Below are 72089 nucleotides of genomic sequence, written 5' to 3' on the forward strand. Positions count from 1 at the left end.
ATAGTGAGACTGGGCTAAAATGACAGAACGATTGAGGTGAGAAAATAGTGTGTTCCATGGCTGACAAATTTGGTGTGCAAAGCAAAGGTCTTTAATCTGAGACTGTGAAAAGAAGAGATGTATGGTGGTAATTAGACCATATACAAATTAAACTGATGTTTATGGCATGGATTTTTGGCTAAATCAATTAGAAAAATGAAAATAAAACACTTCTGAAGTACTTTTTTAAAAAGTTTAAGTTTACCAAACTGACTAGTGTTTTTGAAGCTAATCTAAAAATCTCTCCTGAATTCAACTTCTCCAGAATCTAGCTCTCTCACAATAACTCTTGATGAGCTTTGTAGTCTTGGAATTTTAGAACAATGGCTCAGTGCCTCAGAGCAATAAAGACCTGGGTTCAAACCACACTGGGGCAAGTTTATGTATTCTTTATGTGTTACTTTGGATTCCCTTTGGGTGCTTCAGTTTTCTGAAACTTCAAAAGACGAGCATGTTAAGGATGTCCTTCTGTGTTATACTTCAATAAGTCTGTTAATTTAGAATCAGCAGCTGAGTAATTACATTTCAGTAAAATATCCCTGTCAAAAAATGAATTATGCACTTAGGTTGAAAAGTCTCCACAGAGAAGTGCCTATCTGATACGAGGATGCATTGCTTTTTTTCCTGGACATCAAACACAGAAAACGCAGGGATTCTGTTGAAGTTTCTATTTGTTGGCTGTGATTTTGTACTTTTCACACATTTTTAGCTCCAAAGTACTGTAGAACATCTACTTAAAGACTAGGCTGTAGCAATAGGAAGCTGTTTGGGTTTAGTTACATGATCTCAGGGTGATCTGATCACAAGTGGACAACTGTAAGTACAGTATGTGTGTTCTCACCTGGTAATAGAATTACTGAGATGCGATCCTTCAGTGAACACTTGGGATTGCATCTCAGGAACCAACTCAAAGAAATACATGGTCTGCATCACATTCAGCTGTCAACTAAGTCATCCAACAACAGTCAGATGTCAGAAACGGCTCATCACTGGGGATGTGTTTGATGTCAGTCAAACTGCACACTAATAGGTCAAGTGCTTGTTAGCCTGTCACCGTCTTTGCTGCCGAGCTATGCCCACCAGGAAAAATGTAGAAATCCCCAAATCACAACTGAAACAGGATTTGGGTGGAATACAATAAAGAAGTCATACATGGAGAATACAACATGAAGCGAGTCGGTGATTGTTGCTGAAAACGTGCCAGGTATTTTTAAACCGACTGCAACTAGAACTTGTGGCCTTCCAGTCCCAAGCATTGTGGGCAGACATTTATTTCAGAAAAATATGGGACCTGAAACAATCCAACAGTTGGATTGCTTGCTTTTCTACAGATGAATGATTTTCATATTGAAAGTAAAATTTAAATAGAACGCCTGTCAACGAGCCATTTTGACTCAATAGCTCATGGCTTGCATGTATTCACAAAGTCACCAGGCTTGGAACCACAGCTTTGAAAAGACAATGAGAATTTTGCTATGCCAGTATAAATATATAACTTTTTGCTCAGTACTAAATAATCTAAACAAAGGACAGTTAATTTGTCCACAGTTCATAACAACTGCTTTGTAGTACAGTATTTACCCAGAAAGCTGGGCAGTTAGAGCATTCTAAAAGAAGAGTGTAACAAGACAACATCATTAAAGCACTGCAGTCAAACCTGAAATAAATAGTGTGGAGATAATTAGATGTTGGGAAATGTTTCACACTGAAAGATGGTCAAGAAAAAGGAAGTATATCTCCACTGCATTGTGAAAATATTAAATTGGCCTGACCAGAAAATCCTTAACATAAACTGAAAATCAGTGTATGATAGGTTAGGGCAACATAGCTGTGTCTTTTTCAGCATATTTTCAGCATTCTTTCTCTCATGTGAATATTGGGTTTAGCAGCAGGAACACTTTTAGTGAGGCCAAACAAAAGTAAAAAGCTGCAGGCTGGAGGAGAAAGAATGCCATGCTTGAAGCTGGGACAGTTGTGCACAGTGTCTGAGTGTTCTGAATCTGTTTGGATGCCGCAGTCAGCTCCTGCTATCACATCTTATGTCACATAAAAGACAGGTAGACACGGTAACCTCTGCAGCACACACACAGAAGCAGCAGAGTCCTTTACAGTAAATAATTCAAGCATTTTGGATTCATATATTTTCAACTGTAAAAGTTTTGGGATAAAATTGCCCTTCAATGCCAAGCACTCGTCAGCTTCTGCTACTTACTAAAAACTAAAAGTTTCAGCTCCTGAGAGAGTCGCAGTTGGTGGCTTCTGCACATCTTCTTTGACAAAAGGAGAATCCCCCAGAGAAGGTCAGTGGCTACACTGTCCATTAACAGAGAGCTTTTTGTTCTCTGATAGCTCCTGTGAACTTAGCCTTGATCACTTAATTAACTGCACTTTCTGCTGTTCAATTAAAGGGAGGGTAATGGCGTACAAAGTGTGAAACCCTTGAGGCAGTATCCACAGTCCCTCGACTCTTATCTGGCCTTGTATTGGAACCGTATGAGCAGGGAAAGGATTATTATTCATGTTCTCAATGCTGCCGCTCATTTTGGAGGTATAGCTGCACAGGGATTATCTCAATGTGAATATTGTCTGTCAATGATTGAGGATTTGATCAAATCGATGTTTTTGTTTAAAAGCTTTATGACTAATTCATTTTTGACTGAGTTGAACTAATGTAAAACTCCCTTCCGTTTCCAGCCTGTCAGGTGGACACCATCTCCAGTAGGTGCAATATTTCTGCTTTATTGTAAAAACATACTTTAAGTTTTATGTGCAATAAGCTGAAATGGATTCTCAAACACTCACTTCAACGTGACATCTTATTTGAGGTGAATCCTTTTTGCATCGTATTTAATATGAAGTCATTACGGACAACTCTGCTCATGTTGAACATGCTGGTTATAAAAAGGGGATATTAAAAGGCCATGTTATTAACCTCTTCACACGTTGTTCGCATGCAGCATGATCTAAACGGCAATTGTTTGTATAATTGCTTGTACCTTCAAGGCATTGGCTGAATAATGAAAGTGGATATAGATACTGTGATTTGACTGTCAGATGACAACAAGGTTAAAACCAGAAGAAACTCTTTTCTTCTCCCCGTTATACGTCCCTCTGTGCCAGTCCAAATCTTTATAGGCCCTCATCTTTAAGCTATGAGCAGTAAACTCCCTCTCCGATAATGTACACCTCTTTGGAGTCAATGAATGGTTTAATTAGGTGAACTCATTAGCAATGAACTGTAATTCTCTTATTTAATCTACTCATTAGCTGACAATATTCATAATTGGTGACATTAGAACGATTATGGCATGGCAGGTTAGCTGGTGTAAGGTCCTTATCCCTGCTGTTGGCATCCTACTGTGCATGCAGGGAGGTCTGATGCTGAATTTCAGCTGCATTCTTAAAAGTGAGAATGCAGGGAGAAAAAGTCCACCGTTTCCATCAGCCAGGTCAGTGCTGATGACTTTACTTTACTGGAAAAAAAGGAAAAATCACATCAGTCTCATTGCAAAACGACCAGCATCTCTGGAGCTGGGTGTGCATACACTGAACAGCATTAAGTTCTCCGAAGTTGCAATCTCTGGCAAGCAGAAAATTGTTGAGACATCAACAGTGCTCAGCTCTGCTTTGCTGTCCCACGCTTTTCCCAAAAGCTGAACAGGATGTCCATGTTCACAGTCTGAGTGGCTTTTAAATTTGAGCCTTTTTCCATCCAGCTTATCATCATGTATTACAAACCTATTCCAGGCATTTGCTGAGCGAGGAATACAACAGCACAATTAGGACCCATTTATTTATCCAAATCACCATTAATCATCCACAGCTAAATAATATGTCTGCGTGGTAATTCATCGTAAAAATGTTCTTTTAAATGTGTATTGTGCTCTGTTTTGTTTTAGTAGGTGTAATTAGCCCTGCATGTGTATACACAAGAGGAATGGTGGGTATGAAAACAGAAAGAGTGTTAATTACTACACAGGACCTGCGTGACAGCTGTATGACATGGAACATGTTTTGATTTATGGCCACATCGATGAAAGACACCGCTGCTTTCCTTCTGTTCTCCATCATTTTGAAAGGACTTAGAAGGTGAGAGGATGGTTCATCGCTTGATAAATTTCTCCTACATTTGTTGCATGGAAACATATAGAGATGGAACAGGATATACTGCTGCAAATATGTTTGTAAATGAAAATAATAATAATTACGAGTACATAATGAAGCCCCAATGCAAAACTGGTAGAAAAACGAAGAAGAAAAAGTCAAATGCCGGAATATTTCTGTCGTAGAATCTTTTGTCAACTTTGTTGAATGAACCTTTGGTGTATGGCTCTAACATTTGGCGGGGTAAATTGATAATAACTATATGCCATTTCTGTGTATTCATAACTGTCAAAAAAGGACTAATTTAAGCCTTAGAAAAGTACAGATTACACTTATAAAATATTAGTTCAGACTTAAAGAGCCAATATTGTGAAGCTTTAAAAGCTTCTGATTTTATTTTAGGAGCCTTCCAGATTAGGTGCCGATTTACTAAATGTTTAAAAACACTGTTTTTGTGATACTGTACATTTCTGTAGCATCTCCTGTCATCTTTTGTTTGAAAAGCTCTGTTCCATAGGGTGAGCCGATTGGTCAAAAATAGCAGAAGGCGTGACGGCAGCACATTAGTTGTTTGAGATATGTTAGCCATTTGGCAAGCATCTTTAGTCCACTGATTTAGATCAATTATAGATGAGTAGCCAAAACTGACAATGAGCAGTATCAGACGGTTTGGCCACAGTTGAGTCAAGCAACAGTTATGGTTAAATTTCCACCGTGGACTGTGGGATGTTCAAGATATTCAGCTGCTTTTAACTCTCTCTGTGGGAGATTATCGTCTATCGTCTTTCAGTTACTTGAATGGTGATTTTTGTCAGTTAGGTAGCATGCTTGGCTCTTTGGAGGCTGCTGGATAGTGGTAGGTCTATTTGCAACAATATAAAGTTTATACAAAGGTTGGTCAGTTTTACTTGCCTTAAATATGTACTTCACTGCATCTTTTTTTTCAGATCCACCCTAAAGATCCTAAACAGAAATAAAGTAATAGCTTTAAAGATGTTTTAGGTAGCTATATAACACATTACTTGTTTCCAAGTAAGTTTCTGTATTTGCTTTAGTCTCGTTTTAAGATTTTACAGCACTGCTTGGGTGAAATTTACAGATAGCTTAGGTACACAAGATACAATTAATGGGTTTACCCATAATTAATACACGATTTGATAATAAGGTTTTATAGATTTTTTCACAATAAGTCTTATATGCAGAGTAAACAGGACAAATTTGTTATCAAGTAAAATAATACGAAGAATAAGAATGATAACAACAACTTTCTGATTTCTTACCTTTGGGATTTATTAGTAAAACCTCACCTGCTACAGGTGAGTGACAAAGGCCAGAAAAAAAACAGCAAGAAGGACAAACGGTTGTGATTCCTTTTTCACTTCCTATACTCTCTCTCAGACACAATGGCTTCTCACAACCTTGCAGAGAGTGTCAGAAAAGCAAGAGGTGAGCAGATGATGGCAAGCATGTAAATCTGACCCAAGCAGAGTTGTTGAGAATTTGCTTCCACAAAATAGTGCAGTAGAATAAAATAGCAACGGAAATGAATGTGCACATCCATGTGAATGGCAAATAAAGCGCTATTGGACACAAGTGAAGTCACAGTGAAAAAGTTTTAAAGAATCAGGAATATTACAGAAGTCCACAGCTGCCCCCACAGGCCATTACATGAAAATGTGAACTGAACCAGTTAAAGCTTGTCCTCTGTCTTCTGGGTCATTTCTCTCTTCATTGACTCTCTGCTTATTTCATTGCCAGAAGTGCATCCATTTTGGATAGACTTATTCACAAAACCAGGACCTCTCCGATTATTCTTCAAGAAAAGCATGGCCGTTAATCCGGCCCCGGACCAAGATTAACTCTTCTGCTGAGTCTAACGCTCCCTTTTGTTTATTTGTCTATTTCACACATGCCTCCTTTGCTTATCTCCTGGAATGGTAAATGCCATTTGTTTTGTTCAAACTAATTCAGGGTGTATTGGAGTGTGATTGTGTTGCTGAGAAGGGCTGCCAAGGCACAGATAAGCATGTCACCAGTACATCCTTTCAGCTAAGACCCTCACGGAGCCCTATGAATACGGCTGTCATATAAATGCATCAACCATACAGTAAAGCTGGAAGTTATGATTAGATACTTGGATATTGAACATATGTGTCCTTCCCACAAGGGTGCCTTCAGAGAGTATATAAAGTTTTATGAGCTCAATGCAGAAGAATAATCTTTTCTTCTATTTTATATTTGTTTAAAAGACATAAATTCATTATACATCAGTTTGACTCATTTTTTGATGAGTTTTTTTTAGAGAAATGCTACCCTTACAGGTGAAGTCTAAGTTGTTATTTGATTTTGAGTATGGTACAAATGTGTAAGTGTGCTGAAAGACCTCATGTTTCCTCACAAATGAAGAGCGTGTGGTTAAAAAAAAAAGAGCCCAGATCAGCCACCAATCACTTGGCACAACCCGACACTGAAAAGAGGTTTGCTATCATTGAGATGAAAAATGACTTCATCTGTGCAAAGCCTTATCTTCCTCACTTGTGACCTGCACTCACTCCCCAAACTCATTTACAGAAAGATCCCATCATCTGCCCTCTACACCACTGAGACAGAGAAAGACAGATACTTGTTATAAAAGGCATCGTTGTAATTCACTCGACATTTATTGGCCCACTGAAGGTAAGCAATTCATTCTCAGCAAAGAGTGACTTGTCTGAGCTGTTGAAGCACAATACCAGCTCATCTCATTCTTTGCTGTGATTCCTACAATGCATTACTTGAAGTTGCCCAACCACTATATGAAGAACTTCATTCCATGTGCATTTTGCAGTGAAATTCAGAAGTTTCTGAGTTTTGATCAATCAAACGGGATCAAAGGATCTCCCTGGAGCCCCATAGTTGACCCTTTTGGCTGAACGTATGATTGATGATTTCAATAGATGGCTTAACTTGCAAAAGCAGACCTGAGAGAGTTGTACTATAACTCAATGTGTCAATTTTACACCGTGACAATCCTAAAACTACAATAACAATGACTTATTCTTCCAGGGAGGTCGTGACAAGACGATGATTTATAATGCCACCAGCATGAAAATAGGTATTTTGCTTTGAATTTATTCTTCCCCCTGCAAGTGAAACCTTCCCCTTACCACTGGCTGTAACATGCCCAAAGCATGATCAATCCACTCCCATGCTTTAGAGCGAAGGAGGTGTTATTTTCTTTTGTATTACTGCAAAACGTTCTGTTTTATCTTCATCAGCACATAGTATCTGTTTTTGAAATGCATCAGACTTTTTAACAAACTCTCTATGCTCAGTACTTGGTGATGGAGATACGAAAGAGGTTTTCTTTTGATGATTCCCCCTTGTGGGTCATACTTTACTTTGTTGTCATACTTTTCATACTTTACTTTGTTTACTTTGTTGCTACACAGTAAAAAAATGCATCCAAGAATTCAAGATTTTCATCTTTTGATTGGCCTTTGGAACAATACTACAAGCAATTCTACCAAAAAGATCTTATCTGCTTACAGATTTCAACAAGATCTCTACTATTTCTATTGAATGCTATTTTTAATCACATTGGAAACAGAGGGAGCTGCAGTCTGAACACACTTAAACCTGCACACTTAAACTCTCCATGTGTTGTGGGCATCTGTTAAATTAATTTTTGGAGCGATAGGCAGCTTGAATTAGAAAACCCCACCATGTGTGATTGCTGTTGGGACAACTTTCTAAAGTCTGACAGAATGATAAAAGATTTTCGAGAGCTAAAAAGTTCTGCTGTGCCTGCACTTTTTCATGCTTCTCCTTTCTTCTTATTTTTTTTACACTAATTCTGTGCTGGTCAAAAACCCAGATCTTATCATGTGTCTGCATATCATGCACAGTCCAGGTCCATGTCGCTCATGCACTGAAGTTAAGATAAGGATGTTACAGTATGCACAAGCTTTTATTTGTCTTCTAGGTTTTAATTTGTTGCGTCTTTGCGTTTTAGTCACGTTGCTTGTTTTTCTCCATTTGTAAACTGTATTTGCATTAAAGCCTGTTTTTGTCACCAACATTAGGTGCCTCTTTGTACTCACCCCTTTGTCTATGCAGGGCTTCAATATTCGGTTCCTACATTTAATTTCCTTTGCTTTTGTTGCTTGACATCTATGAAGCCAGTGAATGCAAATACGGACAGAAAGAAAATCAAGTGAAAAATAACCCTTAACAGCAGACTGTACACACTTTCAAATCTGGGTTTTACGAAACAATTCAATGATTAAACCAAGCCATTCTCATTCCCTCGTCCAGTCTCCAGAGAAGTAAGTTTATGTTTACATTTTTCTCATTCAGTACCATTCAATCCTTCATTAGAGTGCAGTGACTTCATGCCTTCTATTAATGCGACTGGGGTGGTATTTCAAACCAATCAATATATTTTCACTTACAATAAACTGTTGGTTTATTATCCAGAATTGATCAAGTGGCTTTGGTTTGTAAGTGTCAGCAAATAATACACACAAAAAAATAGAGAAAGAATGTCAGCAACAGGAAAAGGTTAAAGTAAGAACAGTTTTGTATAAGGTCTATATGCATTGAAAAATCACAGTAAAGGGGAACACGGTGCACTGAAAACTGACAGAAAGGTTTCTAACCAAGCATAAGTCGGGAGTTGGGATGTTTTTATGAAACTGATGCATGAGATGATTTGTTGCACAGACTCTTCTGGGAAGGAAATGTTTGGGAAAAGGTAAGCGGTGTCAAAAAACATGAACAGGTGATAAGATGCGGCTGTCTAACACAAGCAAACTCCTGTCGGCTCAATGGAGTAGAGGCAGTTGATAAAATCTGATTCTTGTCAAACTCGGCTTTTCTCTCAATAAAAAAATTCTATAAGCTTTTCAACATCTGAAGCATCTGAGCTATCATTATAAGACCGTCTTTAGTCAAAACCCCTGTGCCTTAAGTGTTGTTCAAACATAACCGCCATGTTTTTTATTCATAATGTCAGTACTCAAGTATCTCAAAACTGTTTATACTGTGCCATGTATCTGTGTTAATACATTTCTCAGGACAGAAATCCTTTTATGGACCAAAGAGTTCCAATTACTGCAATGATGTGTAATACATCCAGGAATTGTGTGATTATTCTGTGGTGAAATTAACCATTCCCAGTGCTTATCCCACATAGAGTGATCATTTTGCCATTGTTTAGACATCAAACTACATTAAGAGCATCTTATGTGTGGAGCTGACCAATTAATTAATCAACTATTGAATTCGATTTGTGTTGAACTTGCTTTAAACTGTATGATAACAGCTTGTTTAAAAATGTATTAATTGTGCTTATGGAAGCAGATTTCTTTTTCTTAATTTTGTTAAATGTTGTTGTTTTCCTGACCAAGTGGTCCCCCTGAGCTCATCAGATGCCTCTTCCTGCAAAAGAACATCCCCTGACTCTGCTGACATTATGACTCAGGCCTTAAGGAGGAGAAGAATGACTGATGTTATTCCAAGGAGATGGCTCAGCCTGAGCTCGAGATGGCACGGCTGATATGAGAGCTAAAGACCATTTTCAGGTTGACCGGTTGAGGCATTTCCTCTGTGATTTGGAAAGTTGAGTTGAACGGTGAGGATTTCTTGACGCACTCTAGGACAGCATGACCCAGACAGTTGTCTTTAGCATTAAAAGATTTCAGTTTTATCAGATGTAGCACACCAAAAGACAAAAGAGATAATGCCATCTCCTTGCAGTATGCATATTTGCATTGTCTGAGGCTGCAGGAACTGCAGCCATTTACTTTCAGAGTTGTGGCTGTATCACTGCTGAACTCCCCATTTTGCTCCCTGCTTGCAGCTTCTTGAAGTGTCTCCCAAAGCATTTTAACATTACCTAACGAAATTGCCAATAACCTCAAAGGCACCAGCCAAAGGTCGTTTGGAAAGCACCTTTTTGCCTGCTTATTCTGATGAATCCGTATGTGCTTTACTCCACACATACTGAGTCAGCTGACTGTCAGACATTAACCTTTGACTGTGCCCTGATGTCATTAATCCCAGAGGTGAATTCTTGATTTGCTGTGCTGCACCGGTTGCATAAATGTCACTGCTGGTGAAATCACAAAGCTGTAAACATGGAGCACTGCAATAGCACAAACCAAATTAGTTAGAGATGCAGCGGTGGAGAGGTTTGGGGTAGGGGCAGAAACTGGTTTGAGTTCAATCGATCATCCCCACTGAAATCAGTGTTTGGAGGGTGGGGTGAGGCGAGGTTGGTGGGAATGTGGGCTGTTTTTACGTGAGGAAGGAATTCAATTTTTTTTTTTCTCTTAAGGGTCTGTGTTGAGCTTGCTCATTTTTCACCTAGGTGTGGCTCATTCCTTCATTAGGCAGAGCGATAGGGCCGTATGCCGGGGATCTGTGGAGCTGACTCATTACTCTCTAAAGCTTGGCAAGATTGGACATCGCGGTGGAATATTTAACCCCCTTTCCTCCCCACCTCTCTTCCTCCTCCCCGCCATGGCTGCGGAACGACGTGTGTTCAACAGGATTTGAGCTCCCAACTTATCACAGAGGCATGATCATAACTCAGCAATGGGTGCTTGCTACATGCTGAGAATGCGGCACTGCATGGGCCGAGGAGATGCTGATCCAGTGAAGACAGAGCTGTCCTGAAGAGATAAATGAGAAAGGCTTTGACTGAAATGTTGATCACTAAGGAAGATAGAGAGCACCTTTCTATAGCAGCGCGTCTCGCCTGAATGGTTCTTTCCAACCATTTAAAGGAAGAATCCATTAAAGTTGGCTCTGTTCCCAGATTATCATAAAACAGGAAACTGTTCTTTCCAGTGCATTCAGTTCGTATTGATTAGTGCATAACTTAAGCATTTGTTGGTCAAAGGTCTCACAGTTAGCCACCTCTTCATTCGACCCACGAACAGGGTTGAGACATGGCTATTAGACATCCATTAAGGGAGACTAAGACAGTTGTGATTATTGCCTCCTTTGGGAAATTGAGGTCAGATTTTCTACAGCACTCTAGTAATGTTCCAATGCTCTCACATGTTTCTTAAAATTGCATATAAAAGGAGAAAAAAATTAGGTCTCATTTGCTAAATTTTTTTACCTCATGTCTTATTTTTTCACAGACGCCAAACGGAATATAGACCGAGTGAAAATTCAACAGCTGTTTTCTGCATTGTAAGGTCTGAATGAAGTGAACCTATCAAGTGAAAACACAAAAGGCATCACAATCAGCCATTATGATAATACCATTGCCACACCAGCACAACAGCATCAGTAACTATTCCTGTCTGAGTAATAAGGTTGCATATACAGCAAAAAGTTTGTATAGGAGCACCACAGTATGTGCTACATCCCATTTTCACTGCAAGTAAAATGCAAAGTTAAAGAAGATCTGACAAAGATGAGATATGAGCGTTGGTTTAAAAACACTTTTTGGTGCTTGTATGGCTCAATAGTGCAAATTTCAAACATATCTTGTCAGTTCCAGAGCAAAGTCAATGCAACACCACCAGGAAACGCCAGATAAATAATGATCACAGCCATTGCTGTTGTTACCCTATGCGCATACTTAATTCTTAGACTTTTTCACATCACTTGTTTCGGTTCAAACGGACGCTTTCACTACATTTCAGGAAATCAGTTTAAATGTTGGAACCTCAGAAAGATACATTTTCCTTCTTACTTAGTTGATGGGGTAACAAGCATTGGTCCACTTAAAAAAAAAATTGAGAATAGTTGCATTATTTAGACCTAGAATTTTGTTAATGAAAGAGGGTTACAGGTTCGAATCCCAGCTGGGGCCTTTCTGTGTGGAGTTTACCTGTTCTCCCCGTAAACACTTCGGTTATCTCCGGGTACTTCGGCTTCCTCCCACCGTGCAAAAACATGCATGTTAGGTTAATTGGTGACTCTAAATTGACCCTAAGAGTGAGTGTGAGCGTGGATGGTTGTTGTCTCGTTTGTCTCTACGTGGCCCTGTGATGGACTGGCGACCTGTCCTACGTGTACCCTGCCTCTTGCCCATTGACAGCTGGGACAGACTCCAGCCGCCCCGTGACCCTGAGCTGGATGAAGCGGGTATAGAAAATGAATAGACGGATGGATGGAATTTTGTTCATGAATCCTCAATTTACTGGAATACTGTAAACACGCAACCATCTTCTCGAATGTATATTTTTATGCCACAGATTTACTTGTATATTTGGAATTGAAGGGGGTGTGTTTACATTATTGGCATAGTTTCAATTTAAGCCCTTATTTGGTCGCTCTTTCCTGATAGATTTATGTATATGTAAATATGATGACAGTTCTTCTAAATGTACAAAAAACCTAGTGTTTTCTCTAAATGGTAAATGGACTGCATTTACGTTGTACTTTTCTAGATGAGCCACATTCAACCATCAACACACGCATACTGAGACGCTACTTATTTGTTTGTGGTCTCATAGGATATACAGTGCTTTTTTTTCCCTCTATCATACACACACTTACACACAGGAGGCAAAGTGAGATTATGTGTCTGGTCCAAGGACATTTCTGCACGTGAACTGGGGAAGCTGGGGATCGAATCACTGACCTTCCAGTTGGCAAAAGACCGCTCCTCCTGAGTTACAAACACCCTGCAACTAAATTTTTCGACTGATCAGGAAATAAAACAGTCGGTGTTGGAGACACAATGACAGCTGTTAAATGTTCCGACTGTGGGAGCAGAACAAGAGGCTTCGCTAATTGTGAAATATAGGTAAGGATGACATTGGTTTGTACTGCATAAACTTGCATGTATAATAAGAGGAGGCTCGGATGAATGTAAAGCTCTGAAGTGTCATGAAAAATTTAACAAAGCAATAATCTTGAGGTCATTCAATTTTGAGAAGATCTGACGTATCAGCTCATCCTCCACTCTGCCAGGTGCTTGTTGTATCTGCTCATTAAATGTCACATTTGAGTAATGTTTTTGATTTAATTTAAGAGCAAACCACAGCATGTGGGATGGGTCAGAGCTGATTTTTACAACTGATGATGTGTGTTATTGTGCTACAGACCCAAACTGGAAAAAGATTTCTTGAGGTGTCATAAAGTAAAGTTAGTTTTTCCAAAAATGTCTAGCACTGCCAGGTTTCCGTGGACCATATCTCTTCGCTTTACAGGGTAAATGGCCATGCTGAGGAACACTGCTCTGCAGGGACTGCAAATGAGCAGAATGCCAACAAGAAGCAGGCACACAGCAGGGCAGGCTCGTAACGTGCTGACATCTGTCATATGTGTTTGTTTATCAGGAACAAGGCAGCACAGCGGGAGACAGGCCGATCCTCTCCAGAGAGTGACTGAGCTGAAAGCCTACTCTTTATCTCAAGGGGGGGTTGCAGATGTGCTGCTTTACACACTGCATAACTGCACAGGGTGACCCACACTCACTGACAAATGCACACATACTTAAAATCCAGAAAGCTGAAGCAAGATCTGCAATTTATATCTTATTATCAAGTGATTTCTGGGAATTTCATTTAAAAGTAAAGCGCTGCGATGATTTATCTCTATAGCAAGGTGTGATAAATGATCCACTATTGTAAAAATACTATTTGTGTAATTGGATCATTCTCTGGCCTTCATTCCATAACTCCTCCGCCCGCTGCCTCTAGAGTTATGTGTTCTGGTGGCAGGTAATGTTTTTCATTATATGCCAGGCTAGTTTTATATATAGAAAATGGGTAGGAAGGGTTTGGGTCTAGCCTCGAGCCATTTGCTTGGTTAGTCCCTGTAGGTGCATCCAATATTGATTGCTTGGGAGTAGAGTGCACATGTACTGTATGTGCAAAGTGGAGATACTGGGTGTTCTCTTCTGGCTAATTTTAGCAGACGAAGCAGCACCCATGATGACAACCTTGCTTTGACGCAAACCTTCATAGCTCCAACAAAGACATCAGACCATAAAGTCAAATCAAAGACTCGGGTTTCTCCTCTCAGGAGAACTTTGAGGGTTCTGAAGCTGTTATGTAAGACCTTTCGGTTGAGTTCAGGCGTTTCATTGCAGCAAGCTTTCCCCGATAAGATTTCCCAAGTCCTCAAGAGAAAAAGTGTAACTGCATATTTATCTGCCTATTAGTCTCTGTCTCACATCTCATCCTCTCACATCTCCAGGTATCAGTTACACCACAGAGAGTGGTAAATATTTGAGATTTCTCCCTGCCAATGAATCATGCTCTTATTTTCAGAGTGGGTGGGTACATTTTGGAGAAAATAAAAAGATGAATGTTTATCTTCATTTTCAGCGATCCCCTGCATGATGGTTGCACTCGCTCTATAATCTAACAGATTAATTCACGTCAAAAGTTCCTCATTTGCATTTTAGATGTTATCTCCGGTCTCATCTGATTTTTACACTCAGCTTTGATGAATCCACTGCTGAATATTTTTTTTTTTCCTGCCTGTAACGGATGGATTAAGTGAAAGAGCAGTCATTTTTTTGAAACACGGGTTGTTTTTGGCAGGTACTGTGTGGTTTTTCCTGAACACAGCAAGGGATTTTTTTCTAATCAGCACATCTCCCATTAATAAAATTACATAATTCTATTTCATGTGAGCTTAATCATGAGGAAAAAAAGGAATAAATAAGACAGGCTTGTTAGGCCTGTTTGGCTCATCTGTGCTTTGACATAAACATGCACAGGCCATTACACACAGTATTTTGTTGTTGTTGTTGTTGTTTTGTTGTTGGATTTTACAATATGAATGATATACATATTCTAATGTATATACTAATATTCTTATTGGCAACCATGGTTGGATTAGCCACGCATACATGGGAACAGCAGAACATTTTGGAGGATAAGTTGGAGTGATGAATTAGGTCAGCGAAAAAGTGTTTGGTCAGGAAGTACAAAATGTCTCTGATTTCCCACTCCCCAATTTCTCCTCCTCAGTTCAGGCAGCACTCAGCAAAACGTGTCATTAAGGAAAGCAGGGACTCAAAAGCTGTTACTCAGATTCTGCAAGATGTTTAGACTGGGCAATTTAAATGATTCACAGCGGAACAAGCAGGATGGGAGAAAAACAGTCCTCGTCTTATAGCTACCTGGGGCAGCAGCCGGTCTTCTGCCCACACAGGTAATTACAATTATGTAAATTAAGCACATAGTCAGGCCCTGGAACAAAAGCAAAGGCATATACGCAAACTGAAAGCCTCATGCTGGTTCATCTGTACATTTAGATACAGGCAGGAACAGATACGCAGGCATTATCATGCTAATGCACCCAATTAGGCAGGTTAATCATCATTTCATTGAAAAAAATAAAAATATGGACAGTCAATGCAACGTATGGAGAAAATAGTTTGCAATCTTTTCACTCTTGTTCTGCGACATTGCTTTAGCCAATGAATAAAGGTTGGATGGGTGATTAGGAGGAGAGAAAAAAAGCTATAAGAGCTGATGTAGGTGATGAAAGAGTTGTTTTTGTCTTTAATTCATTAGTGGGCAAATCAAGTTGCAATGAGGTGTGCTGCAATGGCCACCACTGAGCACAACAGAGCCAGTTTGAAGAGCAAACAAGCCAAACACAACTTTCCGTTGAACTGCCAACATTCAAAAGGAAATTCGGATCCTTTTTTGTCAAGTACAGTTATTATACAGAACATGGTGCCAAGCAGCTGAGGTATAATTTTTTTCGTTACAGGCCTCATCATCAAAGGTAGATACAGACAAACATTTTCTTTCATGATTTTCTTTTTGGCAGAAAATCGTTCTTTTCTCCATTTTAGGTCAGCAAAAAGAATATCAGTGACCAGATTTGAAATCAAACAAAACGTTTTTTAGGAGCAAAAACATCGACCGTTTTATTGGGACGTTGTGTGTTGAGCACTCAGTTACAGTTTCAGCTGTGAAGCAACAGCCTTGTGTCTGTCAGCCTTTTCACCAAAACACCTGTCATGGTTGGGAAAACACTAATAATAAAATACATCAATGAAAATTCAATTTAGCTTGTTCAAGTTCAGGCTCCTGAACTGATGCATGCTGGCTCACCCTACCAGGGCAGTTAATGTATAGAGCGGTCAACATTAAGACATACTTTGTCTGCTGTGAAATTACATTTTTGCAACTTAAGGGCGAATTCATGACCACTAGATGTCGCATTGGAGCACCAGCCAAAACAAATGGAACGGAAGCCAGAGTCAACATGGAGCCCCTCAGCAGCCTGTAGGGTTCTTCTGTTCTGGAAAGCAAGATCAGTGTTAATTCTGCCCCATGTCCTGTGTTATAATCCACACGTTTCAACTACCCTTATTTGACACAAAAACTGATATAGAACGGCTTTTAAAAGTCTTGTTTTTTTTTTCCTCTTGTTATGTTGAACTTCATGGACCAGCAAGTCCTCCAATCAAATAAAGCATACGCGGTGAGAACATGCCCGGCTGGGATTCGAACCAGGAACACTTTTGCTGTGAGGAGAAGGTGCCAACCAGACTGATGTCATGTTCAATTAATATCTCCTACTTTTATTTGTATATCAGGTTAGTCTGGGTCTCTATATGTTCATTACTTTTGTTTTACTCCTCTGTTTAGTTAGATTAACAGAGGAACAACAGCTCTAAATTCATATCTTTCAGGTGGTTATTCTTTTGTTTGCCATAAATCAATTGTCAGTTAGGTGATTTTTTTGTCATTTCGTATTCACCACTTTTGTTGTTGTGAATGTGGCATTGGCAGTGTTTTGCTCAGTAATGGCACCTTTCATTGCAGATGGCTGAGAGCTCTGGTGGTGACGCCTGGTGGACAGGAGATGTTACTGTTGTTCGGCAGTATTGTGGTTGCTAACATACAGTTATGAGAATATAAGCTCAAGTGTCTGTTTGCTCCATTTCCATTAGGACATTTTTAAACCATAATTTCAAACGGCAATGAAAAAAATATTGTCATAGTTCCACTTTAAAACCTTACAGCATACATTTCCATCTACATGATGCACAATGTGGCTGACAATATTGCTTTCTGACTGCCTTGACTGTATCACTTTTAACTTAGCAGTATGACTGCAGGCTCCCTGAGTAACCAGCCTGTGCTAATGAGCCCATCCCCTGCTAATTTAATTTAGAGCGTGGGCTTCTCCTTGGAGCCACAACACCGTCTGCTTGAATTTGCCGCCTCTCCCAGCTGCAGGGTGTTTAATCTGTGCACAGTCTGCTGTTTTGTGCCTCATCTTTTGCTACATGCATTTACATTTATATGCTGAATGCACACACACTCCGTTTCTCCAGACTTACACCCTTGTGTTTTCTTGTATGTGGAGGATTTACACACTTAGATACTCATCTACAAGTCCCTCCCCAAACACACAAAACACACAAATGTTGATGTCTGGATTATATGTCAGAGAATCCATGCTTCAATTTGTTAATGAGCTACTGTGTCATCTAATTATTGCAGCTGAGACGCAAGATGTAAGTGCATCTTTAAAAAATGAAACTGGGTCCCAATTATTTACATTAAGTCATTCCCCCAAAAAAGTATAGAAGTATAGGAAATCAGAGCAGATATTTCACAGATATGTTTCCTACGAGTCTGCTGTTTGCTCTGACAAATATGGCTGTTTTATTTCAAGAAATTGATAGTATTCCACTTTAGACTCGATCAAAGGCAAATTTGTTGAGTAGTTTACACAAAACACCATAAAACCACATGTCCAAACATGTGGTTTTATGGTACACAAAGTTAATTTGTTGTGTGAGAGGAGAGCAGTATTTTTCTATGATCTAAGACTGCAAAGTAAATAAGTTTTTTCCTCTACTGCAGTGCTGCAAATCCTGAAGGTATGTGAAAAATGTTCCCAACAAGATCACTTCAGATTTTGTGTTTTAATGAGATACTTGGGCAATGCTTTTGCCCCTCAGAAAAGTTTATCTGTCTTTTGAGACAAGTGAGCCAAGCCAACACCTAAAACTACAACACCCCAGCACCACAATTGTAAAAAGGAATTATCACTTTGCCTGTTTATACAGGCAGTACACTTTGACTTGAATAAACGTGAAGAGAGGAGAGGACTTATGGAAATTGTCCCTGCCTTCTGTCTTTCTTTCCTGATCTCCTCCTGAGGGGGTGAACTGTTAACAAAGCCGGAGTGAATGCTGCTGAAGTGTAGAGAAAATATTTATTCACTAAATCCTTTTCGGCTTTCCTCCCTGCCCATAATTTGTTCAATTTGCCTAAACTTTTAGCTGAGAAATTGGATGATTTTTAATTTTGCTCACAAGTGAAGAGCTTTGCAAACATGCCACTGTTAATCTCCTCAGGATTCCCTCTGTTCAACCCAGCACTGTGACATACTGACGCAGGGTTCGTTCCTGTCTCTCTGGCCCCAAAATATATCATATCACCTGACGTAAAAGGAATAGAGGTGACATGGAAAAATCATTATTTATCCCTGTATTTTTTTCATTGCCTCTGTTTGGTGCCCTTCAATTTATTGCTGATTCATGACAGTCACATATAATTTAGGTTTGTGAGCTGTCATCACAATCTAACATGGTCACAAAATATAATCTATTGATTTGAGGTCTTGGATGGCACTTTCCTTTAAGAGGGGAAAACTTCCTCATTTGAAGGAAAGAGTTAAACAGCCTGGAATTCAACACAGCCAGATTTTCTCTGTGTTAGCAAGTTCTGACAAAACCTATTGAATGCTCTCCTCAATAACTACTAAATAAACTAATCAGCCTTCTGGTCTGTGTTGTATTTGATCCAAAACATTAACTTTGTCACCAGCTGACAGCATGTAGCTTCCACTGATGCTACAACACACAGCTACCAGTTTGTTCTGCTGTTACTGCAAAGCTTCTTTGGTTGCATAACAAACTTTTCAAAATATTTGGATATTTAGCTTCGAATCTATTGATAATTGTTCGTATAACACTTAGCTGATGTCAAAGGGGATGATGTTTTTTTCAGGCTTGACCTAAATGGTGGATCAGCCTTCTAATAGATTAAATGTTGAAAAGACACTGTATTATGGTAAAATATGAGATTAAAATGCCAGCAATTTATCAACATTGCCTAAATCCGGTAGACTGACCAATCTTTCAGATAACAGATGAATATTGATTTTGGTTCTGGTTCTGGTTGACATTTACATTTTCTGTACATTTTACATTTATTCAGCATCAGTCCAGCTCTTTCAGTTTGGTTTCAATGTCAGGCAGCAACATAGACTCAAAATGTTTTCCTCATGACTTATTAATACTGTTTTAAGCTACATTTACTATCTGGGAATTCATCTTTAATAAAAAAAAAAATCCATAAAAGGCTGACACTTTTTCCAGATGATTCAATCCCAAACTATTAACATAACCCTCACGACACTGAAAACTCTGACCCGGTTATTTCACTTGTAGTGCGCCCTGAGTGTATTTTAACCTTTATTTTGTCATTAACATCTCATTCCTTTTCAAGTTGTGTTTTTTGCTGTTTTCAGTTACTTTCTCACACTGTTCTGTAAGAAGCTATAGTTAGATTTAGGCATCTTAAATTAGGTTTAATTCGGCAAAAACACTCGGTTCACCACAAAAAGAAAGAAAGAAAATCTCCATTTTCTAGCTTGATGGGGGAGAATTCCCCAAAAAAAACAACATAAAACTTGATGCAGGCACCAAAGAAACTTTACAAGTCATGTTAGATGTCACGACTAAAATGCTAAATTTGTGTCCATCTGCAAAAATGTAACTGTTTTTGTTAATAACTTTCACCCTCATGGAAGTGGACTGGTGCGGTAAAACACGGACATGGTTATAAACTGTGTCATGTGGCTAGATGTAAGTTGAAGTTAACAATGGTCACATGTGACAAGTGTGGTTGTTTTTGCAATGGGCTTGATGTTATGCTCCAACGACAGCCAACACTCCAAGCCACCATATGTCCCCTAAAGGCTGCTGTAGTGGATTGTTGAGGGAGGGAGTGATAATGTCAAAGACCTGAGGGCTTTGAATTAAAAGAGAAAGATAAAAGGAGAGAAACAGAGTTCCAGCCATGATGAAAACCACAGCTTGGGGCGAACATCGCTCACACGTCTAGTAGAGAATGAAAATGCAGCTGCCTGATTTGTGCCTAATAAAGTTGTCACATCCTATCTGGGCTCACATCTACTACAGAAAGCTCAGGCCCCCAGTCAAGGCTAGTCAGGGGTGATCAAGGGCAGCCAAATAGTGGACAACACCTTCGAGTGATGGATGATAGAATAGAGCACTGCCTGATGGAGGTAGGCGCCTGATGATGGAGGGTGAAACGGGTGAACAATGGACAGCCATGGGTGTTTCTACTCAATTTATTAGTGGTTGTCAGCATCCAAGAATTATAGTGATGATCCCGGTCTGCTGGTAGAGAGTCCATGAAAGGTGAATTTTTAGAGAGGACTAGAGACTGCGGTGTCTTCACACCTTTGTGTCTCAAATCCCACGCTTACAGTGATTGTTAGAGAGGTATGAATGGGGTTTATGACAGTGAGCCTCTGCCTGAAGACAGGTCCTGTCCCCTGCCCTCCTTCTTTCCTCATGCCCACGCTCTCATTATGGAAGGCAGCATCCGTGGCTTGACCTCCAGGGGGAGGCAGTGCGTGGAGCTAAAGGAAGCAGCACATGATGAGTACCCATAGAAACCACACAGTATATTCCCTTTGACAAATTTGAGTCAGCGTCAGATACATCAGACCAAATGAGATATTTAAAGAATTGCCTACAAGTGTTGTTCAGTTGCTGAAAAGATGACCCAGAGATCTTTATGTACTTCAAAGCCCCAGGTCCTCTGTAAGATCACTCCATCACAGCTTCTGTGCTTCCCTTTTAAACTGCCTTTTACAGAAAAACTGTAACAGAACCGAATGTTGCTTCTCAATGTGTAGATAGTTTCAGTACTCCAAGTAATCTGTCCAATAATATAACCTTTTTTTGAGAATGTCATCAACCATTTAGAGTGTCCATTGATTCATGAAGTAATATTGCTTTATTCTTGCTCTGCAGGCATTGACAGAGATTTAATTTCTCTTGAGATTATTCTCCTTAGTTTATAGGTCTATTGGATGAAAAAGGTATTTAGCCTATTCCTGTTTCCTCTGCCCACACATTCTCCTGCTAGTTTTGATTTATTTTCCTGATATTTATTTTTTTTTTACATTCCTGCTCGATAAATTCATCAAAAGTTTTCAAATCGTGAAGTTGTAAAACCAGATGATGCTACTCTTTTCTTTCACAATACATTCCCAGTTTAGAAACCAAATTAGCTCCATGTGCAATATCTGAGAACAACAGACCAGATGTGATTGAGAGGTTGGAGGTCTAAATCATTCATGGCTGCCATGTTACTGCGAATATGGGGAAATTGCTTTCATCCCTAACTCTGTGATGGTGCTTTCGCATCGAATCTGTGATGCGACACAACTGTTATAGGGATGGGATCACTGCAAAATCAAAACGTATGGTAAAGCTAAGTTGGATGAGTTGTTGTATACTAAAAAATGATTGAAAAATTGTTCTTTATCTGATGGTCATTTATTCTTCTGTACTACCTCCTCCCTATGAATGAAGACTTTGTATTTACTTCACATGAAACAGGGATTTTTTGTGTCCTCCAGGACAAATTCTGTGAATTTCTTTTGTATTTTTGTCAAAACTGGTGAATCCCTTTTATAAAACATCTTTAAAATGCTTATGTTCAATGAATTTCTTCAACCAGAGAAGTATGAGGCGCCCATTTGAGAAAAGGAGGGTCATACTGAACTTATGCAAGAATAGACAATGGCACATGAATCAAAGAATTAAAAACATGAGGAGGTGAAGCAAACTCATAAAGGCAAAGGCAGAAAACTAGTATAACCATTTCTTTGGTCAGATGGAAATCACTGAGGATTAACCAAATGTTTTCTCATTGATGGCTAATCTCTGGCCTGCTGATACAAATGCAGTTTGTTGCTAAATAGCAGGTGGGAGGCACTGGAGATTGTCGCTATCTTCAACTTCCCCACAGGTGTCAGTAATTGTTCCACACTGTAACTTTAACAGAGAAAAATTATTTAGTAGCCCCAAAGTGAAAGCTATACTATTTGAAGGGTGACTTTAAAGATTTCCTAAATATTTTTTTAGACAAAAAAAAGCAGAGCTTGATTTAACTGTCTCTCCCTTGGAGTATTTTTTTATAGGGCAGTGGAACTTACCTTCATACTGGAGACATTGTTTTTATCTCATTTTATTTTTGTTCCAAAAGTCTGAGTACCTGATCGTTCTAATGTCTATACCGCCTAAATATCTACTTTTTAACTTCTGCATTATGCTGTGACCTCATATTGTACTGCCTTGATAAAGGGTGCGAACACTCTGGGCATCAGGTGTGCTGAGAAGACATGTTGACGACCGCGCACCATGAGTGTTCATCGTGTCTCGCTCATCTTGCAGGTTCTGCAACGTCCCGTTAACAGCGGCAGATACGTTATGACAATGCTGAGCAAAAATCATTTTCTTTGGAAGGCTCTGCGCCTCAGTATCAGTCAGCGTGAGTATAGGTCTTTCTCTCTCAAGTCTACTGCACACCAGCTCATATAAATACGGATCTTTCTTTTGGACTTAAGGAATCTACCCTCCATTTCAAATGTCACTGTCACACAAATTTGTTAGCAAAAAGAAATTGAAATTCTTTTTTTTTTTTACAAAGTCATTTCCCAACTGTATAAGTTCCTAAGTACTGAGAAGTTTGGTGAAGCTGGTAGTTAAGTAAATGCTGTCATCGCTAACTGAGTTGACATTTAGGCAGCTCTCAGTGTGTCCCCATAATTGTGCAGAAGCTGTACACTAATGCTACCTTTGGGTTTTTGTGGCAGCCACAGCAGACCTCACTAATCACATTACATTTGCCCATGACAAAGACAAGGCGGTCTACTACAGAAATGGATGGATTAAACCAATTTACTAAGTATGGATTACCCTTCAGTACACTAATCAACATGATGAGGATGCTCTCGAGAAATACCACAGAGATGTAGAATGAGCAGATCACGGCGAGTAGGGATACAGCTGACTTTTACAAACATGCCTCAGACTTTTATTCCTTTTAGGTTAATCATTGTGGAACCTGTTTTAGATTATCCAAGTGGTATATTTCAAGTAACAAATAACTTGTATAAGTAACAATAAACTTGCTTTTGGTGATCAGTGGCCTCCGCATTACTCCTTGATACAGTATCTGGATGGAAATAGCAGTGACGAGCTCCAAAGAGTTCCAGGCAGATTGTTTTACCCCAGAAATAGTCCCTGCTCATGAGCACTTTCTTACTACTCAGGAGCTTTTAGAACAACCCTTTATTCCCAAATCTGAAGCATAAGGCCTTCAGAAATGCAGTGAAGTAAGTTAAGGTTGTGATTGGGAAAACTTCCACCCTTTGTCTGAGGATCCTGCTCTCTCACGCACAATTAGTATGTACCCTTTCAGTTTTAAAGCTCAAATTATGTTCCCTCACTAAAGAGAATGGCCAGTTTGATATCTCCTGAAATTGCTCCATTTGAACTATAAACTGACTGATTGTAGAGTTTATGTCCAATAATTAGATAAATTCTGTTACTTTCATAATATCTTTTGTGAGGGCTGAATGTTCTCATGTTCATATGAAAGCCCATCTGTGCTGTCAATATTATCCAATATTGTGCTATGTGAATATTATCCTCAAGACGGTTTTGAATAGCTTGAGAGGAGAAAAAGCACTTTAGAAGAGCCCCTTCTGGACTTTATAATGGATAAAGTTGATTAGCGTAGTTCTGCTACCTGGGTAACTGCTAATAGACTGAAAATTGAAAGTGCCATGCTGTCATGTTGGATGCAATCACCTGAAAATTTCTGTCAGTTGGAAAATTTCTTCCAGGCGTATACACACCTGTTGTTCGGTTCACTCACACAGCAGAGGCTTCCTTTTGCCACAACAACAGCTATACTATTTTTTTTTGAAAACTCAAATCGCATTTCAAAGCTTTACTACTGATAATGACATATTCAGAAATCGTGTTAAACTGATTCTCCATTTTTTTCTTTCATCCAGTCCTCAGATGTAGGTTTGAGGACGAGCCATGAAATGCAGATGCTGTTTTTTATAGAAATGAGAGTTGCAGTTGACAGCAGTTGATTTAAGCTTCATATGAACTCATAGTTACCCATGCTGCTGTACAGTCATATGTCACATTACCATAACACGCAGGAGGGACCTGGGCAGTAATCACATCACCCTTGCCCTCATAACCATTAGGCTGTAAAATGTTCAATGTATACAAGCAGAAAACTTTATTACTATCACATACAAGAATACTAATACCTACGTTTCAGCGGTTTAGCCTGTAAAATGTGAACATGTGAATGAGCGGAGAGGCATCTCGGTAGAGAGATGTTGTAAAGAAAACTATATGAGGTCGAGGTGGAGGATGGGAGAGCTCTTCAATCTCATTGGACGTATCTTTATTCGCATCATATAGCTGTATTCATTTTTTTTTTTTTTTCAGAACAGTGTCCTTTACTGTCCTCATGATCTTCCGGACCAATACATTTTCCAAAGGCTGCTGATTTTGTGTTGTGATCGCACGATAAGACTTTCATCGTCACCTATATTTCACAAAAGGAGTCTGGAGAGAGGATGTATACAGTTGTTATCGTTGAAGAATGAGGTTGAAGAGAGAGCTGTAAGAGGCTTTAGTGACTATGGCAAAAAGACATAGCGTGTAGTGTAGCTTCAAACTTATAGCCCTGCCCTTGATCCTTCACACGTCAAGGTTAAGTAATGATTGTCTCTCCCTCCCTCTCTTGCTCAGGTGCTTTCTGCAGATGATTTATCAGAGACCGATTGAGCAGTTTGTTAAATGGCTTCTGGCCTTGAGGGTGATTACCCCCATCATGTGTTGCATTCAATGCTCTTGTTCCACCAGTGCCTTGAAAATTATGATGCGAAAGCCGTGTTCAGCTAAAACATCATCAGTCATAAGAATCACTGGCTTTATGAGGCCGTCTCTTTCGACTGATCGTAGCTAAGAGTTTAGAGTGCAAATTCTCCAGCAGGCTAACAATACAGGTTCCAGAGATGACACTACTGAATGCCAATAGGTTGAAAGTAAGTTCGAGCTGGCTAGAGCAGGGGGGGCAGCTAACAACAACCAATTTCACAACAAAAAAGAACCAGTGACAAACAATGACAACAGCTGCACTGTACAGTTTTCATTTTTAAAACGTTGTTTCACTCCATCACAAAGCAGATCTTTGTTCACTTTAAAATCCCATCTTTTCAGTAGCAGAGCAAAGCCAAAGGATCGAACAACAGTGACAACACAGTACAACTATATAACATAGAGACATGTACATTCAAGCACCAACATTGACCATACAAAAATCTATGCTCAGTCCTTAAGACTTGGCGTACAGTTTATCTATTTAAATTCCTCCCCCAGCAGTTAATAATCCCTTTAATTTTTTTTTTGCTAAAGAAAAAAAAAACTTGACATAGTAAGAAAATAGCTGACTCTTCACCTTCTTCCTCAATCGGTGAATCAATCAACAGGCTATGCAGTATCAAGCTGACGCTTGCTTTTCCTGTTCAGTCTGAGTCGGGGAACGCAATGCTCCATCTCACATTTCTCACAATAGAGTAAATTTAGCCACAAATGTTTGAACAACAGAGAAATTCTAAATAACAGGAAGCAAAAGAAAAAACAAGGTCACATGCAAGTGGAACTATTAGAATGGAAATGTTTTTCTGTTTCATAAATGCATTTAAATCACAAAGGCACGGCTTGCTGGCCAAGAACTGCAGGACCCGAGCTTCTGGTTCAGGAGGCAAGCAGACCCAGCCAGCTTCTTCTCAGTCTTTCTCTGCTTAAAACCATTTTTTTAGCAGTGAGACTTTCGGAATAATTTTTCTCAATGTTCTATGGTAAAGATTTGGGGATTTCATCATCTACAGTAGATCAAAATAATTTATAGATTAAGAAAGATCATAGAGATTACAAGGGAGAAGGATGAAAAACAATATTGACTGGCCATGACCTTTCGGTCCTCAGGCAGCACTGGATCACAAAACCGATACGATTCTGTGATGAAAATCTCAATCTGGGCTCTGAAACTCGGATAGAAATACATTTTCAGTGAACACAGTTCATCACTCTGTGTTAAAACTCTGGCATGCAAAGAACAACCGCACTTGATCTAGAAACAGTGCTGCCATGTCTGAGCCCAAGCTCATTAAAGAGGGATTGAACTGGAAAACCGTCCTCTGACCAGACAAATTAAGAATTTGAATTTCTTTTTGGAAATCACAGATGCACCATCCTCGAGGCTAAAGGGGAGAGGAGCCATCCATCTTGCTAAAAAACAAGCCTCTAATATGGCACGGGAATAAATTAGAGCACAAGATTGGGTAACTTCTGTATCTGTGAATGCATCATTAATGCTGAATGCCAAATATTGGTTTTGGAGAAACAACGGTTGCCATCAAGATAATTCTATTTCCATGTATTCACTGAATTTCTATAGTCAGGGTACATTTAACTCATTCAGTTTTATCTTAACTGAAACTGTGTTGAAAATGTAACACAAAAAATCCATAAACAGTTAAACACCAAAGTATGTGAATAAAACATACAAATGAAAGGCTGTACAACTGCAGCAATGCAAATAAAAAGGAAGTGTGTGACAAGATCTGATGCGTTTGGCCACAGCTATTTATGGACACACGAAACTGTGGTCTGGCTGTAACTGTTCTAAGGTTAGTCTGGTTTTCATGTGAATTGTTTCTGCCTTCTGCAAATGTGTAGTCTCCTGCATTGAGACTTGATGGTATGATGTTCACCATCACTTGTTTCTAGATGAAGGTGGGGAGGAATTCAATTATTTTTTTTTTATTGTGATCTTTGGTTATTTTTTCTGAAAATGAAGGTGTGTGTGTGGAGGGAGGGGGGGGGGGTCCTTTGAATTGTGTCGCAAGCTGTGCTTAATAGAGCAGATTGGAACTCTGATAGGCAGTATAAATGAGAACAATAAACATGGAAAGGAAATCCCGATTTATTTACGTGTCTTCGGTTCACTTTTATGCCTCGCATAGTGCCATGAGACTGCGAGCATTTCGTCATTAATCACTGGCCACATCTGTTTAAGGAGTATAAATAAAACCTTCTTTGGAGCATGTCTAAGACATCTACGAATGTCTAATGAGCGCAGTAAATATTGACATGTTTGCTTTGTAATAAGAAACTGAGAATTTCTCCGTTCAAATTTAGCACGTAATGGCAACATTAAACTTCCAGTTTAAGTTTAACTTCCGGGTAACGGCGTCGGAAACGTTTCTGGTGTGCAGAAAGGCGGATCCCTCTTTGCCACTTTGTCTTTCAGAACTTCTGTTGAACCAATTTCTGCTTGTCACTCGTCGACGAGCTGCCAAAGCTAACAAAAACTGCTATCGTGTGTATTAAATCGGCTTTATATTCTGTCGAGTTCAACGAGCATATTCGCATTGACGAGAAGAAGAGTTTTCTCGTAACCCGAGCAAGCTAACTTTTAACGCACTAGCATTTAACTTGTCAACAGCCCTGTAGCACAACAGGGAAGGTGCAACACCGGACCAAACACGGGAAGATGGCAGATAAAGAAGTTATGTGGGCATTGAAGACCGGGGACCTGGATGAGGTCAAAACCAAACTAGTAACGGTAAGACGACTCTTGACTTAAATGGCTGTTCATTGAGTTGTGCGCAGGAATATTCTGACAGGTGGCAGCTTAGCTAAGGTAACGAACCCTTGTTATTAGACCTGCTAACTAGCTAACCGTTGCAGGAGTTGAGTAAGATATTAGGTAATCCAGAATCAGGAAACTATTTGGGGCTTTCTAGATTAACACTAACTTAATGTTCTTTGGTTGAATTTGAATTGTATTTGATCATTTTAACCCAACCGTTCAGCTTAGACACACAACCACACAAGCCTAAGTTAGCATAGTTAGCGACGTGCCGTGCTACACTGACATGGTGCATGGGCATTGGGCCATTGTTTTACATGCTATCTCGATCACGAGTGATCAATGATAAGTATTTGATTCTAAAATAAATAACTTAAGCTTTGAGTGTTTATTTTTCTATTTTCAAATCGTCTGGCATGCTCGACCAGTATCCACTTGTGTTTAAAGCAACCTGTTGGTAAGATTATTAACAATAGCACTGATGGATAAAATCCATGTTTATTGTTATTAGGGCACTAACAATGACAGACTTATTAGCATACAATAAGTTGGGTTGTTGGAGAATACCTGTGATTGTCGATAGAGTGCCTGTTAACGTGCGGTTTGTTATGGTTAGCTAACAGCTAGTGAGCTAATGAATCAGACTGGGCCCCGTTACCTAGCAGTGTGAAGCTAGCCTACGTTGGTGGGCGGGGGTCTCGTCTCAGATTTCGCCATGGAGATGGAGGGGCTCGCCTACTGTAAAACCCAGGGGTACCATTCACGATAATCAGTCATTTTGTTGGCGAAAGTCTTAGCCTCTCTACGTAGGTGGCGTTCTCCTGCTTACCCCAAAAAGGTTTGAAGGCTTGTGCTTTATTCCCAGTTGAAGGAGAATACTCAGCCTGCATGCCTACTTCATGAATTAACCCAAATCTAACTGTATTTGCCTTCGTCTGTGAAGTACACCTTCCAGTTAAGGTTTTTAAATAAATGACGACTCTGTACAATAACGGCCTGCAATTTACAGTCAAACAATTTAAGCAGTAGCTCAACTCCTTCAGTATATGTCAGCCTTTACACCTTGTGTATGTAGTCTGTGAAGCTGTTTTCACTCAGACTGGATAATATTTCTATGTAAGCACAAGTGCTCTGAAAGTAGTTTTCACTGTTAATTCAAACTGTTTTACTAAAAATGAAATGTATGGAATCGGTTCTGAATGGACTTGAGAGAAGTTCTTTCAGACATGTTCTTTACAACAAAGTTGACCGCGTGAAAGGCATTTGCAGAACTGCAATTACTCCAGAGTGTTAATGCATGTACTAGATGGTATTATGTAATATAAGTAAACACTGGAGGCAGGACATGATCCAGAAAGTAAGCTGCCAATCAGCTTGACTCGATTAATGTGTCTGACTTCTTCTGTAAAGAGTGTTTCAGGGTGTCTATAATTATATTTTTTTTTTAACAAAGTCAGTGATTGCAACATTTAAAGACCATTAGAAGAGGTTGAAGTTTGATATCCATCACCACTGATGGATTCAGTAGTAGTAGGATTAAAGAAAAGGAAAAAGGGACATTGTGTTATGTCGAATTTGACCTTCAGTGACGTTAATGATAAAGATGAGCGGATGGCAGTGGTGAACCGTGGATTTCGATGCGGTTTGAAATTTAGTTTGTAGCACAAAAATCTGTGCGAGGAATAGGTTATCACATTTATTTAAGCCCAGGATTGGAAATGAAGGGGGAAAAATTTTAAATATTTCAATCCATTGTTTTTGTACAAGCTGTTTTTCTTTTTTTTTTGGTCAAGATTAGAAATCTTGTTATATTTGGATAACCCAACGTCGAAGCCGACTCGATTTATGTATCCATTGCCACTGAATGTGAGCCAGAGTCAGCATCCATAATATCAAGGCCAAAAAACTCACATTGGCTTGATTAATAGCATAAAGTATGTTATTTTTCCTGTCGTCTACAGTATTCCAGGAAGGAATTCAGTTTTTATTTAACTTTTTTTCACTTAAGGTAATGTTCAGAAGTTTTTATTAAGACCAGGAATGGAGACCAAATTGTGATATTTTAATGACATTTCCAGGACATGTGTAATCTATCAGTATTATTCTGACAGTACATTGCATTTCTCACTGCTATTATAGTCTCATTCTCTCCTTTAAATTGGTATCTCAGCATCATTATATTTGCTCTTAGCTGCCCTGGAGAACACGATAGCAAAGCTAGTTCTGTGATCCCCAGCTCAGGTGTTTTAATATCAATTTAACCCCATTTAACTTTATCTTAATGCAGACAACAAATGAATCATGCAGTTTGGGAAAGAACCATAACTGACAGGCACAGCTGTGATTGATTTGCCTTTCATCAGATCCTGTCACAGAAGGACCACCTGGTACTCGGCTGTGTGTAGTCGGTGTGGTAAGAGAACGCTGTACAGTGGTGAGCGCGCGTGTTGTCAGTTGATGCACGCTTGACAAGCCGAAGTAAAGCAACACCACAGCAAGAAAACGAAGGAGAGGAACTGTGTGTGCGTGCGTCTTAATTACATTGTGAGCTTGTGTCGACTGAGTGTCCGTTTCAGTATATTGGGTCGTCACACTTAAACCTCTTGTTTGCTTGTGAGGGTTCAAAGTTTTCATATATTTTAACCTGTCAACATGTGCTTTTTTTCTTTTCTTTTCTTTTCCAGGCTGAAGATGTAAATCGGACCCTGGATGGTGGGAGAAAGCCTCTTCATTATGCTGCAGACTTTGGTCAAACAGATGTGGTGGAGTTCCTTATTTCTAAGGGAGCAGATGTAAATGTAAGAGACAGTACTCCCTCTTTTTGCATTAATTTGCCTACTGTCTAGGATTGCTATGACCACAAAATTAACAGTCTCTGTTTCAGCTTCCCGTTCTCGTTAGGCTCATGGTGGAACCGTTTGATTTTACAGCTTACATGACATTAGATTGTTGAAACAAAAGCAGCCCAAGTGTCAAAGCTGATTTATGCAATACTGTTTCAGGCAAAGGCAATATCATTCAGGAATTCTTTAAATTGGCCAGACTTCACAGTTAGCCTGAGCCACAGTAGTTTCTTCCGGTGTTGCAGTTGCATACCAATCCACGTTAATAACTTATTTGCCTGCTCACACTTCCAGATTCATGGTTGCAAAATGGGATGGAACTGCAGGACACTAAAAATTGCAGGAAGCATTGGAATACATGTGCAGTAAATTTCTATGCGAGTCAGTTGTGTTTCATGGATAGTCTCTTGGGTGCTCGCTGGTACTCGGTGCACCCATGTCAGCCTAAGATTAGATTCCACAAATCACCATCATAGCATCTACCAGACCTTAAAGTTATTCAGTCTTTGTTTGGCTCCCCAAACCCCAGAAATGTTTGCAATTCAGATTATTCCCGATAACTCACTCCAACCACTGAAATATGGGAGAGGAATATAGAGTGGAAGAGCACTGCATGATGAGGATTTTTCTTTGAAATCATTTTTTATTTTACGATGAGACGTGCCCTTAATATATTTGCAAGTAAGCTTTCTCTCTTCATACCTTTCTCACACGCTATCTCTGCAGGCCCCAGACAAACACGGCCTAACTCCGCTGATCTCTGCCTGTTTTGAGGGCCATCTCTCATGTGTCAAGATCCTGCTAGAAAAGGTTGGTACCAGAATGTGAGCATGCACTCATGCATGCCTCAGCACACAGATGGTCCCTGGTGTGTGTGATGTTGGTGTGTCGGATTCTCCGTGAGTGCTGATGAGGTAACTCAATGGACAAAAGGCCCTCTAACGCAGTCCTGCGGAGGCTGTGCTGGAATTTTCATAGGGCGTGACATAGAATTGCTGCCGTTCACTTCTTTTTGTCTCACTGTATCATTCATATGTGCACAGACCATCTAAATTCCTGCTCCATCTTTCCACCGCAGCCTTCCTCAGGTGTTCAGTTCCAGAGCCACCTTAAATCCTGACGTGTTCAGAGAGATGCCGTCATGTGCATATTGAAGTTATAGCTGTGAGGGGAGAGTTGGGCGCAGCTGGCATTGGATGTTAACAGCAACTGAATAACAAGTATACTCTAATAAATGTCCTGTCCATCCAGCGTAATCCAGCCATGGAAAACAGATTTCTGCAGTTCCGCCACTCTCAAATCGAAAGCCTCAGTTTGTCAGTGCCGGAGATTCCTTTTAGAAAGCAAGTGCCTCTTGTAAGTCTTGCCTGAATGTCGTGACTCAAGTATGTGCACAGCAGTCGCAAAATGTGAAACAGAAATTTTCTGCTCATTTGGCACCTTTTTTAAAAAAAAAAAATGTATATTTTCTTCTTTTTCCTGCTGCAGTGAAGTTGATGGACAACGAATGTCAAACCAGCTGGGGCCACAAGTGGCTTGTTTTTCAGTACCCCTTCATCTCTATGCGTCTAGTTTTCCTCTTGTGTAACATTCAAGAGGCCTTAGGCCTTATGCTTACGCAGCCTTATGCTGCTGACCGTGTCCTGGAACTTGTCACATGTTATCAATAACATTTCAATAAAAGATTAGCTCGTTTTAACTCGAATGCAGTAAATCCAAACTTGGCAATGGGCAGCTTTGCAGCTTTTTTACACTTTAGCTTGAGGGTCAGTTAATGGCACAAACTTAGCTCCATTGTGTGAGTGGAGCTGACGTCTGAATGATGTCATCTGGAGGGTTTTCAGTCAAAAGCGGCTCTGATTTGTTTATATGAATAGGAGAGAGAGAGATGTAGACACTGGGGTTAAGGGTGAGTGAGCAGCTCTTTGTTCGCAGTTCGGGTCAGTGACGGTTCCTATAAACAGTTGTTTCAGTCGAGCTTTATTTTAGCTCGACGAAGGAAACCGAAGAAGTGGGGAGGGGTATTTTCACAGGTTGAGTCGCGCTTTATTTCGGGAAGGCTGCGCTTTGCACTCGGAAACGTCACATATTCATCTTTCGGGCACGCTCGTCAGTAACTTGTGTTTCAGCTGCAGTACGAAGCAGGCGTTTGAAGAGAGGAGCCCATTATCTGTGTGTGTGGGGGGAGGAAAAAGCTGTTGAGATAAAGAGGCTCCTCATTGCAATTTACTGGTACATGTCCGTGTGAATGTCTACCAGAAAAATGTTCATTGTGACGTTTCCACTTCTGCTTTCTAAAAGAAGCCAGTGGGCAGCATTGGAAATGAGACGAGCACCTATTGCTCATCTGAACTGGGATTATATTGGGGAAGAGGATTTTAAGCGAACCCATGGGTTTCCTCCAGTGTCCTTCTCCATACTCATTTTCTTCCAAGCACCAACGAGCATTAACACCCGGATGAAGCTGAAAGGTCAATAGTCGCCACGGGGGACCAGTATTCCATAAACACCTCTGCTGGCTCTGAAAACTTTCCCCGTGTCTGAACATGAGATGAATGGATTGTCCCAGGGTCGCACCATTCATGGTGCAGCTGTGTAATCTCTGTGCCTGGCCTGTGTGGCAGTGTGGTCACTGCACAGTACAACAGGAGCTCACTGAGAACTCTGAACTGTGACCACTGTGTTGGCAGACAAAAATAGTTTGGTTGCCTAATGCATCACTGGAATACGCACATATGATTAAACACACGCCTTTTTTTCCTCCTCTATGAGGAACCTATAAATGCGGTGTTGCTCCATCAATTCAGTTCCTGTTGTTATCTCGTTTTAGACTTGTCTGCCTTCTTAGTTTCCTGGATGTGCGGCAGAGAACACGTTTAGTCGATTACTCTTATTTGTCCAGAAGTAGGAATTTTTATGATTCACTGTTTTTTATTTATGAACAAAATCCCAAGATGGGAAACAGGAGCATTACAAATCAATGATCAACACCCACCCACCCCACCCCAACCTTAGATACACATCACATGACCCATTAGGTCATAAGCGAAATAAAAGAAAAGAAAAAGTTAAGTTACAATTAACAGTAGTCAAGGCATGTATTTTTTACCTAATGCTATAATGACATCAAGTATCAAAATGTAGAAAGAGAAAAAATAAATAAATAAATAAATAAAAAATAAATAAATAAATCAAAATAAATTAAAAAAAACACACAAAAGAAAGCATGTGAGACATCTCATTGTGCATGATTCGCCAGCAAGTCTGTAACCCCCTCTGCAGTTCTTTCCCACATTTGTATTGTTGAAACTCTTGCCCCATGGATTCTTGCAGTAGAGAGTTCCATCATTATAACATCTTGAAAGTACAACAACCATTTTTTAACATGAAGCTTGTGTGGAGGGATCCACCTCTGAACAATTAGTTTTTTTGCTGCTGTTAGGCCTGCAAGCCACACTTTTCGCTGTTTCTCTGTACATTCAAACTGTGAGTCATCATTCAGTAACAACAAACTTGGTTGTAATGGAATCTCTATTTCTAATAATTCGGATAGGATTAAAGTTACCTTTTTCCAAAAAGACTTAACCTCTTCACAATCCCATACCATATGTTTATAGGTACCTGGAATATCTTTGTTACATAGACTACAGCATAGGCTGTTTGTGTGCTTCGCATGAAACCTATCAATGGGCGTCCAGTACGCCCTGTGACAAAACTTGAAATGGATCAACTGGTGATTAGGGTTCTTTGATGCACTGAAAACATTATCCCATACCCCTTCCCAGTCTATAGAGTCTGTCTCAAGATCGCTTTCCCACTTAGCTGCTACAGAGAGGGTAGAGTAAGAAGATTCTAAGAGCCATCGATATGAAAAGGTGACAAATCCTCTGCAGGGAGAAATTCGTAATTTATAAATAACAGGGTGGATTTGCACATTTGAGTCCCATGGTACTCCATAAGCACGTAGTGCTGACCGCAACTGGAGATAGAGAAAAAATGAGGATTTAGGAATATCAAAAAGTTGACAAAGATTTTGGAAGCTCATCAGTCCATTCCTGTTGTATATATCACCCAGCGTATGAAGACCACAAGAAGCCCATGAATGAGATTGAAAAGGCATCTTACCAGAAGTCAGACCATAATTATTCCAGAGAGGAGTGTGCGTGTGTGCTTTCTTGTCACATCTAACCTGCTTTTCTATTCCTCTGAAATTTCTAATTGTATACTGTATTATGGGACCAAAGTCAATATGTTTAGTTTTAGACAAAGTGGAGAATAATACATCTTGGAGCCTTATAGGATGCACCAGGCCTTCTTCAATCTCCCTCCAGGAGGTTGGTGATGTGTCTAACCAAATTTTCAAAGGACGTAATTGGAAAGCTTGATGGTACAATTTGAAATTTGGCAGTGAGAGTCCTCCATCATCCTTGGCACGTTGTAAAGTGGAGAAGCGAATTCTAGGGTGTTTCCCATCCCATATAAACTTACGTAAAAGAACATCTACTCTTTTCCAATAATCAGTTGGAGGTGGCAGTGGAAGCATCATGCTAATAAAATTTATTCGGGGGAGGACATTCATTTTTATTACAGATATTCTAGTTTGTAAGGAACCTGGCATTTTGCTCCACGTAGCAAGGTTCTGTTGTACATCTTTGAGTATTTTTTCATAATTACACTTAATAATTTCAGAGAGTGACGTCTTAACATGTATACCTAAATAAGTTAACTCTGATTTTACAGGGATCACGGAGGGTATTACAACCTTCTTGGCCATGTTATTGAGTGGCATTAATGCAGACTTGTCCCAGTTAATTTTATAACCAGACATAGCCTCAAATTCATCAAATATGGGTAGTAAACCGTGGAGGGATTTCTGCAAGTCTGACATATACAAGATAATATCATCCGCGAACAAAGATATCACATGCCTCGACCCTTTGATTTGGATAGGTGTAATATCCTGATATTGTCTGAAAAACTGTGCGAACGGTTCAATGGACAGAAGGAACAAGGCAGGAGAAAGAGGTGAACCCTGACGTGTTCCTCTATGAACTGAAAATGGATCAGAGTGTAAGCCATTAGTGCATACCATCGCTGAGGGGTTTCCGTATAGAACTTTAACCATATCAATAAACTTGGGTCCCAAACCAAATTTATCCATAGCCACCCATAAATAATCCCAGCTGACTGTGTCAAACGCCTTGGCCGTGTCAAGTGATAGAGCTGCAGCCGGGGAATCTGCCTCATGAGAATGATGAATAATATGGAGCAAGCGGCGTATATTATCTGCAGCTAAGCGTCCTTTCATAAACCCTGTCTGATCAAAATGTATGAGTTTCCCCATATAATTATCCAATCTTGAGGCCAGAACTTTTGAGTATAACTTTAGATCAGAGTTTATTAAAGAAATAGGCCTATAGTTGCCACATTCAGTCTGATCTTTGCCTTTCTTTGGTATCAGAGATATGAGTGCGGTATTCATATGGTCATGAAAATGACCCTGGTCCACCGCCGCATGTATGGTCTCCAACAATACTGGGCCTAGGCTGTCCCAAAACTGTATTAACAGCTCTGGAGGGATACCATCGGGTCCAGGTGTTTTCCCCCTGGTCAGACTTCTCACAGCTTTAAGGAGTTCTTCCAGAGAGATAGGCTTACCCAATTCCTCAGATTCTGTTTGTTCTAAACGGGGCATATTTAAGGCATCCAAAAACGTATGGCATCTGCCCAGTTCAAATGATCCAGTAGGAGAATACAAGTCTTGGTAAAAAGACTTAAATAATTTATTTATTTCTTTTGGATCAAAAACTAGTTCCTTTCCTGGTGACCTAATAGAATTTATGGATGCATATTTCTCACTCTGTTTTAATTTCAATGCAAGAAGTTTGCTAGGCCTACTGCCATGGAAGTAGTATTTCTGTCTAACTCTGTGTATGAGGAATTCTGCTTTTCTTTTTAATATATCATTCAGTTCACGTTTGGTTGCTGTTAAACTATTTTCTACTGACCGACTATAGCATTTCTTAAGTTGAACTTCAAGTATATTGCATCGTTGCTCCAATATTTTTACTCTCTGAGTTCTGACTTTATTTAAATTAGATGAAAAGGACATACAAAAACTCCTTATAAATCCCTTTGTAGCCATCCAAACAAATATAGGATCAGAGACAGAGTCCCTGTTAATGGATAAAAAGTCAAGTAGTCCTGTTTTAAATGCAGTAAGAAATGTTTCATTTTGCAAAAGGGTAGTATTAAATCTCCACCTCGGTGATTTTGTAATTTTGATCCCCACATCAATTTCGACTTGAACAGGATTATGATCAGATATTGTCATTGGTAGAATAGAGCAAGAATGTACAGCTGGGTTAAGAGAATGTGATAGGAAAACATGGTCAATTCTGGAAAAGGTTTTGTGACTAGAGGAGAAGAATGTGTAATCTCTGACATCTGGATGGCGTGAACGCCATGCGTCAAAAAGATTAAGGTTGGTTAAGAATGCATTTAGGCCACTAGATGCCTGATGTTGTGCAGCAGACACTACATGAGAGGACCTGTCTAATTTGACATCAAGCACTGCATTCATGTCGCCTGCAATAATCAACTCATATTCTGAAAATGATAACAGACTGGCTGAGAGCCAGGGGAAAAATGAGGCATCATACACGGAGGGCGCGTATATTGATGCAAAGGCGATTTTCTTCCCTTGGATTGAAGTACAAATTAAGGACAGACGACCCAGGCCAAAGTCACTTTGACCTGTCATTGTTTTCTCAGTAACCAGATCTAGATTCCGTTTAACTATAATCATTGAACCTTTCGTTTTAGATAGAGCACTGGAGGAAACAGCGATTTTGTATGTTTTATCCTGCATGCGCGAAACGTCCTCTATCTTCAGGTGAGACTCAGTAATGCACGCGATGTCTACATTGTGGCGTCGCAGGAAGCCCAAACACTTCACACGCTTTGTTTTGGTATTAAGACCTTTAACGTTCCAACATAATAATGATAACTTAACCATTGTCGTCCGATATTAATCTTGTGTCCGGTACAAGAAAGTATTTTGAGTCATTGATCCTGTATCTAAGGTTACCTCCCCCCAGTACCCTCCCACCCCCCCATCCCCCCCACAACTGTCTAGCACAGACCCGTGTAAACCACATCACGTAGTCAAAATCCTCATCTCACTTTCCCCATAAACACAAGAAACATTAAAATAAGCCCCATTATTAAGTAGTAGCCGTCGTATAAAAAAAAAGAAAAAAAAGCTTATCATGCGAATGAGTAAGAAACAAGACAAAAAAAAAAAAAAACAACAACCTCAATGTAGGTTCTTTTTTTTAAAAAAAGAGCTGATTTAACGTGAACCTGAATAGCCTTCTGAACTGAAAGCTCCCATATAAAAGGGTGAATATGTCATGCATGCATTATGATATGCTTACGAATACTTGCAGAAATGTTCAACCTTCGCCATCCTCGTCTAGAACTGGCATGCAACACAGTCCAAGTTCAAATCAGTCAGTGGCAGCCGATGCGCCTTCCTCCATGTTAGCATTCATATCCATGCCATCCCCGCTCAGTGCAGGGAACGTTAGCATCCTTCTCGGGGAGCTGGTCGCTCGTCTGGGTAGCTCACTGCTGAACTTCTCCGCTTCTTGTACTGTCCCAAACGACAACTCCTGGCCTCGATAGGAAACTCGTAGGATAGCAGGGTAGATCAGGAATGTAGATAAACCTTTCGCCCATAGGTCCTTCCGCACAGCTTTGAACGCTGCCCTCTTGTCGCTGGTGTACTTGCTGTAGTCGGCGAAGAACAGCAGCTCCCTGCCCTCGTCCACGATTGGAGTGTTGTCTTTCCTGGCCCGTCTGGCACCCTGTAGAATGGCCTGCCGATCCTGGTCGTTTAGGACTTTGAATATGAGGGTTTGAAGACTATTGGGCTTTTTGGTGGAGTAGATTCGATGTGCCCTTTCAATTTGTACGACTTTTGTTCCAAGAGAAGGGATCCATTTAGGCAGCATTTCCTGCAGGAATCTGATGGCGTCTCCTCCCTCTCTGTTAGCTGCTAAATTCACTAGCCTCACATTGTTACGTCTTCCCCGATCATCCAATTCTGCTAGCTTTTCTTCAAGCCGTTCCACGTCAGTTTTGACAGTAACAAAATCACGCTTCAGCCCCCTAGTTTCTGCTTGAATGCGATCCACTTTCTCACCAAGGCCTTTCATCGCTGTCATATGTTCCACCAAGTCCTTTTGTAGTGCATTGACTGAGTCTTTCACACCACGAAGTTCGGTATGAAGAACCCTCTCCACCATAACCTCCATTCTGGCTTGTTGTTGCTCAAGTGCTAGCAGGATAGTGTCACTGCTATTAGCATCCATGCTCGGCTTCAGACGTTTCCCATTGGGAGAAGTATTTGGAGATGGTGGCTTAATTTTGTTTTTCGACATATTTTAGACTGTTACTCCTCCGCCGTCGATTAATGTTAAATTTTAAATTAAAGGAGCCCGTAAAATTGGTTAAATTTGGGGATTTGTGAAGAGCTCAGAATTTTCTGACCATCGTGCTTGTCGGTCCCACGTGACCCCCCAGAAGTAGGAATTTTAAAGGAAACAGCCAGGTAAACATCATTCTCTGGCGAAAGCCCAGTGTAACTGTTAGAGATGATCTAAAAACGCAATGAGTTAACCAAAGGTTGCTGGCCCCGTAAACAGTAATTGCCATTAAAATATGGCCATAAAAACTCTAATCGGTGTAATATGGTTCTCAGTCACTGACTGAGCACTTGTTTGCATGTTCTTCTTTTCTAATTTAGTTATTCATTCATTTATTCACTTGGTGTGGGGTTTGGTGCGAGTTGGAAACTCGTTCCAAAGATGTGTATCACCCAGAGCCGGGCATTCCACAGCAGATATCCATCTTCTCCATGGTTGTAAAAGGTCAACAATCCATGCGGCTGAAACTCTTGGTCAACATTTGAAGATGCACAAGAGACCTTTGAGTTCCCATCACCATAATAGCGTAATGAAAAGTTAATGGACACTTTGGCAGGTCAGTGGCATGAGTGTGGCTGCCCCTGAGCTGCTGTGTGTGGCTCCATAATGCAGGACGAGGATGCATCTCGGTTCGACCGCAGGCACCCTGGGAGTCTATTCTTATTCATTAGGCTGTGTCTCACTTGGCCACCAGCTTCTCTTTGACTAGATAATGTTTGGACAGTGAGGTGACCATGAGGGGTCATTATTCAACTTGAGGAAAGCTCATTATCGTAAGTGGTGTCAGGAGCGTGTGACGCGCGTGGTCTGGAATCAGTTACAGGAGTATGAGCCTGAGTTATTATTTGAACTGGGACATAAATGTCCATATGGTGTAGCCTATAGATATAAAATATGAGGCTGGTGTCCAGAATGCTACTTTTGAGGGATATACGAGGTGAATAGAAGGCGATGCTCATTATTAGTATTATTAAATTGTTTTGGTTCAAATATTGTGGTATACAATTGTATGTATTAGACAGACCTCTGGCTTGATCCCCAGCAAGTGGAGTATTTATGGTGAAATGGCTGAAGTCGAGCAGTATTGCTCTTGCTTGCTGACTGAGTCAGTTACTAGGTATCATTTCGAACCGGCTACTAATGACTTCCCCAGAGTTGAAGGGGAAAAAAAAAAAAGAAGTGGGGGAAATGGAGCTTTCTGTCCCCCGCCTGTCTCACATGAGAAGAGTACAAAGATTAGTTTCCACGCACCTGATATGTACCAGCTATTGGAAAGGTTTACTGACACAATAAACACCTTATCACAGTATTTACAGTGTTTTGTGAAGCTGGATAAAGCAATATCACCCGAGAAAAATGTATTCCTCCTTGGAATCTTTCCCGGCTCTGAAGAGATAAAAGCTTGTGAGTTTGCAGGTAAAGTAAGGGAGAAATGATTGTTTCCATGTCGGAGAGTCAAGAAATTGACACTAAACCATCCGTATCAGAATATTGGAGCTCACGTTTGGCTCGTGTTTATTTATTTTTTTAATAGTTGAATCTATGCTGCACTGCAGACTGAGTTTTTATGAATGGTAATGGGAGAAAACCTACTTCAGCTCCTTGACAAGTTTGACTTTACTTTTTTTTCCCCACAGAATTTACAGATCCAGCTTGGATCACTTTGGCTCCATGTAGAGATTCATCTAAACTATGTTTTATGCTCCTACTGGTACAGTACCTGGAGAAAAACGTTCTGAATGAGCTCATTCCGTTAGGATATAGTGTAGATGAGGGCAATATTTTTCAAGGGCGGCCGTGGCTCAGTGGTTAGAGTCGGTCGTCCAAAAACCGGAAGGTTGGCAGGTTCGATTCCCACTCTCGCCACTCAAAAAAGATTGGAACTGACAGCTGGAAGGGTGTCAGTCCACCTCCTTATCACGGCCAAGGTGCCCTTGAGCAAGGCACTGTACCCCCATGCTTCCCACCGCTCCAGGTTGGCATCTGTCTCTGAGTGTGTGACCCTGTGCGTGTGTGTCAACAGGTGCCAACCTGGATGGGTTAAAAGCAGAGGACAAATTTCATGCGTATGCATGACCAATAAATCTGATCTTAAAATCCAAGGAAATAAGAGAGCAGTATGGCGAGAGTACGGCAAAGTATCCGGTTCACAGTACAGGGTTCTGTGACATTACCGGAGTGTTGATGGATGCACACTTAACGACGTAAGACGTAAGAGGCATGTCATCTACCGATGAAAGTCTCTCCTACTTGTCTTTCATCTCCTTACCAATTAGAGGTGCAGGTCTGATGGGTTATTCAGCCTTGGAGAATCTTCCTCACTCTGTTGCTCCTGTTCATGGTATTTGCAGCCAGTGAAACCTCAGTGAACCCCACCGTCGGGTACTTGAACTGGGTCACATTGCTGCCAATGCCCTGCTTCTCCACGCAGCAATACGTTCTCTGCCCTGCGCTGAGAGGCTGGCGTTGGCAGCTCAAACAAAAGGATGTCTCTCCTCTGCGTGTCCTTTCTCTCCTCAGGAGCCCATTAAATCTGTTGTCACTACAAGCGCATTCAGCATGTTGGCTTTCATTGCCCTGTTTTACATTTCTTTTCTTTTTATAGGGAACTTTCACTTTCATGTCCTCAATAACCCAAATGATTGTGTCCGCTCTCAATTCTTCCACATTGATTCTGTTGACCCGACAGTTAATTGGCATTGGTCATAAATAACCATGCAGTATTTCCGTTGCCAAGTAGCAACTTTAATCATTTAGTTTAGGACCATACTCATCCATCCCCCTGAAGAAGTCCTTAATGAGATGGCGCTGGTTTAGGTTTAGGAGCTGAGGTATAAAGCTGAACGTCGTGTCACTTTTACACATTAATTCTACACACAAGTCGTACAGCCTGTGAGATTCATGTTGGAAAACTTTGGGTTTTTAATCCATTGTCACATTAGTTTTCTGACTGCGGTGGAAAAAGAAACGAGAAGGCACACGTTTTACCTTCCATCGGTTCTGTGGCTTTTTTAGTTCTTGGAAATGCTTGGCCTCAAAGGGCCGCGGATGCTTTATTCGGTGAAGGCTACAGATTCAGGTTCCCGCTCCTCTGTGTAACCCCTGAACAGATGTGAGTAGGAGTCGACGCACCTATTAAGCGTCTTTAATATTCATGCCTTTTCTCCTCCACAGGGAGCTGACAAAGACCGGAAAGGACCGGACGGCATCAGTGCCTTTGAAGCTGCCGAGAGCGATGCCATAAAGGCTCTGCTCAAGTGAGACAAACCGGTGTGGAAGGTGGCTGGACAGGTGGGTGAACGGGCATACAGATGGATGCAGTGGTCCCCTGACAGAAGATGGACTCACCCCTTTTACCCTGATCAACCTCTGTCTTAACACTGCTTTTGTCTGTTGGAGGTTAATTTTGTCTGTCTGGTGATTTATTTTTTTTTTCTTTAAAATTTTTTGTTTTGTTTTGTTCCGTTTTTTCCCCCCCAAGGTTTTTGGGATAGGATTCTTTCTTCTTTTGGCCTCTGTCTGTAGCCATTTAACAAAAGGACTTGTGATGTCTCCCTTTGGGAGCGCTGTTGAACCAGGATCCTAAAACACTGTTCAGACTAGAAATCAGACTATAACCGAAATGCAAGTTTAGCACTTAAATACACATCTTTTCCGTCGTCTCTTTTAAATTGTAAAGAAATCAAATGGTAATAGATCAATGCTGTGTTAATATTTTTTACAACTGCAGTACAAGTATTGTATGACCAGGGCTTAATCTCATGAACAGTAATTGCACTGTGCTATACTAGATAGAATGAGAAGAAATGTTGTAGCTTTCTCATATAAACCTTACAATCTGTGTGGCCTCTTCTTTGCTTTTTCGTTTGTTTTTGGTTTGATAGACCAAACTTCCTCAACGCCCATCTTGAAGCTTTGGGAATGTTGGGTTTGACAGATCAAGAGGTCAGCTTTTTCTTTTCTACTTGGCCCTGCATCACTTGCATATCAAATGATGTTTAACAAATTTTTACGTTATTAACGATTTACGGTGTTGTGCATTCTTTGACCAATCACCATGCTGGCTAACTAGAAAAGACTTGAATGTTGCAATTTTAAAATCTGTTTCCGAATCCCTTTTGGAAGCAGTGCTAACGGCACATAATAGGATTAAAACTTTTAGAAATGAATTCATTTCGTCACCCCCCCACTCCCCCCGGAGTGAGTTTTCAGAGCAAAAACACTTCTTTACTTTGCAGCTCCTTTCTGAAATGTGTTACTGTCGGGCTTGAGGAGTTTTGAATGGGTAAATGGGGGCAGGAGCTGAAACCTGATCGTGCGGGCTGTTAGTATTCTCCCTGCCTTGGATTTAGTTGGACACCCTACCTGTTTTGCTGCATGTCAAAACTGCCTCTGCTTTTATGCTATGGAATTATTACTGTCCTCTCTTGGTTGCTTTCAAATGAATTACTACTATGTAATGGACAAAAAGATGCTCTCGCTGACTTTGTTGTGACAAAAGTCTGTAAAAACGGAAATAAAAATGTCTACAAAAGTATTTGTTTTTCTCTGTCATCTTTATCCATTATGAAACAGTTAAGGGAACCAGAACAGCAGTCGGATCGCGCCTACTTCTGCTGTGATTGTGTTGGGCTCAACATTATGGGATTTATTTATTAAGTCAGTTTAATTAAATGGAGATTTCGTTTGAGATAGGATTTGCATCAAACATCGCTTGGTTGCTTGTACAAAATCTCATTGAGGTTTTGACTTGACCTGTTCTTTTGATTCTTGATGATATTCTTATGACCAGATTAATGTCCAACATCAGAAGTGACGGATTATTTCTGATGGAATTGTCTTAATTGTTTTAATCTTTTAAACATGACCCTGAAGGTGGTTTCTGTGACCAGCGTCTTTCTCCTGTTTTCTCGTGGTGAAATGTACGAGTTCAGGTAAGTGGAAGGATGATGTTGACGTTAACCTGACCGCGGTGGGCCCATTTCCCAGAACTCGGTTGGTGCAAAGCTGATCAGTCTGTCAGACGGTCTATTAGCTGAAAGTAGCTTTGTGTTAAAGATGTTTTTAGGAAACAGGACCCAAGCGTACAGATGGAGGGGTCTCACCGTGCTCCAGTTGGTTTTATTGTGTATAGATGTGAACTGTCACTTGACTGTTTTCCAGTGCCATGGAATCTGATGAATAACCGGTGATTTTTTTTATTTTTTTTCCTCTGACAGGTTTCATCTTTATTATTCTCATAGCCTTGGGCAAACATCAATATTTGTGAACTTGAGAAAGTCTTTCCCAAGTGTGTAAAAAAACAACAAAAAAAAAAAACATGCCAATCTACTGCCTCAAGCCCTTCCATCATGAATCGTGAACCGTTTTTGGCTCCGAAAAGATTTGTCTGGATTACAATAAGCCTTATATCAAAATGGGAACACAGCAGCATCCACTGGAAATGATGGCAATCATACCAAGGTTGCTGTGGGCCATTGAATCATTTTGTGCGAGCGCTTCGTCACAAATCAAACTCCTCTTTCATTATAAAAGTGGTGTAACCACCCTGAACACTTGGACTGTCAAAATTGTTCATCTGTAAGAAAATGCCAGTGAAATTAGGGAATATTATCAGCTACAGACAGGATTTGTCTTATTGAAATGATTTTTGAATGAGTCAGCCTTCAGAGCACCCTGAGAAACATTGGATTGATGATGGACCCAGATAGGTCATTAATCTTTTGCCAACCCAGCATGAAATAAAAGGATCTTAAAGTATGACATACTATTTTTTTTTACATATTTTCACACATCATATTGGAGCTGGATTTCCTCTCCCTTTCAGAGCGTGAAATTTGAGGAGTTCGGGATCTAAATTAGCTATGCACTGTAGTTAGGCTTGTGGTAGCTAATTTACTGCTTAGTTTGCCATCATTTGCTGTTTGGGGGAAAAAAAAATAAATTTTTAAATTATGCATAATGGCTTTGACAGCCGCTTGTGAGACTGAGATGCTGCCAGGAAAGTGTGATTTGTAATGCCACAGGAAAACATATTTCCAAAAGGTGGTATTCTTTATTTCTTCCAGGAAATTCAGGAAAACTTATGACCTCCGGCTGTGACAGCAACAAAACTTAATCCATTTACTATGCGCTTCTCTTAACAGTTAACAAAATGCTTTACACAAAGAAATAAAACCAGACGAGACAGATAGCTAGAGAATAAAGACGCAAGTTTAAAGTACACTGTGTGGTCTCACATGGCCAGATGAACCAAGCCCTTCAGTCTTTGTTCTCAGTTTTCCTTGGCCTCTCTTTTGTTTGTCTTGAATATTAACTTACTGTCAGTCGTCTTCATCTTAGCCCTATCCCAAAGCACTGGACACTGTCCATAAAATCTTTGATCTCTGTCCATAATTTTTTCCGAGTAAATGAGCTGCCAAATAAGTATGCACTCCTTAATATAAGGAGACGTTTGCAGGTTTTGACTTTGACTTCATGGCATGTTTTCATGCGTTTCATTAAGGAGCGCAGGCCTGACACAAAGTAATGGTTTGAAAGAGCAACATTGCGACTGGCCATGAAAAAATTGTTGATGTGTTGAGTCACACCCCGCACATATACCTGTAATTCAGCCAAGCAGTTGGAAAACACCTCGAGAATTCAAGCAGGATTTCAAAACCATGTGGTTTTGAACACTGTCAGTCCACCCGATGCGAGTTATAATGAGTGATCTGCTGAGGGTGCCTGTGGGATAGAAGCAAATGGGAGAAATCAATAGAAGCATGTAACTGAGCCGCGGCATGTAGCGAAGACCTGCATCAGGTCCTGTCAAATGAGTACATCTAGAGGGAGGCCGCAGGCGGGGAGATGGCAGAAAAGGCCTTAGAAGTGCTGAGTGAAAGTTGCAGGGCTTTGTTATCAGACAGACATATTTCTCACTAGGCCACTTGTCACGTTTGCATACTGACACCCGAGTATTCAAATCAATTGTTGGAGAGTGGACAAGCATCAATATTAAACGACTTTGCTGTATTTTGACACCCTTATTTCCCTGCCTCATCTCCCTAACCCATACCATCCTTTTTCTGTTCATTTCAATTACATTCATACCGAACAACTGGGGGAAAACTGAGATCCACTGACAGTGACATGCTTGTATAATAAAAGAGTCTTTGGAAACCCTATAAACAACCTTGGGGGCTGTTGGGATAAAAAAAGCATCTGATTTCCCACAGGCTGCGGAGGATCCGCAAACAATTCCCAGGACAACACTAATCCTGTTTAGGATCATTATTTTGGCATCATCTTTCTGTATTTGGGAATATGGGGTTAGTGTGCTGTGTAGATCAGTGGTTTCTTTTCCTCACAAGCTCAACTGGAAATGCATGAAACATTCCAGGAAGCCAACAACTTGTTAGGAGGTTTGGTCAGAATTCCTAAAACAAAGTTTTCCACAAAGTTTGGCTGAACTCTGCCCCATTTGCTGCTTTCTGACGTATTCTGCTAGAAATGATCCCCTGAATCTGACTGACCATGCAGCCATTGTTTTCAAGTCGAAATACCCTCACGTACAGGCAGGAACGAACCTAATTGATTTCAGATTGTCCTTACAGTAATTACCAGATGTGATGATTAGGACGTGTGCCGACATGCACGCGCACACAAGAACTTTCCACAGAGCTACCCTTGTGATCAGCCAGCTCAAAATGGTGGTTAATGAAGTATCAAATCCAAATCATCAGCATAATTAATACAGACCCCTGAGTGCCTTTTGGGTGTCTCTTGCTGTCTCTTTTTAGAATCTATTATTGTCTCCTTGCCTCGTGTCTTAGTTGAGTGTTTGACCAATTTTCAAGAAATCCTCAGCTTGTTGGGGTGCAGCTGTCTTGTGACCTGAAGGTTAGCCAACCATGAAATCTACCATGAAATTAAGAAGAACCCAGCAAATTGAAAATCACTCTGCGCACATGTATTTTATCTCATGAACTGACCTGAGGTCAGTAACAAATCAGAATCAGAATCAGAATCAGAAAAGGTTTTATGGTATTGCACAAAAATGGGTATTGCAGACGAGAAGTCCAATTTGTCACAAACTTAAATAACCGATAAGATAAAATCACGGCCCTTGGTTTGGCACACTGAGGTGGTCGTCTCCCTTTCCAGAATAGGTGACCAGAGGGAATGTATTAGCTCCGTGGGGAACATGAACACTTTTCTTTATCCCTGGAAAGTCTTGGCTAGTGTGCTAGACGGACACTTTAGCATTTTTTTTATCCTTGCAAGGGTACTGGGGCATGGGAGTTTGCCCAACCAATCCTCATGTGTTTTATAGCCTTGGAGAAGTCAATAAAAAATAATTATTGTGTTGGACCAAAACCAGACTTTTGAGATGCCATTCATGTTAGTTGGATCAAAAGATGGACTAACACACCCAGATAATGCGGCTGTGGGTCAAATCTCTCTATAAATGCTCAAATAGACTGAAATGGACACTCCATACATGACTGTAAAAACAGTCAAGCTTAAGTTTATATCATTACAGCCGAATTCCCAACAATGCTGGTTTCATTCACGTATTTATTCATTTATTGTCAGAGTGCTAAATGCATCAGAAATTTTGGGGGGGAAAGGAACAGCCCATTAGGACAATGTGTCTCACTGTCACTTAAAGTATTTCCAAACTGTCACTCTGCTCTAATAAAATGATGATTTTATAATTGCACCGTCAGTTCGGCTATACTTAGATGTGGGATGACCCTCCACAGAGAAAGTTGGAACGTTTTCCACACCGTCCACAGTGACACTGGACATACTTTGATAATTAACTCAGTTGCCCTTCCGTGCATGTATAATGGAACAAGGGCAGTGATCCGTTTAAATGGCCAAGTTGAGCTCTTACCGTGGCTCTACTCAACTGTGCATATAAGCATACTGAGTGTCGCCTAATGGTGTCCTTCGGGAGGTACTTCGGGAGAAGGAAGTATCAGGCCATTTGCTGCCGGCCATTTGGTCCCTGCAAAACTGGAGTGAGAGCTTCATCCAAATTGTTGCCAGTAAGTCAAACTCATTTCTAGTGGGCGTTGGGCCCCGCAAGGGCGCCCTTTATCCCTGCTTCTCATTTGGATGTTTGAGATTCTCCGCCTCAAATTTCTCCTTCGGATCAGCACAAGGAGGAGTTAAGAGTTATATGCGAGGGAAAGCGAGGAGTCATGAGCATACTGAAAAGAACTCATCACCATCCCAAGAAAGATGCCAAAGAATAACTGGAAAACTAGAAGGGCATGTAATCAGTGCACCCCCCTCCAATGTGCTCTTTGTTAGCCCATGCTCTGCCTCTGCACTTTGATTAGATACTAATGCATGTGCTGGTCCTTTGCTTTATCCTTGGTGGAGGAAAAAGTCACCAAAGAATGGTTTAGGACATCACTTCCAAGCAGAGATGTATAGTAATGAAGTAGAACTACTTCACTACTCTACTTAAGTACTAAAATGCTGTATCTGTACTCTACTGGAGTATTATTTTTTTTTCCTACTTCCACTTTTACTTCAGTACATATTTTCAATGAGTACTTTTACTCCGATACATTTTTTATGTGCTGCATCGTTACTCGTTATTATAAATCCACACACACACATAAAAACGTACACCCATTCATGCACAAACACACCCACACGCATACAAACACGCAAACATACATATAAAAACACACACAGAGAGACACACAAGCATGCACATAGTTTAAGAAGGGGAAAAGTTGTAGAGAAAAAAAAGCACAAGCAGGAAAGAGAGGGGAGGGATGCTTTAAATGGAGAGGGGACATGCTTGATCTGTTTGTTCACAAAGAGTTAAGCCCAGTGTTTTCAGGTGTTCTAATCACTTTTTGTTTTTACATAACATTTGTATGTGGCCTACTGGCCTTGAGATTTTTTTAACAAGTTGAAAGAAAATGACAAGGATGAAAAGAAAATGTGTAATGTGTGAAGTGATGGGAGATGCTTTAAAGGGGGAAGGGACATACTTGCCAATACATATTCTTTTGTTCAAAAGAGTTAAGCTCAATGTTTTAAGGTGCTCTTGTACATTCCGCTGTACTGCTGTTACAGCCAAACATTTTGAATAATATAAACAATTTGATTTTCAAACTTTCGACTGGTTTCTTTAAGAACTACACTACACAATACTTTTACTTTTACTTTCAGTACTTGAGTAGTAATTTTAAAAATAAACTACTTGCAATACTTAAGTACAAAACATGTTTAATACTTTAGTACTTCCACTTAAGTACGGTGCTTAAAGAGCACTTCTACTTCTACTCAAGTCACTTTTTTGATAGAGTACTTGTACTTCTACTCAAGTCTGAATCGCTAGTACTTTATACATGTATGCTTCCAAGATAGGAATTCTTGTCACCAAACTGAAACTTTCAAGTGAATTTGCCATTTTTCCCCTCAATTAATCTTCCCATTGACACTTTGACAGTGTTTTTCCCGCTGAGATTGAAATACATCACTTAGTCGGGCCGACATGACGGTATCAACTTATAAGGAAATGTCATTTTAAACTAGGTAAACACATTGATGCCTGACTAGGATTAATCTTGGGAGCGGAGAAATCTGTTTGCTGATGCACTTGGCAGTTTGATGGATGACATCATCTGTTTTTCTGCAAAGCTGCATTCATTATTTAAAACTTTTTCTCCCACATCATTTGAGAATGGACAAACGTACGACACACTCGGAAGCCCATCATCTGCTATCAACCCGCTGTGGCTCACTGCCATGCAACACAGTCAAATTAAATCTCAAGGTTTTTGAATATCTAGTTATAAAAATCTAATGAGACAAAAATATCTCACGTTGTGCCCCATACCTGGAGGCAGCCCACAACTGCCACCAAAGGTGCTTCATATGCTCGGCGTGGCACTCGCTGCAACCAGGCACAAATTGGCTATAAACCTGTATGACCAACTGTTTTTTATTCAGTGGTACAGCTTAGGTGTACGGGGCGATAATGAGAAGTCCAGTGTTCAATCAGCCAAGGACAGAGCCACGGATTCCTTTTCCACTGTGTGTTAAGCTACATTGTGAATTATACATTTTTTTATATCAGACAAATGGCCTCACATGAATGCTATATGCCAAAGGACATAATAATAATACAGTTTTATTAAAAAAGCCCAAATCAGCCCTCTCTGCCCCTGCGCTTGAAGTTGGCATGAGATGTTTGTGCTGATACTCTGGTTTTGGTTTTCCATAAACGTGCTTCTGTGCATTATGGCCAAACATCTCCATTTTGGTCTTGTCTGTCCAAAGGACATTGTTTCAGAAACTTAAACCATGTTCTTCTGAGAGAAAAGAGGCTTTCTCCCACAACCCCCTCCAAGCAAGCCATACCTGTTCAGTCTTTTTCTAATTGTACTGTCATGGACTTCAACATTTAACACACTAACTGAGGCCTGTAGAGTCTGAAATGTAGCTCTTTGTTTTTTTTACAATTTTTCTGAGCACTTCAGAGTCTGACTTTTGGGTGAACCTGCTGGGATTGTCAACTTCAGGGAAGACTGGCAGCTGTCTTGAATGTGAATGATCTGTCTCACTGCAGATAGTCTGAAAATATATAACACTTCCCGGATTGATGGGCAGCAACAGCTGCTTCTCTAAGATTGATGCTGATGCCTTCCTTGGCATTGTATTAACACACACCTGGTGCTCCAGACCAGCAAACTGACGAAATTTCTGTTTTTATGGAGGTGCGCGCACTTGATGATCATCAATTAATCAAGTGCATTTGGTAAGCAGCACCTGGCTGCTACATACCCAGTTTAATATTTCATATGCTGTTCATCTAAAGTTTTATTTACTTGATTTTTGAGACGCTATAGGGACCAGCTGATTTTATTTTTTAATTACTGTATCCTGACATGATGAAAAATACAGTTTCAATTAAAAAAAAACAAAACATGTCATTCAAAGGTCTCAAAAAGTCACATTTTCCAATAATAAACTGTGCATACACTGAGTTCTTGTGTTTGGTAAACTGTGTGCATGAACTGTCTCCATGAATTAAATGGTGGATAGCAAGAAGGTTGTCTTCAAATGAAGAAAAATCTTGCATTTTAAATTGTGTCTGCCAGTCAGGTGTCAAATAAAAAGTGATGCATGCCTTTCCACCCTAACCTCTGCACCTCTGTCACTTAGGAATGAGTTGAAGAAAGACAGTAAGCGGTCAGGTGGAGGCTTACATCATTTTTAGTGTCTTCAGAGTTCGTTGAATAGATATAGAAGGCAACAGCAGACATTTAAAAGCATGCAGTTGCGCTCTGACATGCTTGCATGCACAGGCATGAGCATAAATCAGTTCCAGGCTATTTACTTATCAGTCCCCCTTTGTTTGTACTACGAGCCATTGTGCGATGAGCCTGATCCGAATCCCACTAGATGCCTCAGCGCAAATGTTCTTGGCTGAAAACCCATTTGTAGTAAAATCAATGGAACCACAATGCTATTAGGAACATTTTAATTGGAAATAGAATTAATTATTACCGATATGACGGCTGAGCACGCTGAATGCAGTGTGGCTGCCAGCCATGGCTGTTCATGCCGGCGATCACGACAACAGCCCGAGAGTCGGAGGATGTTCAGACTCCTGTCTCGTTAACACTTTGACATTCTGCTTCTGTGACTTTAAAATGGTTGTCCACATAAATTCAAGTCTAAGCTTCTTTTTATTAGAGATTTTGGAGGTCCTGGTTTTGGCATAGCATGCCATAAACACTTTTTTTTTTTCTAACAGGCCGGTTTCTTTGCAGGCAGCTCAAAAAAGAAAGAGAGTTAACTGAACAGATATGAATAAAGCTTAAAATCAACAACAATATCGGGTATTTATGTTGCATCTTTACTCAGATCAATAGCTCTGTTTGCAAATTCAGTGCACATCCTCTATAGACGCAGGTAATCAAGATTCCATTGAACTTCTGTAACATTAGTAACACATACTTATTGCACTTAATGTAAGTAATAAAACAGTTTCTCTGCCAAATGGATATTTCAATCAATATACTGGTGTATCATGTAGACACACTTTGTTTTTTGATAGTTTGCTGACAGGGCAACAGTATAAAGCTGCTGTTGGACTCCATGTAGAAATGGAAACAGAGTGTCACTGGGAGATACAGTGCCTTGGCCTCTAAACATCAGTTTCTGCTGTGATATGTTCATGGCAGGGTAAAAATGTGGTGTATCGGACATGAATCTGCTGTGTTTGCTGGCATCAATGGGGGTTAGAAAACACCTTTTTCTGCACTCGAATTAGATCCTCAGGTATCTGAGGGTACTAGAGGATCACTGCTATGCATTACATCCACTGTCTGCATAAAAAGATGGATGCAACACTGATACAGCCCTTTTGGTGCACTAACTTCAGCATTCAGAATTCGTTTTCTTGTGTTTTCGCAGTCCAAACTGACATTCAGCAAGATTCCAAGGATATGAAGTACTTCCAACGACCCCTTAAAGGGACCCTGTTCACGAGAAAGCACAGTTTGAACATATTTCCAATTGTTGAAAGAATTTCATACCTGCATGACTGTGATGAAAGGACAAAACCATCCATTCATCCATTTTCTATACCGCTGAATCCGTCGGTCAGGTCGCGGGGGGGCTGTAGCCTATCCCAGCGGTCAATGGGTGAGAGGCAGGATACACCCTGGACAGGCCGCCAGTAAGGACAAAACCAGACATTACAAATATTAACTTCTGTTGTAAGCTTGGGCCTTTTAGCTTGCCAGTTCTCTAAAAAAATTTATTTTCTTTTGGGGCATAGAATGCCATTTGAAGGAACTGGAGGTTTTGGACTGTATCTGTTGGCTTCATGTTTCTTCTTCGGAAGTTGCCACATGATAACAGTATGGCTGTAGTTAACAAATGAGTGGCCACCTCTACATAGATGCTGTGAGCCATGAAGAAAGTGGTGGACTATGGAAATTTGCCAGCAACCTGTTGCGTAAAAACTCTACAAATATGACATTGCTGTAGCTGTTGCTTTTGTTTTTACTGCAGATTTCACTTTACAGTTTTGCTTATTTTTTCTCATTTACTCAGTTTTAGGCAGACAGAACCAATGTGCATAACATGCCAAGTACCAAACAGCAGACAGCTGGTGAGCCGGCTACGGTTTAGAGTCTTACTTTCTTATGCCCAGAAATCAATTAATTCAACTTCAAAAAAGTGGCCATGCAGAGTGTTTTACAACTGTCAGGAACTTTCCTGGCCGGCTTGCTGTGCCAAACTCTTTCACAAAGACTTAAGAAAGAGCCATTTCTCTGAGTCGCAATGAATGAGGCCACCATACCCTCTACAGGGCTCAGATGGAGTGAGAGTAACTTTGTAGCCTGTGGTGCTGTGAAATCTTTGAAAGATCTTTGTTTTTTCTATTGATTCATTATTTTCTCAAGGCACTGTTTGTCTAGCTGTGGCTCAGTGATAGAGGGAACTGAGTGACTAATGGAGCAGGGAGCACTTGAGGCTGAGACGACGTCTATAACAGGAGGGCTAAGGTTGCCACTTGCATTGCCCCTTTTGACTAATAATGTCTGCCATGCTGCCGTGCAATGTGAACATCTCTCCTCTTAGCAGCTGATGACAGAATGTCTCCATCCTTTTCTCTCTGTTACTGGGGGCACTGAGGACTGACTAAACAGGGACAGACTTGCTTCAGCTCTCTCTGCCCCCTGTTCTCCTCAGTGTTTAATTAACAGACATGCACAGTCCTCCCCACTACTTTAATGGGAGTTTCTGATGTGTTTGGCCTCTGAGTGTGAAAAGGACACAAAGAATTTTTTATACAACACAGAAGAAACTCAGTAACAGAGAGAGCACTCTTAAGGACACATAGCAGAATGACAGAGAGAACTTTTAAGAGTTTAATCATCAAGGACTGTTGTGGCCTCAGTTGCAGAGTGCAGCCTCATTAAGAGCAGCACACTAAGCACATTAATGTCAGATGCTGATACACTTTTTATTATATAGTAGCACTGAAGCAGACTCCTGCACTGGGAAACTAACAAACATAGCAAAGGCCTGCTCAGGAACTCTTATGAGATATAACCATATACCCAACAGTTGGAAGAGTTATTTAATCAAGATTTTTACGATTTTAAACCGCCTCCAAGGGTGTGACAGAAAGCAGCTTTATCAGTGAAAATGGCAGTGAATCCTTTCTGCAGTCTCAGACAGGCTGTATGTCACAGCATTGATTATGTAACTAAATGGTGAGCAGAGTGTTGTTAATCATGGCTGTTCTGTCAGTAAAGAGCAGCTTTTCTGTTGTCCTGTTAATCTGGCCTGGTGCTGACTGAGGAAGAGGTCAAGTAAAGCTTCGTCAACTTGCAAGCAGTCGACACTTTGCTATCATATCATGGCACATCAACTTACCCATATATCTGATCACCTCATGAAAGAGTCTGCTGCTGCACTCACTGATTTATCATTTTAACACCTAACAGTTTAAGACGTATCCTCTTGCTGGAAAGCTGGAAGCCGCAGAGATCTCTCAGTTGTGTCGAGGCTTATCTCAATTTTTTTTCTTCTTTTTTTCAAAAGAAAAATCCCATTTACATTTTCATTATCACCATTTTGTAGTGATTTGGATTGTCTATAGCTGTATGGGAACTTGGGCCCCTTTATTCCCCCATATTTTAGCGTTTGAATCATTGATGCAGATATAAAATGTGTGGAAATGGTCCAATTTTGAGCAGCATGCAAAACGTGCAAAATAGCAGAAAAGTAAAAAGTAACATGGACCAATATCTGCATAATATATCTTAAAAAACACATTAAATGTTGAAAGGGAATTTTACTATTTCAGGAAAATTATTAGCTCAGCTTGAATTTGATGGCAGCAACATGTTTCAAAAGATGCAGCAGGGCCAATGTGTGTCATCCCCTCTTCTTTTAACAGAAGTCCATAAACATCTGGGAAGTGAGGAAAAGTACACTCTACAGTTTTACAATGTGTTGATTATTGCTGTCGCTTTTATCCAAAGCAACAAGGGAAGAACACATTTAGGAGCAATGTGGGAATCACTTCCTTTGCTACAGCTGACCGTAGTACCACTATTCAGCTCTACCTTCTTATTCATAAAGGACCACTTTTGACACCAAAAAGACCAACACGGTGCTGTCAGAATGCTGAACATGAGGTTTTATAATAGCAATTCACAAACCGATATGTGCACTGCATGTGCCAAGCTTTGTAATTTTTCCAAACCGACTGTCTGATGAGTATGGCTTCATACACAGAATGGTGAAGGTGAGAAAGGGTACAGGAGTGGATCTCTTCTCCAGCTCTTTATTTCACAGATAAAGATCTGTCACTTTTCCAAGTGCAGCACCATGAATGATTAAGCACAGACGGAGCATTATTTGAGGCATATTGAAGCATTCAGATGACAAAAACACTCGACAGGAGGTCACTTACTATTTGTGCATGAACATAAACTCTTGTTTTATTGCATGCAATATGCACTTGCTTTAGTATAACCTCAACTGGTGTATCTTTCGGCTCCACCTCAGAGCTCGAAGGGCAGTTTTCTAGATATGTCATGAAAGTTTAATGCCACTGCAAGGACTTTGAGTGCATATCTTACAGTGACACTACATTCTAGCAATGGATGAAAATCCTGCTCTGCAAGATTAAATGAGCATAATAACAGAATTTAGCTGGCACTGACTCATTATGGAAGTCAGAGAGCAGGATTATTAGAGTGGCTTGCTGATCAGAACTCCCTTGCAGCTGCATATGGGGCTGCTGCTTGGGTTTGGAGTTAATTTGGCTTTTGTGCAGCATGGCGAATCAAACGAACTTTATATTGTAAATTGCAAACAAGAGCACAGCAAAGCCATTCCTCTCCCAGCCTCAGTTTATCAAAGACAAAGGCGTCAGTTATTGATTATTTTCTATGAGAAAGAAGCTAACCACTACCGCATTCCACTGTCACCACCCATTCCTCGCCGTCCTTAGATCACCTCCTTACAGATAGACAGCGCCTCCTAAGTTTAAGATGTTGAGACTGAAGAAACTTTCAGCTAAGACCATTAGACTTCTGAGAAGGTAGTGAAGTTTCAGCCTCAAATCAGGAAGATTCATCGATATATAGATGCTCAAGAGACCTCCACTCAAAAATATCAGACAGATCGCAGCCAATTATAGGGCTTTTTTCAAATTATCTCTTAAATCCTAAACATCCCCATGGTCTGTCAGCTTTGGCACCAGCTCCAGTGGCTAATGGCTGCTGGCAGCCAGGGCATTTGTTTAACCCATCAGATAAAGCTTCTCAGTGGGACTGATTATGCTTGTTTGCATTTGTCTTTTTTGTCTTGGCCCTCCAATGCTGAAGCATCATTGGTGCCGCAGCAGTTTGTCAAATTGCAGGCTTGAATTACAATGGCAAGCCCAAGGAGGAAGTAAAGTTCAGTGGATGTGCAAATGTTCTTTTGTTGGAATTACCGGTGGAAAGATATTTCCAGGCTAGAAATGAAATGTCTTGCTTGGCAGTTAAAGTCAAGTCAGCTGTTTCATATGGCATCTATTCCATGAGGAGCCTCATATTCCATGTGATTAGAGTAGAATTAATGTGTTGGCTGTTGGGTGAAAATATTTCATGTTTGAAAGAACGACAACTTTTTAATCTCATTATTTTGCTGTGTTTTGTTCCTGCTATCCTCAGTGAGGCTTAATAGTGTTATTAGTGAAGGGCTGTTGCCTTACAAAATGGCTAATCACTTTTTAATGAGTGATATGCAAATGAGAAAAAAAAAGGGGGTTTTCGAGAGTTTGTTCACTTCTCTTTCAGTATTCTCAAAATGTACAAGAACAGGTGAAATGGAGCAGAAACCGATCAGGCTTAACTGGAGAGATTCAGCTTCTGTTATATGATCATCTCTTTTAAACCAAGGAGACATTTTTGTTTAAAGTTTACAACAAGCAATCTTTTTATATCTTATACTCAAGTGTGGACCCTGGGAACCAATCACGGCCTGAGGTCAGATTTTATATAACCCATACCTTCTGTCATGTTTCTTATTTATCCCCATCAGCAATGTCAAACAGAATGATTAAATTATACAAATCCAATATGCAATTCCTGTTTTCAACCCTCATTGGAAGCACCACTCTGTAACTCTGTTAGCTTCTAGGAAGGAGTTTACAATGTTTGACTTGAGCATGTGACCCTGCTCGGTAATCAATTCTTTTGAGAGTTTTTGACAGTGATAACAGATGCTTTACCTCAAATGCCTTAAAGGCCAAACAAAAGGAACGGATTAATTTGTTTCTGTTTGCTCAGCTGTTGATGGAATTAAACTACCATGGAGTAAAGTTAGTTATTACCAATGCCATTGATGAACATCGTGTTGTGTATTATCTACACTTATCTGTAATAAAGTCAGCAATGCAATGCAATTAAACAGCATTGCACTCAGAAATTACCAGCTCCACGCATCACAAATTTAATCATGTATGAAACTGGTGGTAAAGGCAATTAATTCAATTTGCTCTGAAGCCCTGTACCACCACCAGCGTAGCAGTTCCCGTTCGATGTCCAGGCTGACTATGAATATGTATGTTGTGAGATGGAGGAGTCGGAGATCCACACTGCAGTAATTCTTTTCTCTCTGAGGGGAAACTGGACAAATGAACAACAGACACATGAACAGTCCAACACTGTATGGCTGGTGGATTTGATTATTTTTGTAGGCATAACTAAGCATCTGAATTCACTGAGCATTAGCCTTCAAGAGCAAGATATAATGTTGAGCCAGATTTCTGCACATATGAAGGTCTTTGGAGCCAAGCTGCAACTTTTCCAGAAACTTGTTCGGCATATTTCCCAGTTTCCCACATTACATCAGTGCGCAAGCTCAGAGGTATACTGCAACTATCGAATCTTACTGTGGAGATTAACAACCACCTTTGGGATGTTGCAGCATTTATTCTTCTCCCTTCACCGGGGTTCCTGATGATACACCGCCCCTGCATCAGATAGAGGTGTCGCCAACACCGGCACTTCTCTCCTGTGCACTTTCAACACTAGCTGCACAAAGGCAGACTTCCAGAAATGCCACTATTCACATAGAAAATACTGAGCCTGTTTGGCTCCACACATTTGTGTGAGCAGACATTCTCAGTTATTAAACAAGAATACCTTGAGGTCAAGACTAAGTGCCTTCAACCGACGTGACACTTCACACATGTCAACCTCTAAAAAAGCCTCGATAATCTTCTGATTTCATCATTCCAGTAATATATTCAATGTTTCCTGTACCACAGGCAGCACACAGCCCACAGTATGATAGAATATCCACCATGTTTAACTGTATGTAGGAGGTTCAATTTCTTATGGCATTTCATCTCATCCATCCATTTTCCATATCTGCTTAATACAACTCAGGGACGCAGGGGGCTAGAGCCTATTCCAGGTGTCATCGGGCGAAAGGCGGGGAACCCCCTGGACAGGTCGCCCGTCCATCACAGGGCCACACAGAGACAAACAACCATCCACACTCACACTCACTCCTAGGGACAATTTAGAATCATGCATGGGCGTTGGGAGGAAGCCGGAGTACCCGTAGAGGACCCACACATGGTGCTAACCACCACACCACTGGGCAGCCCCTTATTTCATCCCTTATAAACTATATGAATAAAACATTCCTAAAGAGATCTACTTTATTTACCCCATGTACCTTAATTATTATCCCAGACAGACTTTGTTTATGAAAGTTGTGCCTGTTTTTGCCTTTTCCATTTGAGCCTTTTGTCCAGTGAGCAGTGTATTGCTGCTAAAAACCCCACTCCAGATGGTTCCAGGTCAGTCTGCAGCTTCATAGAACAAACTTCTCAGAGTTTCTTCTTCTGTGCAGACTTTGCAGTATTTTTTTGATAAAAACACGTCGAATGCTCTCACACAGGTCTTATCCTTGCCATTGTGAAAAAGATACTGCAGTAAAATCAACAATTATTGGTAAATTCAAATCATGTGAACACTTTTTATTCTGTTGGAGGAACTCATTGGAATTAATCAAATAATGGTGGCAATAATTGTGTTTAGTGTACCCTTTCTGTTTGCAAAACATTTTACTGAAGATATTCTAATTCCATTCAGTTGGTGCATTTTCATCTGTTTCTAAAGATATTCAGAGTACTGTGTTTTAAGTTCAGTGGTAGCAATAATTCTGACCAGGAAGGTACATTAGGAAAAAAAGGAAATCTTAATCTTAATGCATTTATTAGTGTCTGATTTTTAGAAAAGGCGAAAATGAGGATAATTCATCAAAGCTACTAAATCTCAGATGATTTTACCCCAATAGCACATCTAGGTTGTTCTACATGATGTCCTTTTTGATATTCAATTTCATAACGAATTGAATATTGCTTCACGTCCATCCACTAAGCCTGCCCTGAAAGAGTTTGGAGCCCCCCGGGGAGGTTCCCACTTGGAATATTTTTGCTGTTACCTGCCCGATGTTAGTCCGCATGTGTTTGTCACTTATAACATATTATTAATAATTGTATTTTTCACAGTGCAATGGTCTTAATTCCTTCTTAATTAAATACAGCCCCATATGCACAGCAAACACAACTAATTCTCATATTGTGCCAATTTGCTTTCTGTGTTTAAGAAAAACAAAATGCTTTACCACTGTGTGCTGTAAAGAAGTTGAGCAATTTGTTCTGCTGTGAGGGATATCAATCACACTGCACCTTACATTTTATGCGGTGTGTTTGTCTCATCTTGCAGATGTTTACTCATTAAAGTCTGCAATTAGTTTCATGCTGTGCATATGGAAGTAGCTCCTTCTTTGGTGCACTGCACTGTAGTGAAATAGTCAATCCCACGCAAAAACATCATTTTGGAAAACATGCTGTTTTCTTGATAATACGCTTAATTTCTCACTGAACTACAGCTTAGAATAAATGTGCCATATGAAATAAGAACTCAGCTGATTGAATATGATAGTGGACATCTGATTTATTGAGTCCATATTCTTAAAACCAGCTTTAAGATCGGGGTGCAATGCCCCCCTGCCTTCAGCTGCTGCCAGATTCATAATACGCCTGACACCTACAGCTTTACTTTAAGTTGGGGGGGGGTGGGGCTCTTTTGGGCTAAGCCCTGCCTGAGCAAAGATCCGATCCATATGTGCTTGCTTATGACACCCTCCTAAATGACAAGCAAAGTATCATATCATCATAATTCTTGAATTTTCTTCTGCTGAGATTTATCAAACTTGCACTCGGTCTGGTCCTCTGAGACTCTACCGGGAGCAAGTTGCTCCTAACAACATAGTTTACAACAAAATTACTCAGGCAATAAATCCTATTAAAACCTTAAAAAAAAAACTATCCTTAAAATGATCCCCCAATTATGATTTCAAACTCAAAAATCTCACTAACCCTGACTTCAAAGTCAAAGATGGCTGCCACAGGCATGATATGGAGTGACAGCTGTAGCACTACATTGTTTCTTCTAGGACTTTTGCCATGTGGACATAGTAGGTATGAGTAACAATGCTAAAAAATGTTAAAAATGCTAAAAAATACTAACCTAGCTCATGAGCAATGAAGATACTGCTCATCACATCCCATTTGAGTGAGATAAACATTGAAGATGAAGGACTTGAAGCTCAGCACACCTCAAGCATGAGTGAAGCCATCAGCCATTCCAGGCAGAGTTGTGTCATCCCAGGTGATGAGTCAAAAAAGAACGACTCCAGCGTCTGACCTGTCTGACCTGCAGTCCCCTCATTCCCACAAGGGCATCGCTTCCAGTCGGCTCTGCGAAGCATCACGTCAAGTTGAACACTCCTAAAGTCTTTCAAAAAGCTCATTGCCTCAGTATCGCCACAATAGAGCTGGAGAGGGTAATCTGGGAATCAGATTAAATGGTTTCCTCCAGATGGGTGGATGGACTCAAATGCAATTTATTCACATGAGTAATTGTGGCACTTTAGGTGATAAGTTGGAAGGCAACATTTTTTTATATATAGGGTAAAGTTGGTCTCACAGGATATCTGTGACATGTGGAACATCATGCTAAAGTGATGAAATATGAGAAAACAACCCAAAATTATAACTGTTTACCATGTAATTCAATCAAATTCTGATTAAAGACGGATGATCAAAACATTCCTTATTTGGGCTGGAGAGACATTTGAGAAATGTTCAGCCTTTCTGACCCACATTTGCTGTATTTATTTAAAATAAACTTCACATTAATTCCTTGTGTTCCAGCCATCTTGCTGTTATCTTTCTGTAATTTTATTGTCTCCATTTTTTAGCATTATTCTATTGCTCATAATTGATCCAGGGCATTTATGGGAAGCTCATGCATCAGTGTTTGAAGGTAAATTCAATAGCAAATGCTTGCTTATTCATACTCGAAACTTCTGTTATTATGTAAAACCTGCACATGTGTCATTGATGAGAAGATGTCGGAATACTGGAGAACACAGCAGTCACCTTTCATACCACTATTTTCAGCATTAACTTCAAACAATTTGTTAAAAAATCTCCACATAACTTGGGACACATAAGGGCGGCGCCTCAAACGGAAGAGGGTCAACGACTTTTAATTTGAGGAGTGGATGGCAGAAAGAAATTTCCCTCCCCTCCCCTCCCCTCACTTCAAAGGCCAGTGGCTCCTTCAACGGAAATGGAGACCGGCTTCAATCTCATAGTGTTGATCGCTGCTCTGCGCTTTAAGATGAGATAACATGAGGAAGTGGAGACAGCAGCAGCAGGAGGAGGAGGACGTGTCTGTTAAAAATAGAATTTAAGATGACTAAATGGAGAGATAGCATCTCCAGAGATGACTCAAAATTGAGGTAAATTGCAGTAGTTTCATAAAGCTTTTAGTAATGTGATCTATTGTGTTGAAAAACTGCTGCACATGTTCAAGAAATCACAGAAAAAGCAGGAGCAGATGGCTAAAAATTCTAGTCCATGTGAAAGATAGAATTTGGAAGCATCCAAACAGATTTGACATATAACTTAGCACCATCTAAGTCTTAAATATGATTCAAAGACGAACACATAAAGTAGTACATAAGGCATCAAACTTTAAATCATTCCATACAGTTCAAACTTCAGTGAATTATGCCACATGTGCAAAAGCAAAAAGTTATCATGCACGAAAAAATGAAGACTGATCTGCACACAGACTGTGGCCGTTTGTCAAATCCAAAACATGAACCGCAACACAGATGTTGGTAATCTACAAAACCAATCTGCCGATTTGACTGAGACTGTCAAAAGTCACCACAGTTAGAGAAATTGCTGATAGAGGAGCTTCAGCTCAGGAGAGAACATGACAGGGAACAGGTGGCCTTCGTGTGTTGAGTCAGCTAGAAGAAGTGAAAGGACAGAAGGAAAACTCGGAGCTGATCCGGAGCTGCACTTTTGTGTTTTGCTGTCAAAGGCACTGACAAAGAATCACCAGCTGTTGAGGGTAAAGTCACCATTTTGGGGAAACTGCGCCGACTTTGGCATAAGGTGTTTTTATTGAGAAAATCTAATTTCAGGTTTAATTTATTTCCATCCATCCATTTTCCATACCCACTTAATCCAATTTAGGGTCACAGGGGAGGCTGGAGCCCATCCCAGGTCCCATTGCAGACCGTTGGGAAACAAAAATATTTTCTTTCTCTGAGCAGGACCTCTAATCAGCACACTCAACTCTACTGCATCAACACTCATGACGGGTTTGTGGATCTCTGGTTAAATGTGGACATGTTAAAAGTGGAATAGGCTGACCATATGCACTATGAGGCCACTGTACTTTAGTACCAAAATTTGTACAAATCAGAAGGATAAATCCTCCTACTTTACTCATACTTCTGAAATTGCATCTAGCAAGTCCAAAAGATTTTCATCTTTTTTTGAGAAGCATGTTTAAATAATGATAATCATCAATAATACTATTGATTATGATTTTGAAGCTTTGTTTAACCTTTCACGTCTCATTAAGAATGAGCTGATCCGTGAATACAAACAGGTTTCCATAAATTTACTGTAGCTTAATGGTAAACTCTTGTAACATCCCCTTCACTGAGCCCACTCTGACATCATCATTCAGGATGGCGCCCTGTTTTTAGAGCACTTTGGCATATCTTCTCGGCAGAAGGTCATCATTGTATCAGTTATCAGCATGTAAAGTAAACATAGTTTGACAGTGTATTTCCGTTTCATTTTATGATGCATTTGATTAACATTACGATGTGGTGTATCTTGACACAAATCTCGTCTTAACCCTAACCAAACAATTTTTGCACCGAACCAAAAAAACTGTGACGTAACCAAATAGCTGTGATGCCAAAAACTAATCAAACTGTGAGTGAAACAGCCGGTGGAATCAGAAGTAAGCTATTCAGTGTCATACTTTGCTGTTCTTTTTCTTTGCCTTGCTTTTTTTAATTAGTTTATTATTTTTTTTATTTAGATTCCTTGTCGCGAAGAGCCTTGTGTTTTCAGGACTGTTTAAAAACCTAATTCTTTTTCTTCATTTGACTGGTTCCTGGGTGACATATGAATTATTAAAAAACAAGGCAGTGGATTTCTAACACATGCTCTAAAATGTTACACCAGTGGTAAATCACCACAAAGATTAAAAAAAACAAGTTTGTGTGTGTTTGTATATCCACATGTGTGTCTGAGAAACAACACTTGCCTGAATCAATAAAAGTTAAAACAAAGGACAGATTAATGATTTTTGAAGGGTACCGGACAGCATCAATGGCTGTGAACCAAGATAGAGATACAGTGTCAATCAATTTTAACGAAGAAAATGTGCATTTTTATCCCATGTAAATGTTTTTGATTCATTTGACATTTCTAAGATGACCACATTCTCCTCTCAGACAACTTTGACTAACTCCACACAGCGGGTCATCATCACTGCCTCTAGAATGGAAACTGCCAAAGTTTTCAATTGTGCTTCTTAACTTATTAAGAAGCAGTAAACATTGTCTGACAGCTTGAGTTCTGCTCATTTAACTGCAATGCTCATGAGTGTTTGTTTTTTTTCCGTTTTTTTTTTTAGAAATCAATCAACCATCACCCACTGCATTTCTGCAATATGCTGAAAAACTTAAAGTAATTTTCTTAAATTGTCACACCATAATTGATCCTGTTTGTTTAAGACTTTTTGTTTTGTTGCTTGTTGTTTTTTTGTGTAAGTTTTGAAAGATTCTAAGTATACATCTACAATAAAACCGCACTGAAACCAGACATGAAAGTGATTTAGCGCTGTTGGAGCTTTGATATACATAACATTTATTTTCAATTCCTCACTACCTTTTCATTTCTTAAGCTTTTTCACAAGCCATTTTTTTTCCCATAATTTAACTAATATCATGTCTTTTCCAAAGCTGCCAATTAGCAAAAAAAGCTTACTGATGCATCCCCTCTTACTGCCCCATGTACCAGGGCTCAAAGGCTTGAAAACTGTCAATTCTATCTTTTCTGGATAACCGCTCGGTGCAGAAATGTTGTGAAATAGTGGAAGTGTGGATCTGAATTGAACTCTCAATACTATTTAAAACAACACAAATGTTCTCAATGAGCATCTCTTGCATGAACTCTTTTGAAGTTAGAGCTTGGCTGTTTACATTTTTTCTCTGTTTAATTAAAAAATTTGGAGTGGCCCTGTTGGCACAAAACACCTTATTAAACTTCAGCTATGGCAATGGGGAACTTGCAGAACAATGCAAAGTTTGGAATAGTTGAAAGCCACTGCACTCTGAGAGTGGAACAAGGGCTGACAGCTATTGATTATGTTTGATGGAGAGCTCATTTGGAAAGGTAGAAGCCACGTTGCCCAGTGGAACCCCTCATCATTTTGTTTTGTCTAACAAGCTCTGTAGCCACAAGTTGGTGATTTTTCTTCATTAAAATTAAATTTATATTTTTGATTAATGTTGAAAACACAGACGAGTTGCACATATTACCATGTAAATAGAGGCAGACTAATGATTAGTCGCAACACATATCACAGATGACAGTTATTTCCCTCTGGTCATGTACTATTTGAGTGTTTGTGTCTCCTTATCTAAACAGCTCCCCACACAAGGGACATTTTTGTCTGCCGGTAACTGAGTCATTTAACACGTGGAATGATTTTGACTGTGCTGCTCCTGTTTCATGCCTCTGAATTCTCACAACAGCCCCTATTAAAGACAGTTCAAATCCACTTCATCAATAATCTTTTTGGCCACTTGGGGACACCACAACACACTGAAAACACAAATTTTGACGTATCAATACACTATAAAGCTACCAATTTGCATATCCTGCTGATTTAAGGCAAAATATGCATTGCACATCACTGACTTTGTGTAACTCTACAGAAAGTAAAAAAAACATCTAGTTTTAGCTGTAAAATGCTTCATTATCTTTATCCTCCCCCATCTGATCCAGTTTGGTGCTTAGCAGGTTCTATACAGTCAGAGCCTTTTTCAATGAAAACAGCTCAGTACTGCTGCTGCTGTGGGAAATAAAAGCAGTAAGAGTGAACCAAAAGTAATTATGCTGACAGCCGTAAAACCCAAACCAATGAGATGAAAGATGTTACAATGCTCAATGGAGAAAAGAGGAACTGCAGGGTTGCTTGATAACTCTCTATGGGATCTTCTCTTGGGCTGAAACTGGGTTTATAGTCAATGCAGCATAATGCATAGGTTTTTGTCATAGTTGAGTTGTAGGCAATGTTATTGCCAGTTTGTATCATGCTTTCATTACGTTACCCAAGGCAACATTGTTTATATTCTTCAGTCTTTTCTTCTCTGCTTTGGGTCTGTCTGTATACTATCCAATAAGAATATTTTACAAAGCAGAAAGCAGTGATCGATGTGGTTTGTTTGGCAGAGTCAAGCTATAAAACAGAGATCACAGGGTAGTTAACTTTAATTTCCTAAAAAGATGGATGGAAAAAGTTAAAAATTTCAAGGGGATCACAGGCCTTTAAGAGAAGAAAAAGATTGTCGATCCACTCGGTAGAAGACTGAGTCTCTCATGTCTTAATATTCAAAAGTCTGACACCATGTCAGAAAACCTATCTCTTAAAATTACACAGAGGACATAAATATATTAATCTAAGGATATGTCTGCATGTAGATTTTTCTTTTTAAGAACATTCAATGATATTCTCAATGATGTGTATCATGCCATGCAATCACTCACTTAGAAATGTGGCGGCGAGGGACAATGGCCCTCATTTATCAAACTTGCGTATGACGAAAAACGTGCGTAGGTCGTGTGTACGTTCTTTTCTGCGCAAAGGTTGGCATTTATCAAATCCATCGTGAACGCAGGAAAGATGAAATCGCCATGACAGGTCTGAGGCCGGTGTACGCACTTTTCCATTTTGACTTGCGGTGACTGCAACACAGCAGCGTCACTAGTGCGTGCCTCAGGAGTCGCAACAAATCCCTAGGTTAAAATGACAGACTTATCACTTTAAAGGAGGCCCATGTTTTATTTGACTTCAACATAAATATAAACATAAACGCGAATTAAATAAATTAAACAAGTACAACTCCGTAATTGGAAGAGTGATGGCTCATTATTCAACCGCGCACCCTCACACCGAACAGGAGAGGCGCTTTAACACTGCGCATACGCGCACGCGTGCCACTGTGGAGAGGTGTATAGGGCTCCTAAAGCTGGATCTGTCTCTCGGCTGCAGGGAGAGAGGAACTTATTCAGCTATTCTGACTTTTGGTAAGCATTCTGTTATTCAAGGAAAAAAGAAAGGAGAACAAGGATTTCTTTCAGCATTTATTCTGTGACTTCAGTGTTTCATTTATGTCTTTCAATGTACTGTCGATAGATTGCATGGTGTGTGTTAAAGCCATCATCCACTTCACGATCTCTGTTTGTCTTTCTAGGACCCCTGTGGTCAACACGGCTGGCCGGTGTGACGCTGCAGACCTGGGGGCAGAGGCAGAGGCAGACGCTTCGGATGTTGACGGGCCGCGTATTCGTCGCGCGGGTCAGGTTGCCCGTATGCCACTTCGGATTCATCTGTGAATGAAAAATGTTAGTTTGATTAGGAACCTCATTTGTGTTGAAAATTAAAGCAACTGTTTTATTTAAACGTCTTGGGTTTGCAGTCATTCTTACCATTCTCGAGCTCTAGCATGGGCGCATCAGTGTCAAGTTTCCCTGGGACGCCCGATGAGGACGTAGCTCCGATCACGCCAGCCACCCTCTCCTCCAAGGCACTCAAATCCAAACCTGGATTGGATCCCCCCCCCCCCGTTTGTGACGTGATGCGTCGGAGAGCGGTGACCTTCTTTTTTTGGCCAATTTCATATCAGACCACTTCTTCCTGATCTTATTGGAGAAAAAGTAAAGATTTAATTTAATCTGGAGTTTATCACATTTTATTGACCATCACAGTAGGGGAAAATACATAACTCGTCCGGTCTGCGATTTACATCACCAACGCTGTTTCTTTGCCGCCTTTGTCTATCCATGTCGCAAATTCTAGAGGTGCGGCCTCTCAACCCCATTTTGTAGAAGGCGTGGTTAGGATCATTACGATGGATTTCAGCCGCCGGATTTATCAACAGCCGCTCGGTCTTACGATGGGATTGGTGTGGTATGCATGTTCTGTAAATCTCACTTGAGCATCTGCGTACGACGAGTTCTCCGCTCATATATAAGATGCTTTCTACGACAGCTTGATAAATGAGGGCCAATGAATGGAAGCAATTATACCGTAACTTAAATACAGACGAGTCAGGGAGCCATCATGGATTCCTTACAATTTCCTTATACTTTGTGTAGTGACAATAAAGGACTCTTCAATCAAATATGCTGTTAATGGTGAGACTCCAACATTATTAATGACAGTGAGTGGTTTAAGATGTTTTGTAGAGTCGAATATTACAATTATTACATTTGGATCCCACAGAAAGTAACGCTACTATCATGCTGCTGATATTTTCAAAAAAGGAAAGCAGAAACACAACCAGCATTGAGAAACCAGATGAGATCATTCAGAAATATTCTTATCTTATATTCCTCAAGCCTATGTTAAAACTCAAAAGGATTAAATAGCATTTTATCACTTTTTTCATTACTGGGTCAACTAGAATTTACAAACTGAAGAAAATATGTTTATTAAGCAAGTTAATTACAATCCTGTGACAGCCAATCACCTTTTTACCCCCCAGATGCACATACTTCCAGCAATATTTGTATGCAAGAAACCTGTCTATGACATTAATCAGATGTCTGTGCGGTTAATGTTCTGAGAAAGACAAAAACAGTACTCTAACAGGGTCCAGAGAGAAACAAAACTGCACCATTAGTGTTGCCCGAACAACACATACTGACTCTTAGTCAAGAGACCTTCAGTTTGGGCAACCTCATTACACAAGGAGCTGCTGCATCATGCCAGTTGTCCTTCTGCTGCAGTAAGTGATGAACCAGCAGTGCTAATGTTAAACGGCAACAGGAAAAGGTCATTCCATAGTGCGGAGTAATCAATGATTATTCAAACAGACTCTGTAAGGATGTTGGAGGGGAGGAGGATAAGCATTAAGCTTCCAAGCAAAAGACTTGTGTTCAATTCATTGAATTCTGTCATGAACATGGGGTTTGGTGCCATGTTTTTAGTTTTGTGTTTTATCATGTTTTAGTTTCTCATGCTCTGGGGACGCCACGCCGAGTCCTTTTTCTTTTTGTCCAAGTCATGATCATGTTTTGTTTTCACAGTTTCATTATTATCATCCGGCTCAGCCGCGCCTTATGTTAACCTTGTTCTGTTTTTGATTAATAAATCAAGCCTTGTTTTTGAAGTCCGCATTCGTGTCCTTACGTCTCGCACTCCATGGAAACTTAACAGAATTCACTGAATTCCATTTCTTTCTTCTTCCACTACTTCACATGTTAAATCTACTTGGTAAGGGTGAGGCGCTTGAATACTTGAAAACATTACTATTATTAAGCATAAGATACACAATAACATACATTGCATTGCATTCCACAACAATTACCAGCTCTGGAAACCCTTAGCACTACAAAGGTGATGCTTTTGGAGTACCGATTGCATTCAAAACTGACACAGCAGGCTCCTGAATGAGTGTTAGTATGTGATGGCTTAGGAGTGAGAACAAGTTGTCTGAACAATCTCTATCAATGTCAGAAACTTGTTTGTACTGGCCCATCAAGCCCAAACTGCCCTGACATCTACAGTTTGTAGTTAAAGTTGCAATAATTATAAATCAGGTTGTTTCACGCAACTTTCAAATAATTACTAATGCATAAAGTCAGTGTTCCAAGGCAACTTCCAAGTGACAAATCTCAAAATACTCACTTTAGTAACTTAATGAGAAGCGCTTTCATGCTTCATTTGTTCAATGGTTTGTCTTCACCATCAAGCTCAAGCACTTGCCTGGCCGTCAGACCGTTTGAAGAGCCAGTGTTTGTTGGTCATATGCTAAACTGAAAGATCCAGCAACACAACCCAAACTTGATGAAAATTATATTCAAAAGCCCCCCAAATCTCACCTCACCTCTTTTATGGTTTTGACAACACCTGTAATCAAACAAGGTATATTGTTGAAAGTCTTTTAAAAAAATCTTGATCCTTTGTCATTTTTGTCATGCTTGGATGGTAAAATTAAGCTTTGTGTTTATTATTCATTTTGGACTCCCGTCAGCGTTGTCGAAACATTGGGACACGACCTCTTTTAGGATACCTTTGCTGAGATTGTGACTCAACTTTGCCACGCTTCCTGTCAAGCCCTTTCTGTCAGCAGCTACTGGCTACTAATTGCACAGGGTCTCTACTTTGGTAATTATGCTGTCAAAGGCAAAAAGAGTAGTGAGTGCAAATAATGTGAAAGGTACAGCGACTGGTCTCTCTCTGCATGGCTGGTCTGTCTCTATAGTGAGAGACATCCCTGTGAGAGGAGGAAAAAACGCAACCCAGGGAGCAATTGAGCATACATAGAACACTGTCTGCTCATTTGCAATCAGGAAACTGTGGAAAATGAAAAGAAACCTTTATTTCCTTGATGCCAGAAATAGAGCAACACAAATACCATGTAGTTCATGTCTTGTTTTGTTTAATTACATAAAAGGTTTGTATCATGTTGTCGAGGAAAACTGATACCAAAGGCTTTAATTACAATGTAACAACATTAATTATAGTGTGTTGTTTATCATAGGTTTTCAAACCTTAAAGAAAGTTTTACATCGATGGTAAGTTGTGTTGGTGAGTTAAAATTGCTCTGTATTTGGAGCTGGTTTTGGAGTCTCCACCTTTGTGTTCAACTCAATTAAATATTAACGTCGTGGATAAAGTGTGGTGTCCTCAATCAGCTTGTAAATGATAATTATGACTTCCGTAGCTTCAGTAGACCTTTATGATCAATTCTGATCATTGATGAACAGAAAGTTATCCAGATGTCACCGTGGTGGCGTGAATAAAGCACTGCAGTGGAGATGCAGCCCTCTATTGGGATTATTTTAGACATTTGCAATCATTTTGTCATCATTTTCTTGATTCAGCTGTATAAACTACCAGATTACCCACAGTTAACAGAGTTGGCAAGCTCTCTTTTAATGTTGTCTATTTGTACCCCCCGTTTCCTGCTATGGTTAGGTGGCAACTGTTGATCTTGAAGCACTTCACTCCATATTCGACCAACCACATTTATGATCTCAGATGGCAGATATCACTATTTGCCTGGTTCAGCCTGACCATTGCTGTCTACCTCTCAAATTATTGGAAATTAAATTCCCAGATCTTTTGCTCATTGTGATCAGTATTTCCGTTAGCTCTTACAACAAAGAAGCAGCTGTGGTGTGAAGGGTACAGTCTTCTAAACTAGCTAGTTAAGATGCATAAACCTACCTAAACCAACTGAAAACAGAATATAAAATTGAATTAAAATAAAAATTTGGAAATAATGACCAAACCACAAAAGTAAAAAAAAAAAAAAACAAGACAACAAATAGCTCAAATGTTTAAAAAGGCATCGATAGACGACTTGAGCACAAATTTAATTGCGGGGAATCTTTGCTGGTTGCTTATCATGGTAAAACAGCTCCCATGGTGTAGATGTTATGGGGCCACTGACCCTCCAACTTCCTCTTCTGTCACTCTTTTGTTTTAGTCACGATCATCTCTCTCCTTTCTATTTAATCAGGTGAAATCATTTTCTCTGTTTATTAGATTGATGTTCTTTAGTTGTTTAATTGTGCCTGTAGTTAAATCATACCAAACAAGCATTTTTATGTACGAGGTGAAATATTTGTGTACTGTTTTGTACTAAGTGCTTACAGAGCTGCTGCCTGTTGTGACCAAGACACGCAAAACAGAATGTGAATATCAAGAGTTAAGTTTTTCATGGTTTAATGAAGGTAAAATAAATAAATAACAATTTCTCTAAGATGAAGTTTAGTTTTAGATTATTTTCATGTATCCTTTTTAAGTATGAAAACTCCTGATGATCCTGACACAAGATCTAACATTATCAACATCATTGACCAAAACTGGTTTTTAGTATAGTATGATTAAAAAAACAAAAATATTATTAAACATAATAATATATTATAATATAACAATATATTAGATATAAATGATCTAAAAATAAATCACCCATTTCCATTGTAATATAATTTTTATCTGTTGCAAAATAAATATATTGCGATTCTGAAGCTTTGTGTGAAGTACTGTGTGCCGATAACACCTTTGGATTTAATAAATATTCCTCGTGTGATTTATTTTAGACACTGTAGTAGAGTTTTATCTGTACAAAGCAAACCTCTGCCGGGTAATGTAGGATTATGAGCCCAGCATAGCCTGCCTGTGCCCTGAAAG

The 72089-nt window shown here is 40.0% G+C and overlaps 1 protein-coding gene across 1 annotated transcript; it reads left to right on the top strand.

Moving 5' to 3' along the window:
- The first annotated feature begins 27480 nt into the window (after positions 1 to 27480).
- Positions 27481 to 43750, top strand: mtpn (myotrophin). The gene is made up of 4 exons (XM_075471585.1): positions 27481 to 27851; positions 30563 to 30676; positions 31448 to 31531; positions 42388 to 43750. The coding sequence occupies exons 1-4, from the start codon at positions 27780 to 27782 to the stop codon at positions 42472 to 42474; spliced, it is 357 nt and encodes a 118-aa protein (XP_075327700.1). The 5' UTR covers positions 27481 to 27779; the 3' UTR covers positions 42475 to 43750.
- Positions 43751 to 72089: the final 28339 nt, after the last annotated feature.

Source organism: Odontesthes bonariensis, chromosome 8 (assembly GCF_027942865.1).
Source record: "Odontesthes bonariensis isolate fOdoBon6 chromosome 8, fOdoBon6.hap1, whole genome shotgun sequence".
NCBI lineage: Eukaryota > Metazoa > Chordata > Actinopteri > Atheriniformes > Atherinopsidae > Odontesthes > Odontesthes bonariensis.

Coding starts and splice junctions, on each gene's coding strand:
- mtpn (XM_075471585.1), top strand. CDS start 27,780: ATGGCAGATAAAGAAGTTATGTGGGCATTGAAGACCGGGGACCTGGAT. Junction 30,677..31,447: donor CTAAGGGAGCAGATGTAAAT/GTAAGAGACAGT, acceptor CTATCTCTGCAG/GCCCCAGACAAACACGGCCT. Junction 31,532..42,387: donor TCAAGATCCTGCTAGAAAAG/GTTGGTACCAGA, acceptor TCTCCTCCACAG/GGAGCTGACAAAGACCGGAA.